Here is a 70,911-nt window from a genome sequence, read left to right on the forward strand (position 1 = left end):
GCATATAACACTCTTGAAAAATCACACCACCATGTTTGACTGTGTTTGATATACTCTGGTGTTATGTTACTAGCTCAAATCTCCAGCCTGGATCTATCAGTAAACAGGACTTTTTTTCCAGTCATCCACTGTAATAATGCATTTTTGTTTAGGCTATTCTCTTTTTGGTAGGACGAAGAAGTTGGGCCGGTCAATGCCAGAAAATTACTTTGGCCTAGATTTGATTGCAGACCCAGCAATATTGTAGAATGTTAGATAGGCCTATTTGGCCTATAATCTTCTCAAACGTTCAGATTTTTTCCAGTTTACCGTGAAATTATTTGATATTTTGAATGCGGTGTCAGACTTTTAGACCAAACTGTAGCCTTTACATTTAATTCGATATAGCCTCCTCGAAATAAAAAACTGGGCTCTTGTGAACGGTTTTCCTTCCCGGCTAGTAAGCGTGTACGGACTCTGCGACATATCTTGAACGCGGCATATGACCACATACGCGCAGGGGAGGGGAGGGGAAGGATGCAGTGCCGCTCCGAACTACAATACCCACAATCCCTCGCGCGCGCCAACAGCAACAGCTAGGATGTTGCGATATTGCTGGCAGCCAAAGATTGCTGTGGTTGCAGAGATTAGGCTGCTGGGCTGAGAGACCTCAGCTTGGTGTTTTGGTGGATGTCAGACTGTGGTTTGTTATACGCTGCTTCAGTTGACGGAGGCTTAATTGTCCTGTCTATTCTGCGTCTGTTTGTGTCAAATGGAAGGCTGCTCCCTCGCGCTAACACGTTAGCTTACAAAAAAAATCACAGTTTTATCGTTACTGGACGCAATTAAATAACTGGCAGCTATGTGCCACCGAACGGTTGCCTCGCTTGACTGAGGATGGAAATATTTTCTCGTGCGACTCTATCACATAAGCTACACGTCGGACACCTCGCACCCTGAGACAATTATCTTCAGAGGATAACCTGGATAACCTTACACGAAATGTCATAGCGCCTAAGTAGCTAGCACTCTAGCTAGCTTGGGTAAATGGCAGCTGGACGGGAGATGGAGAAGCACCGAGCGTTATCAGCCGCAGTGGCCGAGCACGAGCAGCTGGATGGATAGCTAAAATAAATACTTTCTCCGGAGATGCTTTTAGCCTCCCGGGTGGTGTAATTCACTTACATAACACCTCGTCACAGCCGCTGTGGCTGTCATCAAACGGGCTCGTGTTGACGAGCAAATGGGACATTTGCCTCCCAAAAATCATCTGGGCTGCCTCAATATCATCATCATAAGTGTCAAAGGCATCTATCAGTGCACGTTGTGAGGCTACAAAATAGACTTTTTTTTCTTTTTCATTCTTGAAGCGTCGGATTCAGTAGGGCTGCCAGTCCGACCTGCCATTATTATAGAATATCTGTCAGTGCAGTCATTCAGTGCACACTGCACAGAAAACAAGCAGTCCATCTGTGCGTCTGCGACTGAACTGAAACACTCCCCCCGGTTCATTTGGACAACATGAGGAAGTTCTTTGACTCCCGTCGGGAGTTGGTGAATTCCGGGCCTGGTTCTGGAGGAGGAGGCAGCAGCAGCTCCGGGTCCAGCCATGCAGGCGGAAATTTCATTGGCAGAGCCTTCACTATCGGGCGGCACCAAGTCACCGTAGAGGAGACCATTGCTGAAGGTGAGAAGATGAAAGGAGGGATTGATGGGGGGGTTAAACGGCCTTCTTGAGTTTGTTACATTTTCCTGCATAACGTTTTTTAAGTCCGATGGTGTGTCCTGCTTGCTCGAGCCAAATGCACGAGTCACGTGACAGAACAGGCACGTAACCCTGTGCCATCCATCCCCACAGGAATGATGAGAGCATTGCATCTGTGTAACTTGGATACATTGGATGCTACATTGATAGAAGGGCCTAGTGTGATTTCTCTTTTAGCGGAAGTCTGACTGACACAGCAGGCTCCTGTTTGCTGTTTCATGATTTAAAGGGGATGGAGACCAATACCTAGTGCCACACAGTTATTAGATTTATTTTCAAAGTGAATGAATGAAATACTAATGAATGAAGGATGAGTCGAGCTGTAGGGCTACATCACACGCTGATACCATAGTCAATTTCTAATGATAAAAACAGTTTCTTTAGATGCCATATGAGTCGACAGTAGCTGGTAGTTTTTGTACAGCCTGCATGTACATGAAAGTACAGAACAAGGATTAAACAAGACAATATAGCAGTGACGTACATACTTCCACAACAATACTTTAGGGCTACCGTAGCGGTAATAATATCTGCCTTACAGTATTATCCTGTGTGTTTTACAGTCTGTAGATGATGATTTGACGACAGTGCTGTCCAACTGATCAGAGTGTAGAACTGTCACCTGCACTTCCTATACTTCAATAATTGCACCCAGAGGTGGCTAACCTGTTTCCATTGGTATCGTCTGCACATTTACAGTGCCACGGGGGCGCCTCACAAATACAATTTTCACACGCGTCAGGATGGGGATGCACGCAGCATAAGCCGCATTGTCTGCCTGGAACTGATGACTGTCACAACAAACCTTGGCATAGTGTATTTGCGGTCTGTGTGCCATACACCAGATGGTTAGGCCTCTATGTAAACCCTGCAGCAATGGCATGACTAATGTATAATGCTGCACCAGTTGGTCTGTGTTGATGTAGGGCTATGTGGACACGAAATGTAACAGTTGTTGATGGAATTGCGCGTAAGAATTAGCATTGTCAGTTAAGTTTCAAACAATATAATGATGCCCTAAGAAAACCCGTTAGAATGCTGTGTGGTACCAGAAGTCTGATAGTAGTTCAATCTTGTAATAATCTTGTATTGTGCGTCTGCCAACTGTTCACTGTTAGGATTCATCATCATCTCTTTGAAGACTGACTGTTCTGTTTGTTCTCTTTCTCCAGGTGGTTTTGCAATTGTGTTCCTGGTGCGAACAAACCAAGGGCCGCGTTGTGCCCTGAAGAGGATGTATGTCAACAATGAGCATGATCTGCAGGTGTGCAAATGTGAGATACAAATAATGGTGAGTTGCTGGGATTAAATATGTATCTGCTTGTTCTCACACTGAGCTCGAGTGATTCATTTGTCTTTGTGTGCGGTGAGTGACGACTATGAAACAATTGCTTTTTGAAATCCTCAGATCCACAAGTTCTCTATTCTGCCCCAGAAGGACTAAGAGCCAGTGTTGCATTCAACACACAAACAGCCTGCAGCAAGGGGTTGTTTGGATGGTTGGAGTGTATTTATTCATCTGGTTCTTGGTGTGCTTTGTTTTTGTTTTCATAGTGTCGTCTTGCTTCTTCTGCTCTCCTACTGAGATTAATTGACAAACGAGTTTGAGGGCTTCTTTGTATGAACATCAATCCCTAAAAGCACCATCTAGTTCTTGATGTTGAGTTGTTATTTTTTCCCAGCATTCTTTATTGAGATTTGTGAAAAAAAACAAGTTCTAGTTTGACTTTTATAACAAATTCTCTGTGTTTTGCTTGTACTGTATAAAGATAAAGCCGAACGTGTCCCAGCTATAAGTAAATGCATGTAAGGATCACATTCTGGGTAAGCCCTATATTATCTGACCTCTGACCAATAAGCCGGAGCAATTGAATTGAATGAATCTAGTGTATAAGAGACATGCATGCCATGGTACCACAACACAGTAAATATTGTATCAGGTGTGTTAAAGAGTTCTTTCTTAGTTTTGAAGCATTTTTGTAGCCGGATTCCAACATTCCTTGAGTTCATTCAAGTTTGTTTGTTTCTGTCTGAAGGAAAACTCAGGAAGGAAGGAAGGAAACAGCGGATGGTCAATTTACAAATAAGTGGCCGATTGTATATAAACATATGACAGAATGACATACTGTACATTGTGAGGACTCTGAGGAGATTATGTCTGGTGTTGTTATGTCGTCATCCTAATATGATGATGTTGATGTTTTCTTTAGCGCTCCTCTGTTATTCTCTTTCGATCTCTATTATTCCCTCAGTCAGTCAGTCAGTTCTTCACCTCCGCTGCAGCACTTGACATTTATTCATTACCTAATAAATTCCTGGTTTCCGCTCCCCACTGAAGCTCCCTCTGCAGGTGATGGCCTCACACTGCATCACAAAACCGACCAGATTGAACCAACGGGTTACTGCATTAAAATTCATTCCCCGTTAATTTTTTTTTTTCCGTCACGCCACATTTTGTCACTTTTGTTGTGCCTTTTCTCATTCATTCAAAGCAGAAAATCACAGGCATGGGTAAAGCACGGCTAACTTTATGCATGGAGGTTCTGTAATGCTCTTGATTGTGTGTGTTTGCAGAAAGACCTCGTCGGTCACAAGAATATCGTTGGTTATCTGGACTCCAGTATTACGGCTATGGGTTCAAGGGATGTATGGGAGGTTCTCATACTAATGGACTACTGCAAGGGTGAGTGCTGAAAGGGAAGACGGTGTGCGGCTACAACAACATGGCTTTGATTGCTGAAAAATGTTGAGTTCCGGTAGCACTTTCCTTTCAGTCCAGCATGGTAAAAACAAAACAAACAATATTCATGTTACAAAATCATAACACAAACAAGTAAATATAAAAATAATGTACGAGTGAGGTTAATCTCCCCTGTTGTTTGCACTCCTGTATAACTGTGTGTCATTCTGCAGGAGGGCAGGTGGTCAATTTGATGAATCAGAGGCTGCAGACTGGCTTCACCGAGGCTGAGGTGCTGCAGATCTTCTGTGACACCTGTGACGCTGTTTCTCGCCTGCACCAGCGCAAGACAGCCATTGTCCACAGAGACCTTAAGGTGACACCGCATTTTGCCCTCTTATACAGTGTCTCTGCAGTATGTAGGATAAGAAAGGCGGCCTACTCTAGATCAGCCTCAGTGTGAAAGTCTTTAGAAGAATCCTGACTGATGTTTTTTTCGTGCGAGTTGAAGCGGTGTTAAATTATGGATAGCTCTAAAAAGGAAAGGGAGAGGAGATTGTCAAAATACTTCAACTACCTTGAAAGTCGGGTCAACTGCAACGTGGCTGTCGCTTCAATTTCAAGTCACTCACTGGATTTGAGCCACATGGAAATAGGACTGCAGTGCAGATTTCTTGATATACTGAAAACCCTGAAAGTGATAGGTGTGAGTGTGCTAGGGCTTAATGAAAGGAACGCACTTGATTTTCCTTATACATCATCCAACTGCACACGTTTTTTCTGTACATTTATTTGATCAATTATTGATCAAATTGCATTTTGTCATGTAGAACCCCATGATCTCCTTAACCCGATCCGCTCTGTGTGTGTGTGTGTGTGTGTGTGTGTGTGTGTGTGTGTGTGTGTGTGTGTGTGTGTGTGTGTGTGTGTGTGTGTGTGTGTGTGTGTGTGTGTGTGTGTGTGTGTGTGTGTGTGTGTGTGTGTGTGTGTGTGTGTGTGTGTGTGTGTGTGTGTGTGTGTGTGTGTCTCATCTCTTTTATGTACCTACAGGTAGAGAACATCCTCCTTCATGACAAGGGCCATTATGTGCTGTGTGACTTTGGCAGTGCCACTGACAAGTTCCAGAGTCCGCAGATTGAGGGAGTGGCCACCGTGGAGGAAGAGATCAAAAAGTTTGTACTTCTTTTTTTTCGTCAGCTTTGGCGATTCTTCCAGCATTCCAATCATTAGAAATCCTTTGAGGTTTGGGGTGCGCAGAAACTGTCAGCAGTTTTCTATTCATGAGCAGCTTTGTTGTTTTTTAATCGACCAAATGAAGTTTCATCTCATCCCTGTCTGTATGGACTGGGCAAAACGGGTTTACACAGAAATGTATTTTTAATAGATACCATTACTAATGTAGCACATCATACTCTGTGAAGGATGTTTTATTTCACTGCCACATTGAAGACAGGTCATTTTTCTACTAATTTATTCATTTTTTATATTCTCAAATTTTTCGATCCTGTCTCCTTTTCAGGTACACCACTTTATCATATCGCGCCCCTGAAATGGTGAACCTCTACAATAACAAGATTATTACCACAAAAGCAGATATTTGGGTGAGTTAGGAGACCAGACATCTGTGGCAATCATGATAGGGCAGCATAAGTGCTCATCAAGCTGTAACACGTGCTGTAACATAATCAAAGTATTGATAATAGTATGTTTTGTGAAACTAATACCTTTTTGTTATATACCTGTTTTTATTTGTTGTGTGAATTCTTCCTCTCCTCTCCTCTCTTCTCTCTGTCTCTGTTTGCGGTGATGGGGTGTGTGCATGTGACGGTGTTCTCCAGGCGCTGGGCTGTTTGCTGTACAAGTTGTGCTTCTTCACTCTGCCCTTTGGTGAAAGCCAGGTGGCCATCTGTGATGGCAGTTTCACCATTCCAGATAACTCCCGCTACTCTTATGATCTTCACTGCCTCATTCGTTAGTCCTTTTTGAACATTAAATCATTCTTTCAACAACATCAAACACTAGTGATATAAGCTTGATTTGCTTATTGACTGTGCACTTTTTGAGCGTTTACTCTTGTTTCTTCACTGTGTTTTTTTTTCAGGGTACATGTTGGAGCCTGACCCAGACAAAAGGCCGGACATCTACCAGGTGTCCTTCTTAGCATTCAAACTAGCCCAGCGGACCTGCCCTGTTCAGAATGTGAAGGTCAGTCACTATTTGTTTTAGCTTGCCTTCCTCTCATCAGGAATAGATTTTCATGTTTGTACAGTGGAATCTGCTCTGGGTTCTCTGCCCTAGCGACCAGGTGTCCCACTGTGAGAGACACATCTGCAATAAATCTGCAAAAATGCTTGTCAGAGCTGGCAATATTTTTCATTATTATTATTATTATTATTATCAGGATGTTCTTATTGTCAGATTTTGTCTGTGTACCATTGTCCTTGATAATTATAATAACCTTTTTTTTTTAAAATTATAATCCAGAACTCTCCAATCCCTACTAAACTTCCTGAGCCAATCAAAGCGAGTGAGGCTGCTGCAATAAAGAAGAACCAGACTAAACCCAGGCAAGCATGACCTGCTTACATTGATTTACCTTTAAAGCTGTAGTAGTACTTCATTCTGTGTTAAAGTAATTAGGTGCAGTCGGTATTTCTGAAACACTTATTACACAATTATGTTAACACTATTTGCTATGATTAACAAGAAAGCCAACATGCTCCCTTTGTTGCCAGACTGACAGATCCCATTCCCACCACTGAAACCTCCATCACTCCTCGCCAGAGGCCCAAAGCAGCCCATACGCAGGCCGCGGCTGGCATCCTACCCATCCAGCCCGCTGCACTCACGCCTCGCAAGCGGCCCAACATCCCAGGTGGGGCAGCTCAGCCTGTGGGTACGTACAGCGCTCCATCCTTATTCTCCTATCCGTCACAGGGAAAAAGAAAAAATAGCTTTTGAATAAAGACGTGTATAAATACAGGAATTCCTTTAATCCTTTGTGCACACATTGAATACTGCAATTCTCAACAGGAGCAGATCAAATACGCAGGTTAATACTCAAGCAAATTAAAGCAATCTAACCGCAGGCTCCGAGTGATTCAGTAACGATTTTCTCCACACTCTGAATAGCTGACTCAGTTTTCAAACATGTCGCAAATCACTTTGATGAGTGATTAAAAATAAAAAAAATTATAGATTATGTTTAAAATGTACATGGTCTCAAGTTTTCCAATAAAGCTTTTTATGATGCTTGATGTTAACATTGTTGTGCATCTGTATTATGTATTAACCATGAACATGTTTCCATGCTGCTGAGTAATGTTTAGTCTGTGCTCTTTCTAACGTCCCACAGGAGTAAGCTTAGACCTCTCTCAGCCAGCTGCAGCTCTGCAGTCACAGAAGGCCCAGACTTCAGCTCTGCCACTCATCCAGTCATTAAACAATTCAAGCCAGGCTGCGGCTCCACAGAAGCAGGTACATGATGACTTTTCACAAAATGCCAAGGATACTATGTGTGTGTGCGCCTGTGTGTCTGTGTGTCTGTTTAGAGTTATTTAAAGATGTTTGCAAATGTAACCTTCCGAGTGACAACCGCTTCTCTTGTGTATCTTTTGTGTACTAGCCGGGGCCTCCAGCTGTGGAGACTACAGCAGCAGTGGCATCGGTCGTGTCACCAGCGACCAATGCTGATGTCCAACCACCAGCTCAGCCAATAGTGGCACAGCAGCAGACCACTTCTTCCTCTGTGGTGGGCGTGGCCTCCCAGCAGGCGGCCCAGACTCCCTCCAGCCCGGCTGCGCCTCAACGCCCGGCCCGACGCAAACAGGCGGCCGGCCAGGCTCCACAGCCCGCCCAGGCTCAGCCTTCACCCAGCAAAGCCCCTCCTCTCCAGCCGCCTACATCCCTCCCACTGCAGAGTGCTCTGCCATCAGCTGCCCCGGCTGCTCAGCCCGCCTCCACTGAGATCAGCCAAAAAGCAGCTGAGACGGTAAGTGGGCCATTTGCGCTCACCTTTCAGCCTCCAACCTGCCTGAATATAATCACTGTTGCAGAGCCATCAGAATTAAATATATTTTTATTTTTTCATAACCATTGAGGTGACGTGGCCCGGTGTTCTCTCCATCCATCTGTCCATCAATCATGTCCATATCTCCGTATGACTTACTGAGAAACACATTTGGCTGTGATACTTTCTGTGACTTGTGAGATCCTAATTTTACACCTCATCTGCCTTTTGATCATCAGACTGCTTCTCCAAAAACAACTGAAGAAAAAGGCCACCAGCGCGTACCAAGTGACGCCACAGCGATCAGCGTGGTTGGAGTGCCACCGAGCGACATCTCACAGCAGCCAGAAGTAGCTAATGGAGACGCTGTCCTCAACCAGTAAGTGGAACATAGGAATAAACCTAAAGGATACTTCAAAATTCAAGTCTTCTCCTATGACATTTTGTGCATTTTTTTCTTCAACCCGTAGATCACTTACATTTCAACCAAGCACTGGCCAGTCTGTTCAGTGTGGTGTCACTGATGCAGGCCATGACCAAAGCAAAGCTGCGTCTGGCAGTACCACCAACACCCCCACTCAGCCTGTATGGAACCCATTCGACGATGACAGCTTCTCCAACGTCTCTGCCGAGGAATTCAAAGCTGAGGAAAAGAAGCCAACTGGTAAAGTCTGTGTTTCTATGTATGTGTGTGGTATTTTAAATGTGTGACAAGCTATTAACAACTGGAATTTTTTTATTTTTCCCCCAGACCTACTGTCAGAAATTGAGTCAACAACCTCTGAGGAGTTGATACCAGGCCTGCAGGCCTCGACCGTGGACACTGCACCACAAGAAACTGGTACGTCCCACTTCTCTTTTTAGAATTGGTGTTTTTCCTTTTTTTTCTTTGTTTATCTTTCCTCTGCCTGGAGCCTTGACACTCCACACAGCCTTTAGCAACATCATTGCCACCACTCTCTGTTCCGACAAACACAGTCCCTTCCGACATTAGACCTTTTTAAACTCTAGCCATTTAAAGTTAGTCATTCAAAGTAAATACTGTATGTAGCTGTAAACAGAATGCTTCACTTTCTATCTTCCTTAAAGTTTCTGACTCAAAAAACAGTGTACCTGGTTCAAGTGGTTAATGTCATCATTCCTGTCAACTGTCAGACATTAGCACGAGTTAGCATTCTCGTTTGTGGATATAAAAAACAAAGCCAATATGAAGATTATATTCGGCATGAATACTCAACATTAAATACACTGTATATTGGATTGTTTAAGTGGTTTCCCTCCTTGGTACTTCACTGATGCAACATAATGCATTGTATTACATTAGTCTGAAAGAATAAAAAGTAATGGCAACGCAAGAGGTCTTAATGCACTAATCAATTAATCTGATAGCTTTAAGAAGCTCTCAAAAGCAAGAGTGCATGGCATAAATACAAAGGGTTGGTTTAGAATGTAAGAAAAGCCAACACAATTAATGATGTTTATTTAAGAGATGCGGCAGTAATCCAGCTGTACTCAGCACTGTATTTGTATGTGTTCCCTATAAAGACATAGAAAAGTTAAAGAATTTATTTGATCATAATCTATATTAGGTAATATTGCAGCTTATTAAAAAGCACTCAAGGAAGTCCTTGTGTTTGAACTGGTTTTAAAGCCTGCAAAGTCACAGTCACTGTTTAATACCAGCTACAGATGCTTTGACACACTTGACTTGGTATTAATCGTTGTAATTGACCCAAACAATTAAACACTTCATAAGTCGAGTTTGAACCATTTGTATTGAAATGCACTTAATGAAAAAAAAAAAAAAGAAGAATCAGCTTCCTCCCATAATGCAGTTTAAGGGCTTATTTTTAGGCTCAATAATGGATTATAAAAGCTTTACTGTAAAACACTGTTTCCGTTTCCTAGCTGAAAGACCATCAGCCCTAGTGGATGTGGACTCAGGAGCCTCGCTGCTGGTTGTCCCCGGTTCTTCCCAAACCCTCAAACTGTCAGATGCACCAGGTAGAAATCCCTGCTGTAAACACCGATAAGCCTTTGTATGGTCTTTTTAAGTAAAAGTAATTTTCACCCTGCATTTTCACCTTTCTATGAATGAATCTGTATGCATCTGTCTGTTTGCCGTCCTGGCATTATTTGTCATTTGGCCCTTCACTCAAGTGTGTCTTCTTTATCGTCTTTAATTAAACGTTGGTCTTTAGAGAAGCTGATTGAAGGTCTCAAATCTCCAGAACCGTCTTCACTCCTGCTCCCCGACCTGTTGTCATTGGCTGATCCCTTCGGTGGCTCCGTGGAAGAGTCTGCAAAAGGTGTGTGTGTGTGTGGGTGTTGGTTCTGTTTCAATCAGGTGTGTTGTATAATAAATATGTATTACATTTAGTTATGTATTGTATGTAGTTATACTTAAATTGTTTTTTCAGTAATGGTGAAAACCCTCAAATCAAAAGCCTTGCAAAGTCTTCCTACCTGCAAGTTGAAACCGTATGAAAATCCTTAGCTGTTTTTTTTCTCTTTAATGATTGATTGATAAACCAAAATATTATTATTCATCTTAACCCAGTATCCACATTAGGCACCTTAGGCATTATAGAAAACATCATCCACTAGTCGGATCTTGGCATGAGGACATGTATCTGAGGATCACTGTAGATCATGTGTCCACTCTTGTCCACTTTGAACCTGAACCATAAGTAAACTTGAGCCTCTTTTCTCCAGCCCTAGACTCCCTCACTGCGGACGAGTCCCTGCTGGGCTGCTCTCTGATCTCTGGTGCGTCGGCCCCTCCGGCAGCGGGCAGTGCCACCTCCTCTGTGTCTTCTGCCCCCACCTCGGCTGTCTCTGCACTGGATGATTTCAGCCTGTTGTCTGGAGAGCCCGCACAGCCTCAAGCAGGTAAACTGGAAGAATCGGAAGGCATTTACTACATCCGGTACTAAACATCAGACGTTGTCATTGACATTATTTTTAAAACTACTGACATTTTGTGCAGCAATCTTAAATGTTCATCCTCTGGGAAGCAGCAGAAGCATTTCCATCACAATCTCGTCTCATCCAAATTAATCTGGGAAGACTTTTATTCTTATAATTTCATATAGTTTGATAGTAAATAAATAAACTGTCTATTCACTATAAGGTTTTTTTTCTTGCGGATGAATGGTCCTGCTTAAATATGCACTCAGTTTGATATTATTATTATTTTTTTTTTTTTCAAAAAGTGCTTATTTTGAGTGGAATAATCTGTGAAACCTTGTTGTGAGAGCTCTGCAGCTGTGGTTTAGTCGTTGGTTCTTGGCTTGTGAACGAGGGGTTGTTGACGGTGCCAACTCTGAATCACAGCCTGACTGTGAACGCCAGCTGCATGATCCTAATTACTACAGATCTCTCTTCATAATACCTTATCAAAATCAGCTTCTTCTTTTCCTTTTTTTAACCACTTTAGAGCTTTTTCGGTAACTGTTGTTTAGATGGGAAAACATGTATCACAGTAAGGAAAGGTGTGTGTGTGTGTGTGTGTGTGTGTGTGTGTGTGTGTGTGTGTGTGTGTGTGTGTGTGTGTGTGTGTGTGTGTGTGTGTGTGTGTGTGTGTGTGTGTGTGTGTGTGTGTGTGTGTGTGTGTGTGTGTGTGTGTGTGTGTGTGTGTGTGTGTGTGTGTGTGTGTGTGTGTGTGTGTGTGTGTGTGTGTGCGTGTGCGTTTTTTTTCTCTGGTACAATTGGGCATGGAACAACCCGTCTTCCTGTTGTCCTCTGCAGACTCATCTCTCCTGATCTCAGACTATGAGCAGGCGGGCGCAGAGGACGACGAGTTTGATCCTATTCCTGTCACGGGCCGAAAGAACTCCCAAGGTAAGTCTCTCTCATTCTTCCAGAGGAAGCACAGGGGGCTCAGGTTGGTGTTGGAGGACTTAAAGACACGGGGATCGTTGGCATTTTATGGTGTTCCATTTTCAGTTGCATGCCCATTTGCTAAATGATTAACCAAATATTCAAATCTACTAATGAGGGGTGCCTGCACTGTACGTTAAGAATGTTTTTAAAACCAATAGACCAAAAGTAAATGGGTAAATTCTGCCCTCCTTTTCTCTCTCTCTCTCTTCTCTTTTTCTTTACTTCTTTCCCCCTCCTTGACTGCTGTGTTTGCTTGTTGTGACTCCCGCTCCTAATCCCCCTCCCTCCCCTCTGTTTGCCTGTATTGGTCTCTGGTCCCTCCCTCTTGTCTCTCGGCCAGTTTCAGGAGGCCACTCGCGCAGTAACAGTGGCGGTTCTGAATCCAGCCTGCCCAGCTTGGCCCGCTCCCTGCAGCTTGTGGACCAGCTCATCGACTTGTAGGCGGCCCCCCCAGCCCTCCCCGCGTCTTTGCCCCCCCCCCCCCCCAGTAGAAAACTTTATCACTGGATTATAGACTGGCATAGCATAACGGCAATCAACACTGCTGTCATAGCTAGCTTCCTGCAACCCCACCGGCTGTCATCTCCATTCTAGTTCCTACAGTAGAAACAGCCTCCGCCTTTTTCAGTGCTTTCTTCATTCCCATCCTCTCTCCGCCCAATCGACCGCATTATCTGGCTTCTCTTTCATCTCTCACCCTCTCACTCACTTTTTCTCTTTGTTGTATATCTCCCTACACATCATTTTAAGTCCATTGGTTTAAAAGAGTGGCCAGTACACTAACATCATCCTTTTTCTAAAGATTAACCATAACATCTTTTTGTCAATCAGAATATACTATTGCTATCCCGTTTGTTTGAAAAATATTGCATTGTGTCTTATAGCAAAACAATAGAAGATCATTGTTGTAATGTAAAAAAAATAGGCATAGTTATAAGTGGTTGTAGTTATTATGGTGCACAAGTGAATTTGTCGTCATTTTGCCTTCTTAAATTCACCTCCCTCTGGATTTATTTGCACATTTTAAAGATGACTGTGGAAAAGTTAAGCGACCATGTGTTGAAACGAGGTCCGTTAATATTTCTTCTATCAAAGGGAAGTTTAGTCATGTAGCCCAATTTGCACAGTAGCATAAAAGATGACAATGTGATGAAATATATCTTAACAGTTTAAAGCTGCTCTAGATTATACTCAGAAATATGTAATACAAAAACAGCCATAATCACACATCCTACAAACACCATACTGAGTTATGTGATGAGGCAAAAGAGTGCCATAAAATAACCTGTGAAGCAAACGGCTGACTGGCAGAGCTCTGAAAGTGTCTGAATAAATACAAACATATTATGTCCAACCAATTGAAGAGACACTCTTCTCTTCAAACGAGGACCCGTTCTCATTCGCTATTTTATTTAATCTTCGAGGCGAGCAATACGTTGTTTTGGAATTAGATGACAAATTAGGGTCATTTAATAGTGTTTTATAGCAGTGTAACATATCAATAGAAAATGCATGAAATTATTTAAATAATTTGAAATAATGAACAGTGATAGGAAATGGTAGAAAATACAGTAGCTATTATATAGAGAGAAGACCATTTGTGAGAATTCAGGTAATTGTTTGGCACTAAAAGAAAACTAATATGGCATTTTAAAAGTGGTTTTCACTCCGTCATACTTTAATTTTTTTTTCAATATCAGCGCACACATTCATTCCGCATTGTGCAATCCTTCCTACATTCCTGTCATATGTTTACTCCTAATTTATGTATATAGATATCTGCAACCCCTGCAGGCTCCAACAGGTTCTTCTTCCCGTGTATATATTAAGTCATGTCATAAAGCTTTACTTGTGGAAAACATATTGCTTTTCTTGTGAAATCTCATTCATATATATAATATATTATTTATATATATGAATGACTGAAAAATGAAATGACATTGTTTCCTGTTAATAAATGTTAATATTAATAGAGTGTTAGAGAATGAATGTAAGAAATAAATATTAGTCTATAATAAAAAAATGATCTATGATTCTTAACACCATAATCACCGAATACTATTGAAGAATACTCTATATAAATATCTCATTCCTCCTTGTGGATATGTGTGTTGGGAAAGTCTTTTTTGCTCAGTTATATCTACTCAAATATTGTCAGTACATTAAAATGTATAGATGATAACCTTAGTCTTTGTTCAACCTGAAAATATTTAGGATGAATCCCATGTCTTATTCCACCGCTCCCTCTTCCTTTTGTGATGAAGAAAAAGTTAGCCTGTGTTATGTTTACCTCCATGGACTGATGAAGGATTATATTTTTATTCAGAACAGTGGACAGTTCTCTGGAAAAGTGTGAGTTTAACCTCTGGCATCTTCGTCCTTTTTCCTTTCAATGCTGAACTAGGAACTTTTATTCTGAAAAAAATTGTAAAGCTTTGTTTTTCTGCTTTACTGGTTTTAGTGATCTCAGACTTCATATCGAAAAGCATGGCAGTGTTGTTGAATGTTATGTTCATGTGTGTTGGTATACAGTGTTATGATAAGTATGTATGTGTGTGTGAAGTCAGAATTGTTGGATATGACCCCCCCGCCCCCAGTAGCCTACTTGTGTTGTTGTTTGCTGCAAATATGACGACGATCACGTTGTCATTAAAATCTCTCCTGAAAGCACAGCCCCTCTCCTCCCTTCACTGAATTCTCTCAGGAAGTCAGAGCTACATCACTCTTTCTCTCTCTGAGAGTTGGGAACGTATTGGCTTACTGCTCCCCATTCTCGCTGTCGACGGAAGTCTACGCTCCATATTGCAGTAAAGAGAACTTGTCTGATGTGTGAAAATGTGTGAAGGGCTCTGTCAAGTGTGAAAGGTTTCATCTGTACAGTACCGATACAACGCTGCCCGCTGTAGCAGGGGTTTCACTATGAGGCAGCATGAAGTCAACTGTCCAGGGTTTGAAAGATCTGCTCAAATCAGCAATATAAATGTTTCTGTAGGATCAAACAAAGTTAAAGGCCTACTTCACCGGTGGGAATATGAAGGTGTATTGAATTCTGAGATCCTATGTAATATAAATGTGCAAAAAAAAAAAAAATCGGTTCATCCTAGCCTGAGAAAAGGCAGAAAGAGTGTTTTTTTTAACCCTATATTAATCTTACTGTGACATCACAGTAAGATAAATGTAGGGTTAAAAAAAAAATTACTTTGTAAATATTCCTGTGATGTCACAGTAGGAGAGATCACAGTAATATTTACAAAGTAAGGTTTTTTTTTTAACCCTATATTTATCTTACTGTGATGTCACAGTAAGATTAATATAGGGTTAAAAAAACACTCTTTCTGCCTTTTCTCAGGCTAGGATGAACCAATTTCAATTTTTTTTGCACATTTATACTACGTAGGATCTCAGAATTCAATACACCTTCATATTCAAACCGGTGAAGTAGGCCTTTAAGTTTAAGTACACTTTGCTCCTTGTGATCTACTTAAAATACTCCCATCATTAAATTAATTCCGAGATCATTTTGATAACCAGGATTTTTTTTTAAAAATATACTTTAATGCGGGCAAACCGCACTATTCTTAATGGTGGGTCCAATTCATGCTAGCTGGGTATATTCCATTGCAATAAAATCACCTCATAACTGAATCTTTAAAAAAGTGCCAAAACCATGGAGCACATTAGTGATCTATTCGCATATGAACTGATGACAAAAGTTCAAGGAATACATGATAATTGGCTTAACGTCTTTTTTTTCCTGTCATATCTCAATTCTATTCATTAACCCCCAAAAGTTGTGAGCATTACAAGGGGAAAATTCATTATATTTTCCAAGTATAACCTTTTATCTTTGAAAAAATGTGGAGAAACTTGAAGGAGTGGCTGCTTTCAAAGCAACAGCCCCCTAGGCTTATTTATTGTAGGTACTGCATGTGCATCCGAAGGCTCAAGGCTTTTGTTGTTTTTTTCTTTATGATCCTTCCACTGCACAACTCAACCAATTGCAGTTACTGTTTGAACCTATGCACCTTCCGAGCTTTCTCCCTGTAGCTGCCCAATGTGCTATTGTAATTGGTGAAGCCAAGCAGATAGTGAGATCAGCCCTCGATGTGAACCGGAAGCCCCTCGTTTTCTCTGTTGTTTTTGTCAAAAATGAAAGTTGTTGGTAATCAGATACTATTGAGTGTTTTTTGAGACGCCCATCCCCCCACCCCCCCCCCCCCCCCCCCCTGTGTTTACGGCCCAAACCTGCGTCCGAGCTCTGGTGTCGTGTGCTCCTTCTATTTTTGTGAGATAACTTAAAGAATTATAAAGGGATGGCAAATAAAATACAAATGTGAATGTCAACGTGTTGAGTATTGATTGTAAAATGTCCTAATGTCCTCATGTCATTATTCCTGTTCAGAACATTGGTTTAAATAACTGCATCTATAATGTTTATTTAGTTAAAGCTTAAATGTATAGCCTACCTATATTCAACACAACAGCTTTGCTTTACACATAATTTGACCTTTTAAACTGTTATAATCCAACTTCTTTTCAAAAATTCTGGTCACAAGTGTTTGGCAGTACTAGCGTATGCTGAATGTTTTAAAGTTGTAGTATTTTAAGCCTTTTTGAGGCACCAGAGGGAGCTGCAGTGCGAGGTCTGATAAGACTTCAAGTTTGAAAATGTAAAACTGGGGTTGCGTTCCGAATCGCATATTCTTTCTTTTTTCTATTCTATACTACATCCGACGATAAAAAGAATCTAGTTAGGATGCAGTAGGCATACTATTGGGACATACTTTACTCTCTTATTTCATCATAACATTGCGCCTTGATCTTGCCTCTTGCTTTTATATCCGTCGCATCCCCGTTTGTTTTCATATGGAGGCTTCGTCGATGTGACGTCACTTCACGTGCGCACTGGATTGTGGGTCAGAATTGCCCAAATAGGATGCAGTTTTCAACACTAACAATCTTGGCCGCATGAAGTAGGACATCCGGGTACTTCTAACCATCCTAAATCTGGCCACAAGAATCGGGACATCCTAAATCTTCTTTCTACATACTATATAGTAGAAAGTATGCGATTCGGAACGCAACCTGTGTTAGTGTGGGGTTACAAAATGAGTGTTTACCAGACCTCTGTAGACCGCTCTTCATCTCTGCTTAGTGACTCAAAGGTGATGAAGTTGCGTTGCGGGTAACAAGGTTGTCAAGCTTTGACAAAAAGAAGAAGAATGTATGGGATAAAAGGGTGAATTATTTGGTTTTGCTGTTTCAAATGTTATTTTTTTTTTCCTAAACTGTCCATTGTGAGTCCAATAATGACGTACTTTGTGTGACAGATTTTAGGGCCTAAATGATCTCAACAAGTGGGGTAGATGGTTTAATGCACTAATCAAATTATTATTCTGCTCAGATAGCAGGTTAACTCTACTCAGGTAAGAACACCTCAACCATGACCCAATTTTAATTTTTTATTATCCTTTTTGTTTTTTGTTTTTTTGTGATTGTGGTTCAACCTTCGAAGAGGCTATCCAAGAGTTGCACCTTTGCCTGTTTTTCTTTACTAGTTTATGTCATTGATAAGAAAAAAAACAAAAAACAATTTAGCTCGCAAAAAAATTATCAGCCAGTTCCTTCAGAAACCAAACAAGTGTGTAAATGAGAAATTATATTATTTTAAACAATTTTCTGTTATGATTTATATATCATAGATGGCAAAAGATTATATTTTAATATGATAATATGCAGGAGATTCCGAGGTGAGCAAAGCCTTTTTAAGCGTTTATCTTCATTTCTGACCTTTTCTTCCATCTTTTCCCATTACAGACCTGCAGAGGGAGCTCAACAGTAATACACTGCCAGCTGCTGCTGGGACCACTCTGGCTTCTGTTCAGTTCTCTGAGGAGACTCCAAGCCAGAGGATCATCCTGCAGAAGAAGACTGCTGCATGTTTCCATAACACGCACACGTTGCCATCGGATGAGAAGAGCTTAAAACACCAAACGATACCGGCCACTTCCACCGGCAGCAGCCAGCACTTTTCACGTGCCAACCAAAAAGTCTCCCAGTCCCATCCCCCGAACGGCCCCGTCGCCTCTGATGTCTTCCAGCTGGCCCCTTTCAAAACGCCCTGCAAAGAAAGCAAGATGGCATCGACCAGCAGCCCTTGCCTTTCTGCTGCCTCTCTTAAACCTGCAGAGTCTGCATCTGATGTTTTCCTCAAGGCACCGTTTGGAAAGAGGCAGGAAACCGCCAAAACCGTCCCTAACACTAACACTGACATGTTAATAAAGCCTGGTACAAAGCAGATCCAAGCCGTCAGTCAGTATCACCTGGTGCCAGCATCACCTCCCACTGCTGCGCCTCAGTCTCTGGGTGTTCGTGCCCCTGGTCTGCTCAGGGAGACCCCGTTGTTGCAGCAGCCGGTGGCGGTGCACAGGGTGGTCACCAGGATCGGCCAGCAGGCGGCCATAGGCTCGGTGGCGGTGGGGCCTCTGCACGCCTGGACCATTGCTGGAAAAGCTCTGGAGGATCCGTTTACCGCCGCACCCTTCCAGCCAAGATGCACTCAGGAAAAACCATGATTATATAATCCATCTCTTCAAATATGCCAAGTCAGAGCTTTTGTCTTCTTCTAACTTAAGAAGGAGCCCAAGTTTTCAGTTGCAGTATTGCCCACATTTTTATTAGTTGTTTATAGTCGTTATTACTGCAGTATTAATACGAGTAAACTATAATCCTATCACCAATTATGTACTTGTGTAAACTCAAAGTTCTACCTCAGTCAAAAAATGGTTTTATCATTTCAAGACTTAACAAACGGTCTGAAGTTGGACTGAGAAGTTGTTAAGGTCAATGTGAAGGATTGGTCCTGGACTTAACTTAAAAGTCAATATTAAGGATATCAAAGGGTTTAGTTAAAGGCCTGATCTGTATTTTTCTAACCATGTAGACAACAGTCTCAACATTATGTGTTTCTTTGATGAGCATGGTTGAAAATATGGGTCTGTTTTACTCAGACCTTTACCAACAATACGGTTGGAGATACATTATTTAACAGCATCATAAAACAGGAATAACTTAGAGATGAAGTATAGCTATTTTCAGATTCAGTCAATTATTTTGGAAGTGATTGCAGGTGGTAATTCTGTTTTAAATCATTGTAGTTGTTTACTCTTTCAGTTACAGAATGTGCCTTTTTAATATCAGTGCTCATCATCATTGTTCCAAGGTGGTGGTTGGCTTCTTGTCAATATTAAGCGTCAGTGCTGCAAACAATAGCAAACATTTTGCTGCAAGCCAAATAAAATAGTTGGATATAAAATGCAATTCTGCTATAAAAAAACATTCTAACAGTGGAATGTAGAACAATATCCATGGGGGTTTTTACTTTTTATATTTACAGAGTGAAAGCACAGTAAACGGTTTACATTTTCAAAAAAAGGTCAACTAGAGAACCTGCCTGGAACCTGTATAAAGACTTTAACCATTTCAAGGTCAATTTACCTGATTCCCTGCTTAATAATTGTTCACAGTCTGCTTTTGTAGTTGTCCTATAAACTGTACAAGTATTATCGGACCTTTAGTCCTCTGGAAGGGATTTTAGTTTTTTTCCTGCTTACCATGTTTGTCTTTGGTCTTGGTATTTTAAAAGAAACATATCATGTGTGTGAGATTCAAATGAACTGATGTCTTACAGCACAAGGTCTGCAGGCATACTCGAGAGGTTTTAAAGACCCAGGAAAAAAAACATCTCCACAAGCCGAGTTTGTAGTAAGTTTCTATATAAATTGATTAAGAATTCCAAGTAATGCTTATCATTCATTTTGCTTTATCGTTTGGCACAGATAGAGACTTTTTGTAAAATGTGCTGCCTTTGTAATGTTTTATAGTATGTGGCTGTTTCACAAAAAAAAGGTTGTCAGTGAGAATTAAACTTCAAACTGTGTTGTATTAAAGGTTTGTAAACATAAATTGCCACCCTGGTTAGTCACTTTTGTCAGTAAGAATCTGGACCAGCAACTTTGTCAAATATGATTTCACTTTTAAATTGTCCGATAAAGGCATTAAGTGGTGGTAGAAGAGTCATACCTCTACCAACTATGCAAATGCCTGTAAAACTGTCCACCGCTTTTAAGATTTTGAACAGAGGAGGATGAGATGTTTTATGTCTGGACATGCTGAGGTTTACTTAATGAGGGCAATGAAAGGCCATTCCTCTATCTCAGATGCAGCAGGTGGTTATTGCTCCACAATGTATTGAGTCGCTGATGAGGTCAAGTGTATTGTCTTTCCAGGGACGTTTTGAGTTTATCTTAAATGGAAAAAAGAGAGATAAAACTATCAGCTAAATCGTATGCTGTTACAGTATTCATTTTCATACCAGTCTGAGCCCCCAATAAACCAGCACAAAAGCATGTGAGTTGAAGCCATAAAGCTGTTCTTCAAGAAGAGCAAAGGGGAAAGGTGAGCTTGTGTGAAAGATGAGCCACTTGTTTTTTTTATTCAAAGGTACGTGAAACAACACGTGAGCTACGATTTATAAGGGATTAATTTTTCCTAAACCTGGGAGGAGGAGAGCGAGCCAGGTCATGGCGTCTGATTTCATCATCCCAGTAAACACGTCAAGATGTGCACATGTCAATAGAAATAGATAAGTCTGAAGCCAAGGCTGTGTAATCTGCACTGCAAAAAATGACATAACTGCGGCGCTGATTAGCTGTGTGACGTCACTCAGTGATTGCCATTGTTTGTGCAGCCAAGGGAGACTGCCCCAAGTTGAAGCCGCTGCTATTTTATACATTCTCCTCCTTTAAAGTTGAACATATTATTGTGCTATAGAGTTATTTTCTGTAAGTTTGATTTGATAATTCATAGATTGACATATAGAAAATCATCGAGGGAGTCAGTGAAAGATACAAATTGCATACACACTGCCAAACGCAAAGCTGCTTACAGAAAGAAAGGACTAATATTGCAGAAAAGCCCAAAGGGCTTTACTTGCTTTGTCTCTTTGCCGTGTTACATAAACATTTTGTTAACTCTTTTTCCCTGATAAACTATGGATTTGAGCTCTGCGTAGATCCCTGTGGCATCATAGTTGGATTTTGATTTTATTGTCTGAATGCCACTGCTTCTGGCAGTTTTGTCAGACACGCCTCCATGAGCTCACAGCCACCAGGACTGCAGGTCCGGCTGCATGCGTATGCGAAAGCATTCCCAATGAAGAAAGAACTAAAACTAAGGAAAGCACATGGAAAATTTATTTTAGCATCTATTTAAGTTGATCTGAATGGAATAAGTCCCCGTGAGCTGCTCCTTGTCTTGTTGCATAACTCCAAAGTCCAATATATCAAGTAACATTTTATTTTATCTGGAGAGCAGTTGATACACAGCTTACCCATGATGGAAAATATTTAGCCTACTCCAAATATTTGCGAGTTCTGCTGTATGTAAAACGTCATCCTTTGATGAAACCATCCACATTCTAGCTGTATGCACAATGCCTCTGGTGACAGCCAGGAAAACAAAGCAGAGCAGCACAGATGTGATTCTCCCCGCAACTATATCTCCAGTTTTTCCATATGTTTCTACTGGTGTCCAAGCGTCTCCATATGGAGACATCTTGGGGGAAACTTTTAGGCCTACCAGGTGTTACAACCCTATTCTCTGTCTCCTCAAGACAGTGGATTCAATTTCTCAAGTGATTGAAAAAAGTAGGTCTATGCTGTACGGTAGTCCTACGCTTTACTATAAATTCCCCCTCAGACATTTTGACATGTAATGCTATGTAAAATAGATGCTACTATCACATTAACAATGGCTCAATTTTACCTTTTTTGTCCCATTTAGCCGTGTCAGTGAGCCAGCATTGAGCAACACCATGGCCCTTGGACTGAAGCAGCTAAATGGAAACCAACAATCAATCATTTTGCTCCTGCTGTCTTGTGTGCAAACTTCCTAATGTACAAGAAAAGGACTGTCGATGGAATTTCCACAACTTTTTGTTAACATTCCCACAATATGTAAATATGATGACACATGGGATGTCAGCATTTTTTTATTTTTTTTTTATTTTTTCTTACTCTTGTTTATTCACTCATTTCATTGTTTTCTAATATTGTTTCCACAATTTCAGGATTCCCTCCAGTAAAAACATCAAAGTCTGTGTGCTGTCTCCAACCTTTATTGGAAGTGTGTCCAGCTAGCTGCACATCTGTAGGCTACATCTACACGCACAGAGTGTGCCAATGGCGAGTATTTCTATTTTCCATCATAGTTCTGATAGAGCTGCTCACAGTGACAAATCATGCAGACGAGTGGAACAAAGAAAAGAACAAGGAAAAACAACTTTCTACAGAATTATTGCACAACATATTGGTATGAAAACATCTTATCAAAACTCAATAAAAGCAGTCTGTCTCTCTGGCTCCTGATTCAGATCTCAGGGATCATCCAGAGGTGACTTTTGTCAGTGTTACGTAACTTCAATAGATCCTGGCAGTGAGCCACACACACACTGCTAAAGACGTTACCCCTGTGTTTTAAGAGCTTTAGACTAAAGTCTTTGGTTGACTAACATTTGGATTAATTCATTAGGCCTCTATATTGATTTGTAAAGGCATCTATTATATAATTATGTTGGCTTCTCTCTCTCTCTCTCTCTCTCTCTCTCTCTCTCTCTCTCTCTCTCTCTCTATGGGACCTTTGTGAGATGTGTACAGCATTAATGTATGCATCCTCAAGAAATATTATCACATTTTGGAAAATACTTTCTTCACTTTCTTGTTAAAAGGTATAAGGTTTTAGAGCTCTCCCTGTCCACACGCTTAACCTTATTTGTTGGGGGAGAGGAGTGATACACTAGAACTGAGAGTCATTCTATATTTATTCACTTTTATATTTACCGTACAGATATGACTTAGGTATTGATCTTCTCATTTAACTCTCGCCAAGAATTTAATTTAATGTATTTCCTCCAAAATGTGGAAACATTCCTTTAACCATCCTTCCTACTTTTACCTCAAGTAATTTCATGAAAACTGACATCTTCCATGGAATTCAAACATCTAATGCAATAGGATATAAACATATATATATATTTCAGTGATTTAATATATATTCATTCACAAAATATACAGATTTTGCATGTATAAAACACATGACGCAGTTGCTGAGTCATCGGATTTTCTCATGATTATTGTTCTCCACTGGGCAAAGCAGTAAAAAACTAGATTCATATCAAAAGATTTACACCAGGCAAAGACTAAAATGTAAGTTCATACCAATCCATAGCATATTGTAACACTTGACTGATTTGATATTAGGAAATTATAGCATTAACTAGCAAAGCTGTGTTTGCTTCGCTTAATACTCACTTTCTAGGCTTTAAGAAAAGCCATATTTCATGGCACATCATGTGTGAACCACTTGCTGAGGAAAACAGAATTAATTGTTGAAAGCCTTCGCAGTGCAGGGGTTGAATTACCAGCACTATACAGTCAGTCACTGTAACTCCTATTCCGTTTGGACTTAATTAAACAGAGGCACAGTGAGGAGGTCTTTGGAAGGCTTTGGATCCTCCTCCTTAACTTGCTGGTTTCTCAGCCCTCAGTTCTCATATTCTTGGTTGGGGCGTGGAGGAGGGCGCGAGGGAGGAGGTGCTCTACATGGGGCTGGACCCTGAGGCGGAGGTGGGAGGGAGCCGGTTGGAGACGGGGGCGCAGAGACGTGGCTGATGTTGGCCAGGGGCAGGGCCCTGTTTGGAGGGGGAGTGTGTGTGGGAGGAGAGAGGGTGGACGGGGGAGGAGTGGATGGTAAAGGGGGGAGCGTGGAAGTCGGGGAAGGGGGCAAATGGGAGGGGTGGCCATCGTCTGACGAATGACGCCGGTAACTGTGGGGCAAGGTGTAGACAGGCGCGGAGGGCTGGTTGTAGATAGGATAGCGAGGAGCAGGGTAGGGCTTGGTTCGGGTAAAGTTAATGCACCTGCCCTGTAACACAGACAAAACAAATGTGGCTCAGTGCACAGAAAAAGTAATCACGAGTCATAGTGTTGAGGCTTAGCAGTGCAATCTGAAATGAAAGAAAAGTTTATGATTGAAGAGAAGTCAATGCAGTGTATTCCATTAAAAGTTTTTTACAATTTTACTGTGGCACTGCGATTGGCATGTTTGCAAGCCTGCCACGTTCCACAGATGGAAAGAGGGGAAATTGCTCTGTGTGTGAGTGTCATGGAAGGAAACAGCATTCCTGCCAGCCCAGCCATGCTGACGCTAGGAGCTGGAGGATGCAGGCAGCGTCTAAGGCTAATGACTTCTGCAGTCGAAAGCGTCCCTCCAGACAAAACTGCAGTTGTTTTTACTTTTGTCAACTCCATGTGCCACTTGTGAGTTTCCTAGAAATCACTATTCCTGTGATTTAAGGAAGCTTTGACTTTAAAAAAAAAGTTCACTAAGTGGAATAACAATTCAATGTCACGCATTCAAGATTTCAACTTGGTTTCTATTTTTGGTCTTTGATCCATCGTTTCAAACTTTCCTTTTCCCTAATTTCCAGAGGTCATGAAACAGTCAGTTCACAATCTTGCACAATTAAGTGTTTTGTTTTTGAGCGTCATGCGCGCTTCTCTAACAGCTGTGAAAAGCTGATGGTGTTTTTTATTACTCCACCGCGTCACACGTGGACTTTCTATTATTCGGTTATCTCTGGCTCGTCTCACCTTGTCTCCAGGGAGAGGTCGCATCACGGAAACTCTGTCGTAGCCTTTTCTCAGGAATACACACAAAGCGTCCAGTTTCCCCTGTAGAGAGAGGAGCACACAAGGGGGGGGGCGGGGGGGGGGGGGTGAAAGGCTCATACCAAGAACTTGGATAACAATGTTAAAATAATATTAGCACATTGTATGTGTATTAGTCAGCATTAAGAACCCTTTAAAAACAGAGGTAATTAGAATGTGTTTATTTATGACTGCTTGACTTTGTCGTCTCCATGTTTTTGCTCCAGATGTGTCCTTTTCACTCTTGCATAGTAGGATTTATTTGGTCGAGAAACGGGTAAACAAAGAAGGTACTTTGTTAGGAATAACACCCTCTTAGCAGATTTTATATTCAGGAGTCGGTTCACGTCTGGTTCTTATTACTGTCTACCCAGCTGACTAATATGTAAGGAAACTGATTTTATTAACTGTTTCCTGTCACTTATCACTCCCAGAAACACTCAAAAGGAAATATTTGTTTGGGTATGGCACACAGACACCATTGTAAGGAAGAGGTCTTGAATGTCAAAACAATTCTACCGTATATTACGTTATCATTTTGTGATTTATATCTTGAAATACATTCCTTGACAGCGATACATCTCTGTAACACATTAGCAAACTGAGGCAGACCATCAGATGAAGCTGAAAGCTCTGGAAAAGGCTAGTAAGTGGGCCATAGAAGTAACATGCACAGTATTGAAGAGTCCTGAGTGAACATAAAGAACAAGCTTAAAGTGAATGAATGAATAACTGGAGTACCTTGATGGGAGAGTACCACTTCTGTGGTCGGATTGATTTGTTGGCGTGGTAGTAAGGTCGAGGTTGATCAAACTCCTCCTCAGGCATCACAACTCGAGCATTTTTAGCCTTTTCCAGTTTGGCTCCTTCTTCAGTTGAGCCTTTATCTCCCCATCGGACCTGAAAAGAAACATAAGCTATCACACCACTGTGTGTGAAATATAGGAGGCATTCATTAAGAGTAAAAAAAAGAGTAAGACTTGAATTAGGATTGATGGGATCAAACAACCATCCTATTTGGTTACACTTTCTTCAGATAATGAGAGCAGCAGTGTATACAATCATTGTCAGCCACGCTGGCAGCTTGGCTCTAGGAATGGGTAATAGGTCCAGACTGAAATATCTCAACAAATATTGAATGGATTGTCGGGAAATTTGGTACAGATATCTATGCCCCAACTTTGGTGAATCCTTAAGTTAAGCTTACTTTTAGCATTTAGCTCAAAACACAAAACAGAGCCTAAGTTTAGCTCCTAGCATTACTGTAATTTATTAGTCCTCTAACAATCCTAAATTGTTATTTTGATATAGCAAGTCAATCAAGTTTGCATACTGTGATGCATGTTTCCTGACTCCAGGAAAGGGTTTCATTTTTTATATCAATGCCTTTGCATCAGACTGCAACTGTATGTCAGTCTTGGCAACAACTTGCTGCATTTTTTTTTCTCCCACATATAAAATATTACTCTTTCCTTGCATATCCAGATGTTTGTAGCATACATGGAGTTTCATAAAACCCAGTCCTCTGAAATACACAAGAAAACAGAAATTGGCCCCCTCGCCTCAAAGTTAAATTACACCAACTTATTTTCCTAAGTTTCAGATTTAGTTTTTTTCCAAAACGTCTGAGAGAAAATAGCAATTACTTTTGAACCTGTTGTATGGTATAAAACCTCAGAAATGAATTCAGCAAGAAACCCACTGCCACAGGTAGTCGTCTAAGAACTAAAAGTCCTAATTACATTGATGCTCAAATGTCAAGAACAATCTGTCACATCAGGAGTGAAACCAGCCCTGTCAAAGCAACCTTGGAAGTTCATTACTCAGAGTTATTCCCTTGCAGCTGCCACATGTAAACGAGCCACGGAGGTTTTTTTTTAATCTTGGCAGGGAAAGCACTTAAATGAAGGTGTGCATATTTTCCATTGCTCTGTTTGGAACCGGTGCCACTTCAAGTTCCCAGCAGCAAAGACTCCTCAGACTGCACTACCAGTCCGTTAAGCACTTCACTCTGAGAGGGTGTCTTTGGCCTCCTTGACCTTCTTCCTCTTAGACAACAAACAGATGTGGCCCCTCTTAACCTGCGGATGTCTCAGTCTCAATTCTGTCGTTCACCACTAAGCGGCTCTCGGTTATCAGATGTCTTGACTGCCTCTTCCTATTCAAACTAGAATTATCTTGGCTTTTCTGACAACACAACACTGAACTTTTCTTACCACTGCCCACGTTTTTCATTCTTCTCTCATATTAATTCAGAAGATTCTTTTTCTTTTACTTTCTCCTGGTCTTTGCACAAGATTTCACTGAAAGGCAAATTCTCCGATTGCCCCCCAAAAAAACGAAGGCCTGTTATGTAACAACCACAAACAAATCATGCAAGCTTGCAAGATTCCGATGCTTTCAGTCCACATCCTCTGGGGCCTTAAAAACAGTCCAACTCTTTGCTCCTACCAAGCATTTGGTGGATGTGCTGTTCTGGCAGTTTACTGGCCAGATGGCCTCATCTTAGCTCTCACTTGATCTCCAAACTAGGCACACTAACAATGTGACTCAGTCTCTTCCCGCATGGACTTGCACATTCATCTCTTTTTAACCCATTGATGACTATGGCAATCTAGGATGCATGTCCTTAATGCCTGAGGGTTTTCTGAAAAAATAGTACGAATTGTCAAGTCTACCAAAACCTTAATATCTAAGCCTGTGTAGCACATAGAAACATGAAATAAAATACATTTAAAAGTTAAGGTTCACAGGTTTTATTTAAACATGCTCCCTTAGCGCTTACAAACCAACAAATATTTCTAAAAATCGTCAAAATTAGATGAATTAGAAAAATATTAAATATTGTTAATAAATAGATGCAATGTGTTGTGTGATTTTCGTCAGTAGTCTATAGTAGACCTTGATTCTGCGCACCAAACGCCACTAACTGTTCTGTCGCCGACATAGCTGGCGTATTTTTTTTATTATTTTGTTTTATTTTTTTATTTTTTTGATTGACATGATTTTCGGCAAACCACACAACTTTTGGGTGGTCACGTGGTCTTAAAAAAATCAACAAAACCCACCTCATGTGTATTTGAACCAATGACAGTGCATTATATGCTGGGAATGCCATGAAAATTAGATAAAGTAATAATGCTGCGCGACGCAGCATCAGGCAGGAGAGCCAATGTGGCATCGCGCAGCAGCCGTCATCAATGGGTTAAAGGAATGAGCGCTTCCTGATTCCCTTTGTATTATTTTTTTGTTGCTGCACTTGTGATTGATCTCACTGCCGTATGAGCCAAATGCTATTTCCAAGGTCGCCACATGTTTTGCCCATGAACCTGAAGCCAGTTGACGGATGCAGATATACAGTATATTTTACTTTAGAAGCATGACGTAATGATCAATGCAAAAAAAAAAAGACAAACTCTGGGTCATCGAGTTTGCTTTCAAATGTATTGTATTTCAAATTGTTGTTTTACCATGACAGTCTTGTCTGTTTATGTCGTTTGTATTGTAAGAGCTGTTGGTCAGGTCTATCTTGAAGGAGGGATGAAGTAAAATAGAATATGACATATTCTTTTATTGTATCTACTCTGGTATGATCTTCTAGCTCCTTTAGTTTGATTAATATATATTGTGTACTATGATCCTGTATATATGAAAAAAATATTTGTTTTCACAATATGTTTGTATGCCATTTCATAAAAGCAATAACTCCATTTGTGTTTGTTCATTTTCCAGACATCCTATCTAATCTGTGATTTTCATTTACACGTAACAACTCTTGTGTGTACTGTCTACAGAATTTTGCGAATTTACCACTACATTGTAGTAGTTCTGCATGATTATTATGGTAATACATGATCATTTACTTGCAAACTAGGTTGCCATTCTTTCTACCTCCATTCTCTTGATGCCTCCTACTCCACGTCCTCCGTAGTACGAGGCATCCACTGTGGGCCACCTCTTCTTAGGAAAACCATCCTCATCATCCTAAAGAAGAAGGAAACAGAAGCTTGAAAGGCTAAAGCAACTAGATGAGACTATACCTGAAGAGCAGATGTGGTCTGCCTGATGAACAAGGATGTTTGTAAAGAAATGCATATTGGTGGCAGGGATTTTATTTCATGTTGTCCTTACGAGGTCAAAAATATAAAATAAAACCACTTACAGAGCTGTCATCTATAACTGGAGGTGGCGGCTCGTGAATTATCTGTGAAACATGAACGTGAAATATATAATGTGAGACTCAAAGAGTGACTGATTTGTCTTAACATATGAACACATTTTCTTTTGTATGTTCTTCGCTCTGAGGGGATCCAAAATGGCTGCCATACCACTGTGCAGCAGAGGGGCCAGAACCACCACAGCAGAGCGATGATGAGCAGGAGAAGCAGGATGAGAAGAGCTATGGCCACAAAGGTCCCATCGGACTAAAAAGGGAAAAGAGACACAGGAACAAAACCATGGGTGAGCTGCAATCACTGTTCAGGTCATAGTGTGGAACAGAATATCTGAAGGTAACTAGTCCACACCTCCTCAAACCTCTCCTAGTAAAAAAAAAAACTGGTCTAAGATATACTAAATGTAAGTTTGCTATAGCATATTATAATGTACTAGCAGACATGCTAATAATTAGGAGTAGAGGACTAGACACACTCATAATTAGGGCACTTAAAGCCACTACGAGTAACTTTGTCAGTTGGCGGCCCCTTTGAACAAAAGCGGTAGTATTTTTACGACGCAAGCTGTCGTAAAGCTGTTTTCTAGCACGTGCCGGCCGTGCGAGTGTCAAATGATTAGGACGCAATATAGTGCATGTCTGTGTGTTGAAAGTGTGAGGTTCACCGGACTCTTTTCGGCTCCGTGAGAGGGCTAGTGACTGAACGAGTCAATGAACGAGAGACGGTAGTCTCATTTTAAGTGTGTTAATTGTACTTGAACATACTAAAATGGGACTATTTTAAGTTTACTTACATACACTGTATTTTCATACATGCTGTGCATGTACTAAATTACCACTTTAAATATTTGGAATTGGGTACACTGTTTAATGTATTTTACAGTTTACAAAACACTTACAATACACTTTTTAAGTACACTTAAATACCACATTAAGTATAGCAGAATAAGTATATTTATTTGTTAGTACATTGAAGTTGCACTTAACATTTATTTTGAAGTGAAGTTTTTAAAAAGTATATGTTATACTTGAAGTTAAGCACCAAATATATATAGACATTATCATAACTTTTGGATAGGTTATTTTTATAATAAACCAACATATACTACTTTTGGCCAGAGGGAACACAACATTCGTGAACCTCATAATGCTTTGTGAAAGACAGCCGTATGTTTTGATTTTGGGCATGTTTAAATTATTACTACAGAAATGTCTTACTTAATTATATTCTATATGTGTATTATATGAAGTCATCATAAAGACTGCCTCTTTCATTTATTTTCAAAGACATTTAGCAGAGTGGAGATCAGTTGCAGGGCACACGTATATTTAAAACATCTTGTCAGCATTAAGACCACTAATGAAATGCAGCAAACTGATGCAGATTTGTTTGACAGGAGTTTTGGAGGTTTATTAAAAAATAAACGGAAAGAAACGGCTGAAGCTGAAGTGTTTCTGTTATGCTTCTATTCTACTCTGCCAGCAGTATAACAATCTTTTGCTGTGATAGTAGTCGGATAAATTCTGCATCTGCAAGTCACACAATGACAAGTCTAAGCCTAGTTAGGTTTATGGAATACTTTAAGCTATTAACAAATGTGTGAGTTTAGCTTTTCAGTACCATCTTATCTTGCACTGTACTTACGCAGGTGACTGCAGTAATTGTGACAGAGCTTGATATGAAGCTCAGTCCATTATTCATGCTGACGTGCAGACTTGCAGACCTGTAGAAATGGTAGAATAGTAAATAAGAGTAAAGATGATTTTCTTCATTTCTTCATAGATGTACTGTTTCCATTTGAAGCAGAACAAATGTATGGATCCTCAGTTATGAACAAAAGCATTCACTATAATGACAAGTGCACTGCTTGGATCATGCATTTGTGAAGCTAACTTGAAGCTAGTATGTTTAGTGAAAGGTTTGCATTGATCTTTTAAATCTGAGATGAGCAGGACATTGTCAACGGTTACATCAATAACTTACGTTCCCCCTTTTTCCAGAACAGGAGCTGGGCACAAAAGGTACATATCTTTCACCACCAAAGGTCTTTTCACTGTGGAAGCAGAATTAGACATGAGGCTTGTGCAATGCAATTTGAGAGTACACTATATAGTACGATGAATTACACGTGATTGTCATTGGTGAAAGAGAAAGCAGTGTATGCAAATGGAAATATTTCTTGATTTTTTTTTCTCCCAGTCCTGAAACTTGAGGAGATTCAAGCCCTTCAAAAATATTATTTTTGTTATTAAATTCCTGGACTTCCTCCCCTTATGGAAAATGAGGCAAATGAGCAGGGTTGCGGTTTATTTATCCTGGCTGTGTGAGTGTCTGATGTGTGCAAAGACGGTACTCGTCCCTGATGAGATCCACATTCCCCTGCAGACATCTGAGAAGCGTTGAGCGTTCTACCAGCTGATTCAAAGCAGCGGTAGATGGTGCTGAGGTTTTTATTTTGAGGAGGAGGAGGACAGGGATTTAAATCACTGTGAGCCACAAAGAGCCCCATCTTTACGGGCAAAAACAAACTTGGCACGATGATGTAAATTGCTTCTGAGTGGAATCCTAAAGTACTCCGCTTTCCAGTCTATTAATAGTTGTATGAAATGTATGTGACATTTGGATTCACACACCTACAATTGTCCTCTTGACAATCTGCACACAATTTGATCACGGTGTTCTGCTCAACTACTTAAACACTGATTCAGTCTGCCAAGCTGTATCTAAAAAGTCTTACCTTAAGAATGACGTAATATACTACTATAAGAAGACTTTTTCAGATTCTCCCTCCCTCTGTGCTTTTGTCTTTTATTCACCAACAAACCAGACACGTGTTCTCCTCCATTAAACCATAGACAGCAGCTGTTTCCCCCTTTGTGTAGACTTTATGCTAAGCTAAGGTAAACCGGCTGCCAGCTGTAGCATCATTTTAACTCTACAGACATAGGGTATCGATCTTTGAATATTGATCTTTTCATCTAACTCTTGGCAAGAGGGCGAAGAAGTGTATTTCCCAAAATGACAAACTTTTCTTTTAAGAAGATTTACACCCTTCAGTTCTATGATTTGCTAACGCAAGTTTGCACAACCTGTTCAACTTTTGTTTTTGATTTTTGGTTTATTTAGATTGATTATTATTTGGTTTTATTGTGTACAGTGGTTTAAGGTTAGGATAAAGACGTGGTCCCCTTCTTAAAGTTGCATAAATGTGTTTGGGTGTCTTGAGGGCAGAATCCACAACAAGCTCTCATGTTTGTCAAATTGTGGCTTTGTAGAGTTGATATTGTGTAACAAACAAACAAAAGCATTTATCTTAAATCTTATATGGTAACCTCATGAATATATGAGGTCCAATATTCTCTATTGTTTAAGCTCTGATTTGGTCTCTACCAACTCCTGAGATAAGAAAAGAATAGCTCATTGCTCCACAGTCTTCACCAGCTAGTTTTTTGACCCATTAGCTTTTGACCCATTGTTTACATAAAAATTATATTATAATAAAAAATCTTAAAGCATCTTTAAAAAAGATATAGAGTAAGCATGTACTTACTCAAAGTGACTGTGTCATTGATGCGAAAGCTGCAGAGAATTTTCTGTATGTCTCGGGCATGATAGAAGCCGTTTCCCTTGACTACCACCTGGAAAGATTCTAAAGTGGGATGAAAATGACCATTTATTTCAGTAAGTAATGCAGTGTATTTTGGAAAAAAAACATACTCATAAAAGATAAATATGGCATTGTATAAATAACACAGGTGTTTGCATAGCTATACACTACAGTGTTTTTCAGTGAATTGTCTTCTGAGCTTGTGCATTCTTACCTCCTTCACAGATGCTGGAGGGCTCCACAGCCAGGATCTCAATGCATGATCGTTTCAGGATCTGAAAGGAAAAAGGTACAGTAAAATGGTTTAATGCGATGGCTGGATTTAAATAGGAATATGTATCTTTGTGTGAAATGTATCTTCCATACCGAGTCAATGACCCCTTGCAGCGCCTGAAATCCATCATTCACAGGAAACACATGCTCCTCACTGTCAGCTATCGTAGACAGCTGTCGAGACATATCATTTAATGACTTTTTTATGTCTTATTATTTGGATGATTGATTATTTCATCCACAGGATGACTGGTGTAATGGTTGTCGGATTGATTAACCTGGGTTTCATTGAAGTCTTTTACTCCTACACAGTACACAGTGGCGCCCAGCTGCCGCGCTCTGCCCGCCTGATGCATTAAACAAACACACAAAAAGAAGCACTTTAAGAAAACAGTAAAAACAATGTAAAAATATTGAATGCTTACTAATTAGCAATGTGGAGTCTGCTCTTTATGGACTAAAACATCAAAGCTTTTTCCTTTTGTGGCCTCCATCAGTGATGGTAACTGCTAATGTTATGCTACTGACAGCTGCTGGTAAACATCTGCCGGCACATCTCTCTCTGAGAGTGATGTGGCCAAAAGCACAAAGAGCCTTGACGTTAATTAACCCAAACAAGGTGATAAATCTTCCTGCTGTTGCAATTCAGTGTGGGTTTACCCTTTACGGCTCCTTATTATTATTATTATAAAGCCTATCATTTAAAGTAAAATACTGAGGAAAATTGGTGTCATGAAGCATATTGGTACAATTCAATTATGCGTTAATAGTTAATAATAATGTTTTTTGGATGAGTGTTTGAGAAGTAAATCTCTGTTGACTCATTAATAGTGCATCAATATAATGTTTTATTTATGTGATACAATTTATTTCATTGTAAAGCCTATGTGGCTCCCACGTCACCTCTCTTTGCGCCATGTCAAACTGATTTTCTCTCAGTTCACCGTCTGTCAGGGCGATGATCACACTGGCTGTCCGGTAACCTGAAAGTCAAGAGCCAGGTTGGAAAATAAGATATTTCAAAATAATGATACATAATCATTCTCATCGTCATCGTGAGTCATTTGTACTAAAAATAACATAATTGTTGTGTGATGGAGAGGGCATTTGATGATTCTTCCACATGTTTGAACTGAGTGCTGATGAATGCGTAAAGAAGGCTTCACTATAATAGAAGGAATGATAATTAGGTGTTAAAAAAGGAAAAAATGCTCCACTCACCATCGCCAGTCCCATAGTATATTTGCTCGCTGGCCTGAGAGAGAGAGAGAGAGAGAGAGAGAGAGAGAGAGAGAGAGAGAGAGAGAGAGGTTTGAGGTGTCAGTGGCTATAAACTTAATGGCACTCATTTTGAAGAAAGTTGGATGCCATAAGCAGGCTCAGTCTCACATGGGCTTAACAGATGGCTTACTCTTTCTAAACCTTTGTCCATGAAGGTGTCTCCACCCGGCTGCACCATGCGCAGCTCCTCCAGTCCCGCCCGAATCTGCTCTCTGCTCATTCAAAAATGACAGAGAAAGAAAATATTCATTTAAAAGGAATGAGATGGCACAGGGGACAGTTACATTCAACTTAAAGGACAACAGCCATGTATGAAATCTTAGAGACTGACTGCACCTGTCTTCTGTTAGTGGCATGACAATCCGTCCGGCTGTTGAAAATACAATGAAAGACATCCGCAGCTGAGGACTGAAACAATGGGGAGATAATTGTCATGTTTCACATTCTTTTTATTTTCTCTTTGAATGTAAATTTTCTGTTTGGGACCCACCTGATGAACTTGTGAGCGAGGTGGTCAACAAAATAATATATCTCATTCCAGTAATGTTGCACACTGCCCGACCTGAGAAGAAAATTTGCCATTAAATCGTTGTTGCATTGCATTAACATTTGCAATCATCATAGTGAGACCCATAGCTTTTGTGTTTTCTTTTATGTGCTGATGCTTAATATTTCCTTCACGGCCTATTTCAAAAAAGCAACAACTAATGAAGTGCCACGTCTTCGCTTCATGTTGGGTCCTGATCAACAAAACAATGCAGTAGAAGCTTTTTATCTGCTTTTTAAAACGGGGAAGATCTGTATTTAAAGTGCATTGTGAGGCCAATATGCAAAAACCGTGCAGCCACTTTGCATTCTGCACTGCCTCTCTTCTTCTCCTCCTCCTCCTCCCTCCCTTATGTTTTCATTTATCCTGTGATGTCAGTCCCAGCGTACGGATGGCCAAAACTCTGGATCTTTGGAACATCTGGCTCTAATGGAGAAAGGGTCCTGCAGACTGAAGCAGCTATTTGAATGCATAAGCACTTAAAAAAAACGTTTAGTTTGCTCATACTAAGTGTTTACAATGACCAGGCACTGAAATGTGACTTGATGTGATCTGTTTAGGAGCGTAATGTATGCCTAAGACAGTTTAATGGACGGTGTAAATAAACATTTATGTCTGCGCTCACAGGGCTTCAGCTCTCTAGAGATCTGCTCCTAAAATTTCACTCATTAGTTAACTATTTGATGAGTTTGATGGACAAAAAATGAATCTATCATCTAATAAATGAACCATTTATAAAGATATTTTCAAACAAACGTGCCAACCATTTTCTGGATCCATCTCCTTCACTGTTAGGATTTGCTTTGATGACCATTTTTCACATTTTCTGAGATTTTGTAGACAGATTCACCTATTATAATGAAAATAATAATGTGTGGCTGCTCTGGTTTGTTGTGAGGCAGAATGACAATGATTTGCAACACGATTGACTGGTTTACTCCTCAGTTTCAACCAATGGAAAATAATAGAGCAATTTAATGCTGTGGTATGCATACCACAAACTGTTCCACGAGAAATCAACAGATCTGATGACGGAAAGAGGGTTTCAGTATCTCCCACTTTTATAAATTGAATCTTTAACAAACCTCTTTAACAAAGTTAACACTAATCAGACTCTGTGGCATTCTAAATAAACACTCATTATGTCCATGTGTACTTTGTTTTGGCAGTTATGATCCAAAGTCACTTGGGAGTAAGTCACATGATTCTTTTTGTCTCAGCCGAGCTCGAAAACTGTTCATTTTATTTTTCAATTTACAGAGCAAGACAAACACCAGGGGGATTAATACTTTGAATCGTTGTATAAAACCTGCAAGTAATAGTACAGTGGCACATATTTGTCATGCAAGCATCAGCCCGTTAATGCCTCTGGACATAATTTTGAAGGATATTTGCACCTGTCTTCAGAGAAATCTCACATGAGCCATGCATCTTCTGTGATTAGGAAAAAGTGTTTAGCACTCACTTGTCTAAAACGAAGTAAAGGTCAAATCCTCCGTAGCAGGAAGTCCCTGCCTCCCTCCTGTCATAGTCCTGTCCCGCGCTGCCGGCCACCAGGACCGCCACCAGCATGCCCAGTTCCACAGCCAGCAGGACCTGCCTGCACCAGGACTGGGACATCACCGCCGCGTTAAAGACAACCAAAGACAAGGTAAAGGTAAACGCTCCAGTCCACTTGCCCTCTCACAGCACACTGATGTAGTCAGTCATGCTGTGCAGAGCGATTTCTCCAAGGCATTAAACGCTCCCCTCTGGATCACTGTCCCATCTCCTCACAGCAGCAGATGTGTGCTGGCAGAGGAGGAGTGAAGCCGGGGGACTGTGAATCTAAATCTCCCTCTCCCTCCACACCAAGTCCTTTTAGCACACGGTGCCATGAGATCACATCAACCAACTGTAAAAAAAAAAAGAAAGTCCTAGTGACGGATTCAGTTTTTCTTTCATTGGTTTCTCTGAATTACTCAACATCCTTTGTCAGACATTTGTTCTTGTTAGTACTTGAAGGTTTACTGAATTCTACAGCTTACCCATTAGTGCCACTTAGTGGCAGACACATGCAGCATGCAATTTGCTGTATTTCAACATAAATGGTCATTTGTACAGAATGACCTAGTATGCCTTGAACATAAAGGTAGAGAAAGCTAACTTGTTATTTCCTTTTGTAGTTGTGCACAGATGATAGACACAATATGAGGTGTGATTAGTAAAAAAAAGAAATAATAATAATAACCTTTGGAGCCATTTATGCTAAGCTATGCTTATGGCTGCTGCTTGCTCTTTAGCTTCATACAAGTAGTATTAATTATTGGCAAGAAAGAGAAAGTGTATATATCCCAAAATGTCTTTCCTGTAAACCTTTTAACTCAGAGTTGGACTTTGAAACACAAATACCTTTCAGCTTCACAAGTTCATGGACATGTCATGTCCACAGCTGTTCTGCTCTCCCTCTATCATGCTTCTGTGTTTTATTTCATTCCTCACCTGTCCATCAGTTGGCCTCGCTCTGCTCCCATCCCAGCTGCTTCTCATCTCCAATTAGTGGCTGTGTGTAAGACAAGCTTTTATTTTTATTTTGTATATATTTGTTGCCTAGCTGCTGCACTGTTCAAGCCATTCCTGATTTCCTGTTTACAGAACAGACTGGTAGACTGAGTGAATGTCTGTGTGTCAACATCACTAACTCATATCAGCAAGTCCCTCCAAACTGCATGCCTCTTTATCAGTTTGAATAGTTTGAAATTTTTCCGAAATATGGTTTTTCACTTCCCTGCCAAAATGGAGATGAGAATATATCTACAACTCTAAAGCCACAGCCAGTCTGTTAGGTTAGCTTAGTCCAAAGACAGGAAAACAGGTGGATAGCGCTAAGTTTATTGTGATTAAAAACACCAAGATATAATGTGTTACTTGATGAGAGTGAGATGCGTTTTAAGGCAGATTTTGTTACCTTTGGAAATAGCCAGCTGCTTTCCAGTCTTTATAACAAGCCAGCCATGCACCTGCTGCTGGTGATAGCTTCACAGTCTTTAAAGTGACTATGAGGAACTTTTACTTTTTGGTGATTATAGTGGCCTCTTTGGACAAAAGCAGTAGTGTTTTTACGATACCAGCAGCTGCTGCTGTAAAGATGTTTTCCAGTCAGCCTGCCGTAAATTGTTTTGTCTAAGTTGGATGGGATTGACCCTAGCAAAGGCATTATTTTTAACTTCTCTGTATAAAAATTGGGCCTTTCACTCCCCCACCCCCCAAAAATGTAAATCCTTTATATGTGACTGTGTGTGTGTGTGTGTGTGTGTGTGTGTGTGTGTGTGTGTGTGTGTGTGTGTGTGTGTGTGTGTGTGTGTGTGTGTGTGTGTGTGTGTTTACCTTATTGTATTTTAATGTTTGGTGGGCATCCTTTAAAAGCCCTTCAGGGTTTCTTTTGTCCCACCCCAGCATTTATGTAGTATGTGTGTCTAGGTGCATGTTTTTGCCAGTTTAATCTTGTTTTTCTGCTCAAATAAAACTAAACCAAACACTACACTCAATCTGCTGTAGAGTGGAGACTGAAAAACGTAAATCCTTTATATGAGAATTTGCGTGCGCGTGAATGCAAGGGGAAGCAAGCAAGCGTGTGTGTGTGTGTGTGTGTGTGTGTGTGTGTGTGTGTGTGTGTGTGTGTGTGTGTGTGTGTGTGTGTGTGTGTGTGTGTGTGTGTGTGTGTGTGTGTGCCTGCCTGCCTGCGTGTGTGTGTGTGTGTTTGTGTGTGAAAGACAGACTTTTGTCATTTTCAGGGACACACGCCAGACTTAAGACCGACAATGTGATTGGGGAAATTGATGGAAGTAGGCTATATGTGAATACTAAAAAGCGACAGGTAAATAGGCTATATCAGGTCACTATTCAACGGCTGTTGGAATAAGAGTCAGCATATCTGATCATTTGTATTATTTTGATGGATTTATTTTTATTATTAGAAGATTTCCGTGTGAAACGTGGTGCTGATAATTTAGCTCAAAGATGATCTTCTATGATCCACCATAACTAAACCAAACTAGAACAGGGAGAAAAACTTACATAATGTAAGTGTGCATCATGACCCGCCTGACTGCAGGTGAAAAACCTCTCCGGCTTCGGGTGCGTGGATGTGTGTTTCGCTGGTTTCGCTGTGTTTCGCTTTGCTCTCCGTCCGGTGTGTCAGCGAATCACTGCAGCAGAATGGAGACGTGAGAAAACAGCGCTGTGTTTAGAAAATCACGCCGCCACTGTCTAGGAAATTGTTTATCTCTCTTTCTCTTTCTTTCTACATTTACCCATTAGTTACTATAGTACTGTATATACTTGATTAGGTGATGGCAGTCGCTCCAACAGTTGTGTTCCTGCTGTGCGTCTGTTTGCGCGTTTCTCAGACGGCTGATTGGGAGGTTGTGGACACTCGTTTTACCCAGTTCGCTGATGTAATCGACTACAAGGATCCCTGTAAAGCTGGTACAGTGCATGTATTGATATTTTACATCTCCTGTCGGTGTATGATGTATTTTGGCCAATGTCAAAAGCCTGTAGCTCCTAAATAAACCGCTGTTAGGTTAAAACATTTAAAAGTTCATTGTGGCTCTTGATATTAATCATGTGAAAACAGTTTGTAATGTAGGTTTCAATGTAGGCTTATGTGATATACATTTGATGTGCAAAAAATAAACATGTTTTGATTTTATTGTTAATTTATTAACAATTGAGTAGCCTAAGTGTTTGTTAGAATGCTTAACTTCCAACTACTATAGCAAAAGCAATAGCCTATAGGCTACCTACCTACAGTACCTATACAGTTAAAGTCTTGCATTCATAGTTTTACTTACAAAAGTAACAAGCAAATATGTTTGTAAAGCACCAATGGTAAGCAGCACTTCATATTGTATGGTCATGTATGAGCATGTTTAATGTAATGTAAAATCTGGTTCTACAAAGTTAATCTTGTCATTTAAATGTAGTGGAGTAAAAAGCACAACATTTCAACACCACTACAAATGTAGTGGTGTTGAAGTATAAAGTAGCAAACAATGTGTTTACTGAACTGAAGCAAAGTACAAGAGTGAGTGACTGTACTTTGGTTACTTAATGTCACTGAAAACAGCCTATAAGTAGATGTAATTTGGAATTCTGATGAGTTGCGTTATTTTGCCTTTGAATATTCATCCCTCAGACACACCAATTATCATTGGTCAAACGTCGATTAGATCAATGCAGAGCGGTTCCAGTTGTAATAAACTCATGACATGATGTAGACCGCACCTGCATGTCATTTTAAAATCTCTAAGCCCCTTTTATTATTATGAGTAATTCCCTAACATGGCTTTGACTGTTTTTCTTTTGTTTAAGTTGAGTTAGAGATCATTATAACTATTATATTAGTTTAATGTACAGCAGTTCATCATAAAACTCTTATACATGTAAATATAATAATCATGTATTGTCGCTGTCAAATAACCTATATGTAGTGCAGTAAAACATGATATGTGTCTCTGAAATGTAATGTAATGGAAATATAGTAGCACTAACAAGTACAGTAGCTGAGAAAATATTTTAAGTGACACACCACTTTTGGTTTGAGGTTAAATGGATAATACTTGTGTTTAAACTTCACCTGTTTGTCTAATAGTGTCTAAAATGTGTCTGATAGCAGGTATGCAGATATACAGGATACTGATGATATTTCAATCATGCATCATGAATAAAACCAAAATCCAGTGGTGTGAAGCTGCCCTGACTTGTAACAGGCCTTCTGAAAGTGTTGAAGAATATATCTTTTTTCCACCATGTAACATGCCAAACAATTACTTTGGTTACCAGGGGGCCTCCAGCTGGTCTGGGTCCCTGTTCCCTTTCTTCTTTCTCCGAGGCAGTTGCCTGGAGACTAGAGGTCATTGAGGCCGTGCCAGCGCCGTCCTCGACTGGACGCCGGTGAAATCCCTCTGGCTTCAGGGCATGGGGTGCACGCTGCAGGGGTGACAGTCATTTACAGTCACCCTTTGCATGAGTGAATTCACTTCAAAGGCAGTCACTGGGCCCGCTATGTCTTTTCATTTGGACTTTCAAAGGTTGTTACATCACAACGGGCTAAATGAGCTATTTAGTGGGAGAGACTCTGTGAGCAGTTCTGCTTGACTAATACAATATAAGATCCTGATTTATATGAGAGAGGTATGATCATAATAACGGAAATGCTAATCCCAAATGTTTGTTACTTTTCTTTCCTCTTATGGTTGCTGATTATTGCACGTTTCCACACAATCTGTTTAAGCTAAGGTTTAATGAAAGGAACCGTCTTTTTCAGCCATATTGAGTTGTCACACAAGCTATTATGTCTCCAGTTTCCAGTGCTACTGCTGATTTTGTAAGAACACATCAGTGCAGACCCTGCAGTTTTCTGTGGTACGAGAAGTATTCCGATCCAAAGTAGTAGCCCAACACCATAATAATGCTCCATTAAAAGTAAAAATCCTACTTTCAAAATGAAATTCAGTAAAATGTACTTAAAGTTATAAAAGTACCCATGAATGCAGACCCCTATATTAACATAGCCACAACTTTCAGTGGATTACATCTAACGAATACAAACATATTTTATTTTTTCATTACCAACTACCAAAATAAGTTACTATATACTGTAGTTTTATGATTTACACGTGTTTTGTCTGATGCGATGAATAACGGAACATATATTTGATTATATAATTTGTATGATTGCTTACGTTTGTCATATTTAGGCATATCATTTACTTACTTATGTGTCATCAACATTGTAATGTTACTTCTTGAGGTGAAGTTAATTGTGGTGGTGTGACTTTATTGAACAAGTCATATTTTATAAATAGATCTAAAAAAATATATTTCAGAAAAATGTAGGCAAGTAAAAAAACACTATGTTTCCCTTTTGAAATGCAGTGGAGAAGAATTTTAAAGCAGCAGAGTATTTTTGCAAGACCTCAAGTAAAGTTCTTGTAGCAGTTAATAGTTCCAATGATGAGCTTGACTGATTACTGTTTTAAAAATCTCCATCTGTGTCAATAATTTTCTAGGTAACTGGGATTGTCTGTGTTCATTCGGTTTGTGTGTCAAGGGCGAAATCATATGGTGATTCTGTTGTGATCCTTCGCTCCACAGCTACCATTGTTTTGTATGCTGCTCTAAAAAATGTGAACCCTGAGGCTGATGTCATAATGTCATCAAACTTTGGGACCCGTAGAAAAGATAAGGATAATGTTTTTGAACCCCACGCTGCTGAGCACACACAAAACTAACACTGAGTAAACTTGGGACGCTCAGTGCAAAATAACCATCCAAGTAGCTGGTCAAAATGTATTTAGTATCTGAAGACGATACGTTTCCTTTGACAAATATGGTTAGTCCATGTAGTAAATGTGTTAAAATATGTATTTACTCCTGAGTTAATCAGTTTCTATAGATTTAAAAGCAGGTTAAACAAGGCTGCAGGTATCCCCTATTGACCATACGAAGCTCCTTTAACAATGGTTAGGGATAAAATGCTGATTTGTGCTGTAGGACGTCAGCATCATTGCAAGGCTGGCACAGTGAGATTAAAATCCTGTAAAAGCACTCGGTTCACTTCTTCATTCTTTATATTGACAAAGTGGCTGGAACAACTTCCAATATGTTTCCAGTGTGTGTTCTGTGCGCTGTAGAGTGTTGATTTAGGAGAAGATTAAACCGATCAAATGGATAAGGGGCGTGGCGACCCTTCAGTTTAACCCTCCTGTCTCCCATGTTTTGGCGGGGTGTAACTGTAAATGGAATTTTGTTGCTCAGTGACAAATAAGGTTGATTCTGATTCTGTATACAAAGAGTCCTGTTCAAACCTCTTTTCAGGACACATTAAAGTTATAAGAGGATCTGACTACACAGGGCAATGTATTTAACCCACTGCTCAGACAGCACAGTACTACTGCTGTATGTACTAACTGTATGTGTAATGCAACTGTGTTGATAGCAGAATATCACAGCATATGCTCTAATATCGACAGTTATTATCGCCGGGTTTATTGTTTGATATACACTGTACAATAACATCATGTCAACTTTAGACCTATGCATTACGGTTCATCTGTGTGTTCATCTCTTTGCCCCAGCTGCCTTTCTGGGAGATATCGCCCTTGATGAAGATGACCTCCGCATGTTTAAAGCAGCCTACAGCAGGGACAATGCACAGCAGAGTGTCCACACCAACCACACAGGTATCAAATGCAGGAATATATTTATCAATTAATACATAATTCAGGTAGAGTGTTAAGTGAATTCAAACATAAGGATGATGATCATTAATAATGCATCTGTTGCAGTTAACACTACCAGCGTCAGGAGTCGGAGAGCTGCAGAAAGACAGACTATCCATCGACGGAGGAGGGCAGCCACCTCTAGACCTGAGAGAGTGTGGCCGGATGGCATCATCCCATACGTGATCAGTGGGAATTTCAGTGGTGAGCTCTGAATGAAACACAATAACTTTCTGTTCTTACAGCAATGTTCTGGTTGCCATGTGCGGTTATGAACTTGCTGAAGCTGTCAAACTTAATAATAACCAACTTAACCAATTCCTCGCAGGCAGTCAGCGAGCTATTTTCCGTCAGGCGATGCGTCACTGGGAGAAACACACTTGTGTAACATTCACTGAGAGGACGACCGAAGAAAGCTACATTGTCTTCACCTACAGACCTTGTGGGTGAGTTTAGTTCTCAATAATTATTTCTAAACCATTAGTTTTCATTCATTTTTTAGGTGTGCATGCAGACAATTCCTCAGCTTATTAACACAGTGGATAACACGACGCCATATTGTCTTCAGTCATGTCACAGCTGATCATACTGTTGTATTTTAGCAATTTAAAGGCATACTAGGTCATTCTGGAGAATGTTTGTTGGCAAAATCAGTGAATATCTCCTCACAATCTGCTGCCTGTCCATACTACGTGTATGCTGCCATTTTTTATTTGTGAGTCTGTAAACTGGTATGTAAACAAAGGGAACGGGCCCTCTTTGTTTACATACATGTGTGTGTACTGACAGGTAGCAGATTGTGAGGAGATATTCTCTGATTTTGACGAATAGGGATCTGTCAACAAATGTTCCCAGAATGACCTAGTATGCCTTTAAATTAGTTTGGTTTCTATTGTGAAAGGCATCCATTGATTACATACATTTTCATATGATGGGAAAGTCAATTGGCACATTCTGTAAGCTTGCTTGAGTTTTTTGACCCATCACAGTGAAGAATAAGTTTGCATTCATTTATGTCAAAGTTACATTCTCTTACAAAAGTCAGTTCATTGACCATCAACTATAAGTCAAATGCAACAGAACCGCAGGAAAGTTACATCCAAGAACGTATACGTGTAAAACCTGCAACAGAATGAACAGTAGCTAGAAGATAATTTTAGTTCACGGTTAAAACTTACGAACACACTTGAGAGTTCCTTTTAAACTGCAAAGAATCAGTGTTAGTTCTGTAGGTGCTCCAGGATCTGAACAGTGTTTCCCCTGCAGGTGTTGCTCCTACGTGGGAAGGAGAGGCGGCGGCCCTCAGGCCATCTCTATAGGAAAGAACTGCGATAAGTTTGGCATTGTGGTTCATGAACTCGGCCACGTGATCGGCTTCTGGCATGAACACACACGTCCCGACCGCGACGAGCACGTGAGCATCATCAGAGACAACATCCAACCAGGTACTGTTGACTACAGATGTGATGTGTGCCTGCCTGCCTGCCTGCCTGCGTGCGTGCGTGCGTGCGTGCGTGCGTGCGTGCGTGCGTGCGTGCGTGCGTGCGTGCGTGCGTGCGTGCGTGTGTGTGTGTGTGTGTGCCCCAGTTTCTTCTCCTTGCTTTCAGTCCATTGATTATCCGTATGTGACTAGGGCAGGAGTATAACTTCCTGAAGATGGAGCCAGACGAGGTGGACTCACTGGGGGAGGTTTATGACTTTGGCAGCATCATGCATTATGCCAGGAACACATTTTCCAGGTTTGCCTGTCGCCGGTTTCTTACACCTCACACACTTTCTTTCCTGAATTTAGTTTTGTGTTACGGGCATTGCAAAGGATTTCATTACTTTTATTTCCCTGGTGAAAAGTTTCCTGAACGTGCACTCGTTTTCAACCCTTCTCTGGTTTACATCAACAGGCCAGTAAATAGCTCCACCGGGGCAGTTATTGGTTGAATGCCCTTTTTAAGGAGCCTAAATGTAGAGAATTGTTCATTCAGTCTGTCCACCCTGCCTGTATGTTTGAATTGGCAACATACAGAGTGCCAGTCTGTTTTTCTAACCAGGTTATAATCAGCCCTACCTTACCAACTCTTATATATCATATCATATTGCACTGATAATAGATCCAACTTGTTGTTTGTACCCTATTTAAAACAAGGTCATATGGAGAAGCTGACATCAAGTTCAGCCAAAATCTCCTTAACTGCCTCTAATATCATGCTACATTATCAGCTGATCTGCTTCGGGTCCCTTTATTCATTGCTGCTAAACAGTCTCCATAGGGAACCTGAGGGGATTTGATCCTTTATTGTCACAGAAATGGCTTCTCACTCGTCTCCTTTTCATTTCTGTCTCGTGCATGCTGTTGCCCCACTGCTTTATCTCTGTTCTTTTGGTTTTTGTACCTCCATGGCCGCTTTGCTGGTCTGGGTCGTGGAGGCATGCCAAGCTAAATAAAGGCCTGGTAGTTCAGGCTTTGTTGAACAATTTGGGCTGGAGTGGCCTTTTTCTCTGGCATTCAGGAGCGGGCTCCACTGAGCCGGCTGGCACCGACCAATGGCCCCATTCAGAGCGCTCTGTTTGCACATGCCTGTCATTCATGGGTGCATCACCATGGGAACTGTACAGGGGTGAGCTCCAAGCCCGCTGAGAGATTATCAGAATCAAAGTATCAAGGTGTTGGAACAGGAGTCAGATCAACAAAAAAAGTCAAATCAATCCGTCTCTCTATTTTCCTCTTCAAGCTTTGTGTTCTGTAATTCATTTTTGAACAATGAGATGTTTTCTGATCTTTTATGAGAATGACCTGCTCATGTTTGTAATTTGTCCGCAACAGAGGCATCTTCTTAGACACAATTTTGCCCCGTTATGATGTCAATGGAGTAAGGCCACCTATTGGACAGAGGACCAGGCTTAGCAAAGGGGACATTGCCCAAGCCCGCAAGCTCTACAAGTGTGCAAGTAAGATGCATTATAAGTGTCAAAAAATATAATGCAGCAAAAACGAAAATCACACCTTGATTTGAAACGTTTGTCTAAAGTCTAAAATCATCATTTTAAACCAGTTTAAAATCGCAGGTTAAACAAAAATCAAAAAGAAAGTGCCAATACAGTTTAAAATCTGCTCTGCTCTTCATTCTGGGACTTTTTGCCTTATAAACACGTGTGTTGTGGTGTGTGGTTGTTAAAGAGTGTGGGGACAGCCTGCAGGAGAGCACTGGAAACTTCTCTTCCCCTGGTTTTCCGAACGGCTACTCGGCCTACGCTCACTGCGTCTGGAGGATTTCTGTCACTCCTGGAGAGAAGGTGAGTGATTACAAATAGGCATCTATTCAGAAGGGGCTATAGATGATTGACTAAATGTATTAAGTTACTGATTTTATGAATGCCTGTATTTTACTCATATCACAATTTTCAATTATAGTGGTTCAAATAAGAAATGCAAATAGTCTACTTAAGTCTCTTTCATTATTCTGAAATGATTTATGGCAAACATTTCAGTAGCGATATTAAAGCTGGGGTATATGATTTCTGATTGGTCAAAGTTAACATGAGCTGTACACTTTGACCAATCAGAGCAAGGCTCCAATTCTCTGTTCTTATTGGCTGTTGGGACTGTCCATTCACTTTGGCACGACTTTGTTGGTGTAGAGCGTGTCAGGGAGGGACCATAGGGGAGGGACCAAAGAGAACAAGTGGAGCGGTTAAGGTATTTGAATTCGAATCTCTATCCCAACTGCCATTTTCTCCCCAAATCCTCCACCCCAGCTTTAATGCCCAGATGTGGATAAACAAAATCTTTACATTTATAATTTTCAAAGTCAATGTGAAAGTTTATCGTGATATACTGTCGATTTCAGTCATGTAACAGGTCAATGAATCAGATGAGCTGTTTTTTCAATTGTTTAAAGAAAAAGTGACCAATACATGGTTAGCTCATTGAGGAAAAAAGAAAACAATGTGTTGTTGTCATTTGTGTTTTAATATTTTGAACACTTGTGAATCTCTAGATGTTAATCCTTGACACCAAGTCTTTCCCCTGTCCCTCTGTATCTTCTGTCTCTTAAGATTGTGCTGAACTTTACCTCAGTGGACCTCTTCAGGAGCCACTTGTGTTGGTATGACCATGTGGAGGTCCGGGATGGGTTCTGGAGAAAAGCTCCTCTAAAAGGTCTTGCTTCAGCGAGTATCATCCAGTCATTGACTTCATACAGTAGCTTGCCTGTGTTCTGCACTCAGTACTAAGCCCTGTGAAGGAGTTGCCTCTGACGGGCACTTTTTCATTTGCTTTGGCAGGACGTTTTTGTGGAGACACACTTCCAGATCCAATCATCTCAACGGACAGTCAGCTGTGGATTGAATTCAGAAGCAGCAGCAGTTGGCTGGGCAAAGGCTTTACAGCAGTCTATGAAGGTACAACATTGTCCATGTGTTGATCTTAAAGGGCTAGTTCAGTATTTAAAAGTGGGGTTGTATGAGGCACTTATGCATAGGTAGTCTGTTACCAATAGAGATGGCGGTCAGCACAGTCCTCTTAAGGAGTTTGGGGGAGACGTCGATGTGGCAGAAATCAGTTCCATCCTCAAGTGAACCATCAGCCATTGCAGCAGCTTTTCCACATTTCATATTTATTTTCACCATTGACAACTGACAGTAGAAACTCACCTCTCACCTCCCGTGCAGCTGTCTGTGGGGGAGAGGTGAAGCGGGACAGTGGCCAGATCCAGTCCCCCAATTATCCAGATGACTACCAGTCCAACAAAGTGTGTGTGTGGAAAATCACTGTTGCCGAGGGTTTCAATGTTGGCCTCACCTTTCAGTCATTTGAGGTGAAATCACTTTTTATTGTTGTTGGTGGAAAACAAGAAAATTTAACTTTATTTAGTTAGTCGAGTCAAGACAAGGACTCTTCAAGCACCACAGACCTCACTTTAATCTACTGTCATGTCTCTCTGTCAGATTGAGAGACATGACAGCTGCGGCTACGACTACGTGGAGGTGAGGGACGGCAGTTCAGAGAGCAGCCCACTGCTAAGCAGCTTGTGTGGCTATGAGAAACCAGCCGATATCAAGAGCAGCTCCAACCAGCTCTGGCTGAAGTTTGTGTCTGATGGATCAGTGAACAAAGCTGGGTTTTCAGCCAGCTTTTTTAAAGGTGAGGAGGTCGTTTTCACTTCCAAACTGGCAGCAGGCATTAAAACAACAACATTTGGTCAGGAACTTATTCTGTAAATTTTTCGGTTTTGTCAGAGATGGACGAGTGCTCCCAACCTGACAAAGGTCACTGTGAGCAGCGCTGCCTGAACACGCTGGGCAGTTACAGATGTGCCTGTGACCCCGGATATGAGCTGGCAGCCGACAGACGCAGCTGTGAGAGTGAGTGTGACGCACCTTGGACACCAAACACACTAACATCATTCTGACACCTAACTTTAGAGTCCCACGTCTTCCAAGAATGAATCAAAACGTGTGAGTAAGTTCAGCCAGGTGACTAGAAATCTTGATTAAATATATGGGCTTGCAACTGGTTAGCTTAGCTTACCTTTTAAGAATGGAAACAAGGGTAAACAGCTAGCCTGAGCTCTGTCCAAAGGTGATCAGCATCTGTTTCCAGCCTTTTCAGCTATGCTAACCACATACTGGTTGTAGTTTCCTGTTTAGCTGAGAGACTAGATGCCAAATATCAATGCTGTACATAATCCGGTCCAGCTGAGTTGGCCTTGCAGTTTGTTTTCTACCACAAGAGGGCAGTGCTGCCTTGCTCTAACTTATTTGTGAGCCTTGCCACTCCATTACAACACTGATTTGATTAATTTAAACTGAACAAATTGACATAACACTTCCCTTTAGTAGAATGTGGTGCATTGCTTTAATTTAAAGAAATAAATATTTTTTGTATACAGCAACCTTTTGATTGACATGCATTATTCCAGCACCACATTTCCTATTATATCGATTATACTTGATATTTCTTGGCATTACTTTGCGATTAACAGCCTGTAAATTAAGATGTCATTTTTATTGCAGTGAAAAGATTAAACAAAAATCATGCTTTATGTAATTTGTGCAAGTGTTTTTTCCCTTGCACTTCAAGCACTAAAATCAGTGCTCTCTCTCACCAGCAGCTGCCTGTGGTGGGTTCATCACCAAGCTGAATGGCTCGCTCACCACCCCCGGCTGGCCCAAAGAATACCCTCCTAACAAGAACTGTGTGTGGCAGCTGGTGGCACCCATCCAGTATCGCATCACTCTGGTGTTCGATGTGTTTGAGACCGAAGGAAATGATGTAAGTTAATATATTAAAGCAGACATTTCAACAGATAACCTTCTCGAATCAAGACATTTCACAGGCCAATTATACTGCTCTAGTTAGTAGGTCAAATTCTTTATTGTTTACCATCAGGTGTGCAAATATGACTATGTGGAGGTGCGCAGTGGCTTGAGTTCCGACTCAAAGCTCCACGGGAAGTTCTGTGGAGCGGAGAAACCCGAGGTCATCACTTCCCAACACAACAACATGAGGATCGAGTTCAAGTCTGACAACACCGTCTCGAAGAAAGGCTTCAAGGCTCACTTCTTCTCTGGTGAGTCACAAAGAGCAAATCATCGAGGAAAGTAAATATTGAGGGAGTTTACATAATATCCGGGCAAAGGAATTTTGAATTTAAATTCTCTAAGCGTCCCAACAGATATTGACGAGTGCTCCAAAGACAACGGTGGCTGCCAGCATGAATGCGTTAACACCTTCGGAAGCTACAGCTGTCAGTGCCGCAGCGGCTTCATGCTGCACGACAATAGGCACGACTGCAAGGAAGGTACGGTATGTTTGTTTGTGCTGTCCACTCATCTGGGTTTTATTTAAAGGGTCGATTCACCCAAAATTACATAAAATAAATAAATGTCTGGATGAAATGTGTTCTTTGTATATGAGTGTTTGGTTGTCTGTCTCCAGAGGCCAGCGTAAAGCCATGAGTCCTATTTTATTCAGCAAATCGTACTTGTGTATATATGGGACTTTCTTGTGAACATCACAAACCTCAGTGTATGTATCATTGTCATAGGAACTGTCTGCTTACAGTCACAAAGTGTTCAGATATGTTAAAGCTCCAGTATGTTTGTTTTTCAGAGCTTTAGTTTTGCTTTCATATTGCTTCACTTTTGATAGATGCCTGTACACAGGAAAATACCCCAGAGGGCACTTGTGTTGAAGAAGAGGAAAGTATGTGACTCCCAGTGATGCAGCTTTCATTGTTTTGCTCTAAACTGTTGTTTTGTTTCAGCGGGCTGCGACCATCTTGTGAACAGTGTATCTGGCACAATAAGCAGTCCCAACTGGCCTGATAGATACCCCAGCAAAAAGGCCTGCACCTGGTCCATGTCCACAACACCAGGCCATCGTATCAAACTTGTATGTCAATATATGTTTTCATTCTTTCTAAACATTACATCCTATTATGATCCAAATGTAAGTGTTGAAAAGCAATCAGCAACCCATCAAGCTTTTTTTTTTTTTTTAAATGACCCCACAGGTTTTCAACGAGATTGACATGGAGGCTCATTTGGAGTGTGCTTACGACCATCTGGAGATCTTCGACGGGCGAGAGACACGTGCCCCAAGTCTTGGGCGCTTCTGTGGCGCCAAAAAGCCTTCTCCAGTCGTCTCCAGTGGCAACAAAATGTTCCTGCGCTTTTTCTCAGACAACTCGGTGCAGAAGAGAGGCTTCGAGGCTTCATACAGAGCAGGTGGGAAAAGACACCATAAAGTCACTTTTCTACCACCCAAAGCCTGGATAATGAGTAAAACTGACATTTTTGCAGGACCGAACTGAATACCAAAACATTTCACATTTCAGGAATGGGTTTGTTTTGTTTGTTTTGTTGTTGTGCTGTGTTTAGAAAAGCTGCGTTCCTCCCCTTAGTTTTTACGAGTTCCTCTTGTTGAACCCTCTAATTTTGTGGTTGTGGGTTCCCCAGAATGCGGAGGAAGCCTTCAAGCCGAGGTCAAGACAAAAGATCTCTTCTCTCATGCCCAGTTTGGAGATAACAACTACCCCAGTGGCTCTGATTGCCTATGGGTGGTCTCCGCTGAGAAGGGCTACGGAGTGGAGATCATCTTCCAAGTCTTTGAGATCGAGGAGGAGGCAGACTGCGGGTATGATTATGTGGAGCTGTACGATGGCGCTGACACCAAATCACCAAGGCTGGGACGTTATTGTGGATCTGGGGTGAGGCTAAAAACATCAGTGTTGTGTTGTAAAAAAAAAACTTCTGAATGAATTTGTTATTAAAAAAATAATAATCTGTTTCTTTTTGTTTTGCACAGGCCCCGGAGGAGGTCTACTCAGCCGGGGACGCCATCCTTTTAAAGTTTCACTCGGATGACAGCATCAATAAAAAAGGCTTTCACGTACGCTACACAAGCACAAAGTTCCAGGACACGTTACACGCAAGCAAGTGACTCTCTTTAAACTAGCCTGAACCTAAATGGAGACTTCACCCCTAACATTTGGTGGGACACACCCCATTTCCAGACGAGGAGTGAATGCATGGATCCCACACCACAAACACCAACACGCATACTTTAGGTTCACATCTGTTAGAAAGACGGAGGCCATGCAGGGAAAATTGCATCTTTACTCTTTCTCCTTATGGAGGTACAGTATATAGGCTGAAAGGCATGGACTAGTTTGTCGTGTTTATTCCCAATAGATTCAATCACGCCGCCTGTAATGAGCTGATTACGTCATAGCCTGTGTTGAGATATAAAATGTATATATTGTGATATTCTTTTCCATTTTTTATCTTGATATCAACTGTGTCACTTTTTACTGTCTAGGATTGAAATTAAGATCACTTCAAATGAATGTGATGCACTTTGTTGCATTATGTCATCGGGAAAATGCTCATTACGTTAATGGTTATGGAGGATAAAATACATTTTCATAATGTTGAAAGTTCAGTTTGTTCAGGCCTGGTCTGTTTTTTTTTAACTGTTTTGATTTACTTTAGCCACATTTTTCACTTCCCTTACAACACTTTAACATTCCCTCACAGTATATTTTGAGGTCCCTTATGACACTTTTTTCAAATGTCTTCTGCTTTTTCTATGGAATTTATTTGCCTTCTATCCTCGTACATGGCATCTTTGATCAATCCAATATTTGAGATGTTTTATCTTCGAGTACACACTTAAAGGTACCAATTTATTAAACTGACCCAAAAAAAATGCCAACTGAAAATTTTGAATTTGCCTTCCCACCGTGGTTTAATTTCTTGTAACCCTGCAGTGTTGTGAAGGTGTAGCCTGGATGGTGTCAGTACACTGTGACATCACACTTTGGCCATGGTTACAGCTTCAACGGACCATACATCCTTTCAGTAAAGGAGTGACTTTAAACTTCAAATTGAAGCAATGCCTTTCAGTCTTGTATTAAATAAGGAAATTCACTTCCAGGATACGCACAGCATGGCTGGGATCAAAGAAACCTGATGTGATCATGTGACCTCTTAATGGTCACTTCCTATGTTGACAAATAGTGTGTCAACATCTACTATATAATCAATGGGTGCTTTTTTTTGTTTTTTTATGTTTGAATAAGCACACTTTGGACAAAAAAAGTTTAACAAAATGCTTTTATTAAAATGTTACCTATATAATTGGTATGTTATTGGTGCCACTTAACCTGCATCAGCCCTTAGATCAACAAGGGTAAACAGTTGGTACAGTCAAGGCATCTAGCACAAAAACAGAAACAATATTTGTATTTTTAACACAAGTTGCGTTAAAGTTTGATTTATGACTGTTCTGCTGCTAGCTCCAATCAAAAAGCTTAACATCTCCCAGTGTCCCTGAATGCACCAAATACATAATTAGTATGATATGACAATATATAATCTATATAATCACCTAAATAATGTAAATTTCTTCAACATGTCAAAATATCCACAGTACAGAGTGATAAAGGTATTGTATCGAATGTATTAGTGTATCATGTACAAGAACAATGATTACATTATCGTAAGAGGCGTAATATCCCATTCCATTAATCTCACAGATTGGTAACCAGACAGTTTCACATTCTTCACTGAAGCACAGCTTTTTTCTTAAATGAAATGCGTGGCAGTAGATCCAGTCTACAAACTGAACCATTTGTACAAAATGTTATTTAAAAGCTTCCCTGTGGAGGGTCAGACCACTGGTAGCAATTTGTTTTTTCAATGAGAAAGTCCCTATGCATAGACAGTCCTAAGAATGGTAACACACAACTCCACTGATCAACAGGTGTTGGCACTGTGATAACCAACTCCACAGAGTATAAATCCAAGTATAACTCCAGAAAGTATAAATCTCTTTTTGTTTATGTTTATTTGGTATCTTTTCACCCTTTTCAGTTATATATTGTGTCACAGTATCTTAAATCTTTGGCAAGAAAACCTTGAGAGGCTCATTTTCATGGACTTTATCCAGGAAGCCCAAGTTGAAGTAAGGGTACAGCGTCTCGGTGAAGTTCTCCCTGAAGGTGTAGAGGTGTGTCATGCACGCTGCGTTGTAAAAGGACACCAGGCCTCTCTTGTAGTCCAGGTACACTCCGATCCTGGCCAGTGGCTCCTCCAGGGACAGCACGGTTGGGGGGGAAGTGCCCGCCATGTACTGTATCCCATAAGAGAGGGAGAGAGTCCAGAAGCCATTGGCTGGCAGGGCTTTGATGACTCCCTTCCGGGGCACCGACTCACGGGCCACCCCCACAGTCCAAACCGTGCTGCTGTAGACTTCAATCTCCCAGTAGTGGCGCCCATGGGTGAAGCCCTGGCTCCCGAGCAGTGACAGAGCAGCGTTGAACCTGTAGGGGTTGTCCTGCACGGTGTGGTTAAAGGTCTGGTAGCGGACACAGGTGAGGGAGGAGGTCAGGCTGAGCCAAGGGTTGGCCGTGCTGGAGTTCAATGTGATGGCTGCTGGAACTAAAGGCAGGAAAAGTATAAAATAAGGTTTTGGAGATAGTGTGTCGATCCTCAGATCAGTAGTGCTTTTTGTATAGCTCAGCGCTTGTAGTTTTCATCTGCAAAGGGAGTTGAGGCCAATGACCACTTACTTTGAAAAATGCACTTTTTCATCTTAGCAACGGCATTGTGAGAAATATTTAAGTTTTTTTCTGGACTCTACACCATGAACAATTTCTAGTCGAAACGAAAAGTAAAATTTTTAAGCTGAAAATGAGTATAATATGTGACCATTTAAAGTACCTGGATAAAGGCTTCCTTTCATAGATTTCCACACTCTATACTGCAGGGGCCCTGCAAACCGACCCTCGCACAGACTAGGCGGTGTGAACGCAGGTTTCTCAAACTTCAGCGAAGGCCTGCCAACAAAAGCAAAGTCAGAACAGTGAGAAGAGAGAGAGAGAGTGAGAATAAAAACAAAATCTATCACATGATCAAGTAGGTCAAGCTTTTCCTCCCACTCACCTCTGGAGCAGGACTTTGATGCTCTGAAACGAGACACGGGAATAAACACAGGACAAGAAAGACACACACAGACTGGTAATTAGTTTTGTTGAATCTGAAATAAGATAGAGCTTTTTTCCACATTACATCAATGTCTGGGCTCACGCTATACCGCCCTGTGGGATCTCCCCGTGGCCTGGGGAAAGTCCCACAGCCTTGGCCTGAGTATGGCCCCATGCCTGAACTAAACTCTTTATCCTCCACATCAACGGGTGAGATCACCGGCTTTACATCCTGTCTCTCCACTCGCGCTCTCAAGTCTTTTGTTATCGCAAAAGTAGCAGCTCCTTCAAAATACATGCAAACAATGATCGACCTGTTTAAGGCCTCTAAGAATGGTGAACAGGAAAGCCAAAGTAGTCACACCCTGTATACTGGGGTTTAATGTTTAATGTTGATGTTGGAACCCATTTAACATTTTGGCACAGACATTTTAAAACTAACTTTCATCCCACATTTTACCACTTTACTAAACCCTTGTTTCAAAGTGACGATAAATAGTTATGGAAACAAATAAGTTTAAAATGAAAAAGTCAGCATTTTTTTTCTTTCCTTAATTCACCCCACAATGCTGACTCATTATGCTGTTAATAACTTCCAGATGGGCTGGTATTCCTGGTGTATGGAGTACAAAGGAGCCCAAGCAACTCACCCGGAGGAGAGTGAAGGCATCCTGCTCCGTCAGCTTGTCCTCTACCTCGTGGAGGGCCCTCTGCAGACGAGAGATCTCCACACACAGCAGGGCCTTGTGCTCGTCCAGTCGGATCAGCTCCCTGCGCTCCTCTGTCTTCAGCTTCACCTGCACCAGCTTCTCCTCCTGATACAGGAACTGGTGCAGGTCGCTGAACTGGGCCTCGATGCGCTGCTTCAGGTCAGCTGTGTGCTCCTGGAGTGGGGGCGGGAGAACCATGAACATTTTGTGTCATTGGGAGGGACCCATCGCTTATACCTCTACCACTTCTCAAGAATGGCAGTGTTTGAATGACACATGAAGATGAGAGCATTAAAACACAACGCCATGTTCGTTGAAGGTGCTACGAGGAACTTTTAATAAACATATCCGTGAAATAGTCAAATGTTTTCTCTGATGATCATAAATGACGTGCAATAGCAAACGAGACCATCAGTGCAAAGAATGCTGTTTTTATTTAGTTTTTCTTAATGCCTTTGTCATGGGTCCACTTGCCCAGTAACAACAGCTGGCGTAGTAAAAACACTACCCCGTTTGTCCAAAGGGGGTGCAAGAATGAACACAAACTGAAAGTTCCTCAGAGCACCTTTAACTCTCTTGTAATGTAAAAACAAAAGAAAATGATTTTGGTTTTTTTAAAGGGCAGATTCACCCCTGCAGTTCCATTTGTGTTAGAAACAAGAAAGATAATTACATTAGTTTTGCAGATATACTCATTTTCTTTATGGTGAAAGCTGACTTTTTAAACTGGCTCAAACTGGACATTTACTGTATAGCGGTGCAGGAGATGCAGCAGTGATTGCAGTGTGAACATTCTAATTGTTTTGGAGATGTTTCCGCTCACCTTGAGCTTTTTGACCTCGTCCTCGGCTTCCCGGTCGTACTGCAGTGCGGTGTTGAGCTCAGCTTTGAGGGAATCCATGGAGCTGTTTAGGGATGCCTGACAGGACGCAGACACAACATCACTGCAGTGCATACTGACCTGATTTCTGCACTGAAAATACAATCATCTGATTTCATCAGTTGTTTTGGAGCAAAAACAATAGATAGATAGAGATGGAAAAACTCCTTAGAACGCCAGTTTATCCCGACTATCTCCTGCAGTGATGCCATTGCAATTTTGGTTTTTCGTTTCAATAAATTGCAGTAGACTAAGTTGCCATAATTGCAGGCAGAATACCATAACCATATGTTCCATCCTTACCATGCACAAAGTAAAATAAACAGATACATTGACACTTGACGCAGTTCTGAACCTCTTTGGACATTTACTTTTACTAAGCCTTACTTACCCTGTACTTCTTTTCGGCGTCCTGGACACACACCATGGTATGATTCCTGTGCTCCTGGGAGAGACCACACACCAGACACACCAGCTCCTGGTCCTCTTCACAGTAAAGTTTCAGCTCCTCTCTGTGTCTGCTGCAGTGTGGGGCCGGAGCTGGAGCCCTCTCTACCACGGCCACGTCAGGCAGGCGGGCTGCTGCGCTGCCACTCTCATCCAGACCCTGACAGTAGCTCTCCACTATGTTGGCCACGATGCGGTTGGGCCTGTAACTTTGCCCTGGGTACACCTTCCTGCACTGGGGGCAGGAGCCCGTGCCCCCCGGCCCCAGGCCCCGCGGGTTGGTCCAGTAACCCTCGATGCAGCCCTGGCAGAAGGTGTGGTCACAGGGCAGGGACACCGGCTGCTTGAAAAGATCCAAGCATATGGAGCAGGTGAGATCTCTGCTGATTCTGTGTGCTGAGCCTTTGGTGACTTTTGCAGACATGGGAGGCTGTCGCAGCTTTTCCATGCCTGCAGAAAAGTCTCCCTCCTTTGTTTTCCAACTTTTCTTCTCCGTCATTAGCCCCTGGTTTAGTTTCTCCAAGTTCTGCAGATAAGCCGACTGGATTTTCTTCACTTCTTTCTGAGTCTTGCTCATTCCTTTGCCTTGATTGTTTTCACTTTGTCCCGACTGTACAGCTGGACCTCTGCGTCCTTCCTCTGCTGCCGTGTGTGGCCGTCTCTCTTTGGGCCTCCAGTCTTCCTGTTGATTGTGGGGAAATGAAAGGGGGTGGTGCACAAGCAGCTGCAGCCTCTACACATCCTCAGCAGATAGTGAGGGGATCTCAATGGCCCCCCCCTCCCCTTTTCCCTCCAGACCGACGTCACACATCTTAGTCAGGAAACCAAGGCGGACCAAGGATATTCTATCCTTGGCGTGTTTGTTTAGTGAAGTCTGGGGCAGTAAAGCCAAGAAAGTCCCGCTTCACTACATTCTTAATCTGCTGTAGAGTCACGACTGAAAAATGTAAATCCTTTCTATGTGACTGTGTGTGTGTGTGTGCGTGTGTGTGTGTGTGTGTGTGTGTGTGTGTGTGTGTGTGTGTGTGTGTGTGTGTGTGTGTGTGTATGTGTGTGTGTGTGCTCTCTGTCTCAAGAGTTTGACAGAGAGAGCAACAAGTAGTCTGTAAGCAGTCCCATATTTCCTGCTTCTTTTTCTGGCAACACTCTGCCCAGTAAGTAATCATTGCAGCTGGAGGGTAAACAAGACCATTAAGAGATTAAGAAAGTGGCCCGCAGGAAGACGGCTCCACCATGGGCAAATGCACATACTGAAAGCATCCTGTTGGTTAACCACCCCCTCCCCCCCTCCCCCCCCCCCCACACACACACACACACAAACACACAGTTATTAGGTCAACAGTTATTTACAACTTGTTCCCTGAGGGGCTGGAACATCTGTCCAGTAAACTGAAGTTTCTTTCAACACGCTAGAGTTGAATGTTTTTGTGTGACGTGCTACAAAGTAGAAAAAAACAGCGCTGACACATAGCAGCATATGCACATTTCAAATGTTACAGGGTGTTACATCAGGCAAATCACACAGTGTTCGCCATAAACTCAACACAGACACTCTGTGAACGTAAACACAGGCCGGAAGAATAAAACTATTGTTTATGTGTTGCCTGAGCTCAATGAATATGATCTCCCATTGCTCTTTTTCTTTGTTTATTATAGATAGAAGGTCTTCCATTTCAAGTCTGAGACCTCAAAGCTGTTCTCTGCCTCCACCACGGTATGTTATGGACATTAGTGACATCTAGTGTCCAAACTCAAAATACACAATGATGAATTACTATGTACTACCATTAAGACATTGAAACATTTTAGAATCAATTGTGTACAAATGTAATGACATGTATGCTCATAATATTACCCCTAAGGAGTAAATCTTAAAATATCTGGTATTTATGTAGCACAGTACTACTACTGTACCCTACTGTATGTAGGGTACAAATTTGTACATTATTGGTACCACATATATAGAGCAGGTAGACATTTAAATGTATTATCTACTCCCAAAAATGTAGAACCCTTAGGCTCAAAGAGGAACGCAGAGAGAAAACGCATAGGTGGTAAATAATGGAATGCAAATGACAAACCAGTGGTGTTCTCTCCTTGTGCATTGTGCAACCAAAAATCCAGCATGAAGACCTATACTGTGTATGGCACAGATCACGTGACCGGGCTGAGTGATGAGGAGCTGGTAAAAGCTAGGTGTGAGGAGGCTGTATTAATGGCTCCAGTTTTAGCTCACCTCTGTTTTCTTGCAGTGGTTTGGACTTGATAACTGGGGGGATGCAAGCTGAACCTCTGGAGCCCCTTCAATGTGTGATCACGTACTCTGACCCAGGTTGCTGTCCATGGTGCTGAAGAGATGCTGGAGCTCTAGATGTTCTGAAGGAGAAGGGCTCTCTACTCCACAATCACTGAACATTGCACACATTTATATTTAGAAAAAATTTCACTTATTACTTTTCCAAGAATGTTTCCAAATACCACAACCAAAGACAAATGCTCCTGCCTAACCTATAATTGGGGTGATTGACACAGCAATCAAAACAAGCACGCTATTTCTATCCCTTATTTTTGTTACTCAAAGTAGATTTGTTTTATCTTGCCTTTAATTTTAATCCATGTGTGTCTTTGTAGGTAAAAGTTGCTTTTCCATATATATAGATGTCTTTGTGTAGATATCCTATCTTTCAGATTAATAATATAGTTTTAATCTGCAAATAAATAATGACATACATTTATGTCGCACTAACATGACATCTTTATGATTGTTTTGTATAACCTACGTCTTTTATAAGTAAAGAATAAAAGCTCTAATACACAAAAATACATTTTTGGAAGAAAACTTAGGTTGCGTTCCAAATCGCATACTCTTTCTTTTTTCTATTGTACATACTACATCCGACGATAAAAGGAATCTAGTTAGGATGCAGTAGGCATACTATTGGGACATACTTTGCTCTCTTATTTCATCATAACATTGCGCCTTGATCTTGCCTCTTGCTTCTATATCCGTCGCATCTCCGTTTGTTTTCATATGGAGGCTTCGTCGATGTGACGTCATTTCACGTGCGCACTGGATTGTGGGTCAGAATCGCCCAAATAGGATGCAGTTTTCAACACTAACAATCTTGGCCGCATGAAGTAGGACATCCGGGTACTTCTAACCATCCTAAATCTGGCCACAAGAATCGGGACATCCTAAATCTTTTTTCTACATACTATATAGTAGAAAGCATGCGATTCGGAACGCAACCCATATCAATGAAGTAAATGAGATACACGGTTTTCACTGGACAGCGGCAAAATATAGAGGGCCATGACCGTGGTTCTATCACTTCTTCATTGTTTTACACGCACACAAACTCAAACATGTACGTATTTACAGCATCTTATGTGAAACTGTGAAGAGTTACATGAGGTTAACACACTAAAATAAACACATATCAAGTACTTGTTAGTATAATGCCATTGAGCAGGCCAGATGTGGTGGAAAATAGTCATTTGAAACTTTTATCTATTGTATTCTACTTTCACTTTGGTTAAAGGAGCGGAAGTGATGGCATTGAGTGTAATTAGCTTGTAACCTTCAGGGGTCCCTAATAAAAAATAAATGGCTGCAGCATTTTCAGAGCTGCATATAGATCATTTACCCAGGGGATGGATTAGGATTGTTGAGTTAATTAAAACGTTGCGATCTTTGGCATTAGGATTCCTTATGAGTCTCTTCAGGCCAGGAAAAAAATTGTGTGGGGTGCAGCAAAGGGTAAATGAAGAGGTTATATTCTACTAAAAATTGAGAACTCATAGATACATAATGCGTTGAAGTTTTTGCAGGTTCACTATACTCCATAAATCCCATCAGCAAAACCAGCAAGTTCTGCTATTTCACTCCAATTACAGTGAAATAGTTGTTGATAAACAGACAATCTGTAACGGCTGGATCAGGAGGACAAAGGCGCGGAGACAGTATCAGTTTTAAGAAGATTTATTTTGGAAGTAACCAGCAGGGGGTTAGGACCGTGATCCGGGGGGGAAGCTGGCTGTCATGGGGCTCCAGGGAGAGAGCAACGGGGCAAGTCCAGGGAGCTGAGTGTGAGCAGGCTAGAGCAGGCAGGCAGAGGGGTCCGGGAGGAAGTGCTGGCGGCAGGGGTGGACTGGCCATCTGGCATACCGGGCATCGTCCCGGTGGGCCGGCAGGCATTTTGGGCCGGGCCGGGTCCATTTATAAAAAAAAAAAAAAAAAAAATTAAAAAATCTCTTTTTTTTTTTTTTTTTTTTTTTTTTTTTATGGACCCTCGGCTGTGTGACTCGGCCCGGCCCGGCCAAGTCACACAGCCGAGGGCCGAGGGCCCTTCCCTCTCGGGAGTGCCATGGACATATAATTGTGCGTGCAGGCTGTCAACTTCACCTGAAAGTTAAATAAAACTTTGTCCCAGGCCATTACTCATTATGATTGGTTCTAGGCTGGGCCTGGCCCAATCACACACACAGCAGAGGGCCGCCCATTCAGAGGCTGCATTAAATTGTATTATCATGCATTCAACTTCTACTCGGTAATTATGAGCATCTGACGATGGTCAGTTACGTTCAGGGCCGTCGGACTGCGGACAGGCTTGGGGGGCCCAAGGCAGAGGGGGGCTGCACCCAAAAAAATATATAGGGGAAGGTGGGGTGATTTGTGCATTTTGGAAGTTGCAAAACCCCTTGTTTCTAGAAAACCGTGGAAGAAATTGGAAATGTGACCACATATTTAAGAAGAGCCATCCATTTGACTCATCCTGTAAAGAAGGGAGACACAAGGAATAAGATATAAGCACATTTAAGCTCAAAAAACTGTGTTTTGCCTTTCAAAGTAAAATTTCCATGATCAAGGTTTTTTGATTATTGTGTCTGAACAATTATAGACACGTTTGAAAACATTTGACACATGTTTTAGTGCTTTGGTATGCTATACTTTGAGTCTATATAGTTAGCACAATGTCAACCCTAAATTGCTGCATCATGCCTATTATCCAAAATTCTGGGGATGGGGTGATTTGTGCGCAAGGGCCTGGGTGAGTTATAAGTAAGTAAGTAAGTAAGTAAAATGTATTTATAAAAGCACATTTATGACAGTTTGCACTGTCCAAAGTGCTGTACATAGTGCATTCAGTAGGTAAACAATGAAGGTAAAATAACAATAACCAAAATAAAAGACGTAAAGCCCATACATCCACATAAACACAGATAGTAGTGCAGAGGTAAGTAAGTAGTGCAGAGGTTAATGGGGAGGAAACACCAGGGTGTACATATGGGTTTTGAGCCTTGATTTAAAGGCAGAAATGTAGGGGGAATCACATTTGTCAGGTGGCAGTTGGTTCCACAAGCACGGAGCAACTAGTGCAAAGTACATTTCTGAGAGTTGTGCCAGTGGCATGGCTGTATACGCTGGTCACCAAAAGAAAGTGATTGTCTACAGTAGCTCAGAAGAGGGTGACATCTCAATTCCACTTAACGACACCACTGATGAGAGTTCAGATGGCCAGAAAGATGATGATGGTGACTTTGTCATTGTGACACAATGACAAGACAACTTTTTTTCCGAAAGCTATATTTCTTAAACAGTTTATTCCAGATCCAAAGTTTTTATTGCCAGGGATGCACAACATCCTGAAATATATGTACATATTTGAGTTGGAGACATAACTGTCAAGGCCTGACTTTAAAATCACTTTGAGTAAAAAGTTGCACAAATCACCCCACCTTCCCCTATATACAGTATCTCACAAAAGTGAGTACACTCCTCACATTTCTTCACATGTTTCTTTATATCTTTCCATGGGACAACACTGAAGAAATGACACTTTGATACAATGTAAAGTAGTCAGTGTACAGCTTGTATAACAGTGTAAATTTACTGTCCCCTCAAAATAACTCGATACACAGCCATTAATGTCTAAACTGCTGGCAACAAAAGTGAATACACCCCTTAGAAAAAATTTACAAATCGGGCCCAAAGTGTAAATATTTTGTGTGGCCACCATTATTTTCCAGCACTGCCTTAACCCTCTTGGGCATGTAGTTCACTAGAGCTTCACAGGTTGCAACTGGAACCCTCTTCCACCCATTTATGACAGCATCACAGAGCTGGTGGATATTAAAGACCTTGCGCTCCTCCACCTTCTGTTTGAGGATGCCCCAAAGATGCTCAATAGGGTTTAGGTCTGGAGACATGCTTGGCCAGGCCATAACCTTTACCCTAAGCTTTTTTAGCAAGCCACTGGTCGTCTTGGAGGTGTGTTTGGGGTCGTTATCATGTTGCAATACCACCCTGCGGCCCAGTTTACGAAGGTTGAGTGCACGTGGTCAGCGTCGTACACAGAGGTTGGCTTTGGAAAATAGACATATGAGTGCTGCCAGCATTGCTGAAGGGCTTGAAGGGGTGGAGGGTCAACCTGTCAGTGCTCAGACCATACGCCGCACTCTGCATCATACTGGTCTGCATGGCTGTCATCCCAGAAGGAAGCCTATTCTAAAGATGATGCACAAGAAACCCCACAAAAAGTTTGCTGAAGACAAACAGACTACGGACATGGATTACTGCAACCATGTCCTGTGGTCTGATGAGACCAAAATACATTTATTTGGTTCAGATGGTGTTAAGAGTGTGGAGCGGCAACCAGGTGAGGAGTACAAAGACAAGTGTGTCTTGCCTAGAGTCAAGCATGGTGGTTGGAGTGTCATGGTCTGGGGCTGCATGAGTGCTGCCAGCACTGGGGATCTACAGTTCATTGAATTCTAACATGTACTGTGACATACTGAAGCAGAGCATGATCCCCTCCCTTCATAAACTGGGCCGCAGGGCAGTACTGCAACATGATAACGAACCCAAACACACCTCCGAACGACCACTGGCTTGCTAAAGAAGCTGAGGGTAAAGGTTATGGACTGGCCAAGCATGTCTCCAGTCTTAAACCCTATTGAGCATCTTTGGGGCATCCTCAAACGGGAGATGGAGGAGCGCAAGGACTCTAATATCCACCAGCTCCTTGATGTTGTCATGAATGGGTAGAAGAGGGTTCCAGTTGCAACCTGTGAAGCTCTAGTGAACTACATGCCCAAGAGGGTTAAGGCAGTGATAGAAAATAATGATGGCAAAACAAAATATTGACACTTTGGGCCCAATTTGGACATTTTTTCTTAGGGGTGTACTCACTTTTGTTGCCAACAGTTTAGACATTAATGGCTGTGTGTCGAGTTATTTTGAGGGGACAGTAAATTTACACTGTTATACAAGCTGTACACTGACTACTTGACATTGTATCAAAGTGTCATTTATTCAGTGTTGTCGCATGGAAAGATATAATGAAATATTTGAAGAAATGTTAGGGGTATACTCACTTTTGTGAGATACTGTATATTTTTTTTTAATCTTTTTTTTACTGGCTCAATATAGGCCCCTGATCTTTGAAGGCCCAGAAAAACGTTATTTAGGGAAAAAAAAAGATTTCATGGGCCTTTCATTCGTCAGTACATTTATGTTATTTTTTAAATAACATTGTTCGGGGCTACGAAGATCAGGGGCCTATATTGGGCCATTAAAAAATACAAACAAAGGAAAAAAATTCCCGAAGCTGACTGGATTTTTTAAACATGTACATTTCTTCTTTCTGCTTTTTGGTCATCTGTGTCTGTAAATTATTCCAGAAAATAATAGCCTACTAAATAGCTTACATAGGAAACAGTTGATTTATCCTTAGTTTTCTCTTCAAAGTGCACCAGATTGATGAATTTTACTTTAACATTTGAAAAAAAATCTTCCGGGGGAGCATTCCCCCGGACCCCTCTAGAACAGTGGTTCTCAACCGGTGGGGGGCGGACACTCTACCGGGGGGGCGCGAGGGGGATGAAAAAAAAAAACTTAACTTTTTTTGATAGGTAGTTGCCAAGTTCATCACACAAACACTCCAATCCACTGATATGAGATCAGTTTGCAATTTTCAAGTACTGAATTAATGGTAGGACTGTGGCCACTAGAACTGGTCTCTGGTCAGCAAAGGTCTTGAAAACAGCATAAGTGTGCTTGTGACATGCGTGCCACCCATGCATGTGTATGGGCACGTGTCCCAGCAGATTTTTGAAATCTGAATAAAAAAATTTAAGTTTGTAGTTAGCAAGTGTAACATGTTCTTAGGGCAGAATTTCATAAATAAAGGTTTATTTTTTTAGCAAGATATTTGGTCAAAATCTAGTTGTCATCCGTCCCTCTGTCCAGTTGTTAGGCATCTGGCTGCTAGCAAGTTATGTTGTTTTGCTAATTTTACTATTCATCTGAACTGAAATGAATATTGACTTTTTCCTTTATTATCTTCGCCAGAATGCACCAGAATGCTTAGATTACATGTTAAAAACACAAAAAAATCTTCTGGGGGGGGATGTCCCCAGACCCCCCTTCAGGGGTTTAGTTTTCTGACAAACATTACAATGGATACTAACATGATTTGGGCATTTGGGATTATAAATCATCTTTGAATTGGTTACAGCATATCACATGCTATTAATTCAGGGATGCGATGGCCACCCCACTCTAGCTCTGTGGCCCACCTTGGCCACCCCCAGTCAAAATTTCCTGGAATCGCCACTGAGACACACAACTCCGCGTTCAGGCTGCACAGCACATTAATCGCAGGTAGCATTTTGAGCTAAATCTGGCCACTTTCCAAATCCAAGACTCAATAGTTGAAACATTCTCTGAACTGGGTTGTCAGACAGCAGTGTTTCCCATTGATCATAGACTTTGTTTTGTGAAGCTTTTTCATAACAGGTATACCTATTGTAGAATGTATTCTGTGTATGTTCTATTTAGGCTACTATTTTCTTCTCTTCTAAGGAGATTTAAAAAAAAAACATTTCCTCAGTGTCACATAAAAGTGCACCAGAATTTAACGTTAAATTATAAGAAATTTCCGGACCCCAACCCTAAACCCAATGTTCAACTCAAAGGTGCGCCACTGGCCTAACCCTTGTGATAATAACAATAATAGAGTATCTATCTATCTATCTATCTATCTATCTATCTATCTATCTGTGTAGGGTGGTGTGTGTGTGTGTGTGGGGGAGGAGGGGGGGGGGGGGGGTTGTCAGGGTCGGTGGGGGGGCCCAACTGCAATGACCCAGCTTTGGGGGGGCCCAGCTTGCAGAAGGTTGAGAACCCCTGCTCTAGAAGGTCCAGGGTCCACGACACAGTCTCTCAAATTCCTGTGAGAAACACTGTGTGTGTGCATGGTTATTAAGAGTCATTAGACCAGGGGTTGTGTTCAAGTACGCGTAATGATTTGGTCATTCATCAATAGAAACATTGTGTTGTTATCTGGCTCAGAGAGTGACCAGTCACTCATACGTTTTGGACTATAGACAAACATAGCTTTTACATGTTTGTATTGTAAGACCGCCTCTCAGAGGGCCCATCAGGACTTCCTGTATAGGGGCCCAGAATTTGGAGCAACGCCCCTGCCTCCGCATATCGTATAAATAATCATGGTGGGCTGCCTTGGCCAAAAATGCCAGGGCTGAATTTTTGTCCCAGTCCACCCCTGGCTGGCGGGCGAGGGCTGGAGCTGGTGGCTGGAGTCAGGCCGGGAGAGCTGTGGCAGAAAAAACAGGAGTTAGCCAGGGAAAATGCAAAAAGCGGAGCTGCAAACAGGTTAGCTTAGAGAGAGGACTGACTGTGTGTAAACAGAATCTACAATCTGGCAGTGTCTGGAAGGTAGGGCCGGGTATATGAAGAGCAGTTGATTGATGATTGATGGCAGCTGTGAATGCTGGTGATTGACTCCAGCACACCTGACTCCAACCCTGCAATTAGACCAGCACATAGACAAGGGTAAAAGGGAAAAACAACACAAGGGCTTGAGGCCCAAGCAGGATCATAACACAATCATGTTCCTCAGAAGATGAATCACTGATTTTGGAGAGCTTCACAGAGGCAACATACAGTTTATAGTTCAGGGTGAAATGTGTCAACAACTGATGAATGGATTGCTTTACCTCAAATTTACAGATCGTCCAATATTTTGGTAAATGACAAATATTTGCAAAACTATGGACATTCCCATTAGCCTCAGCTTCTCTGTGCCTCTAGCAAGGCTCTTACTTAAATTTGCGAGATTCTAGTCTCTTGTCTGATAACATAGTATTGTATTGTGTAGTTTTGATTATTGGGAAAGCTGTGTAGAATTTAATTTTGGTTCTAATATATTTTTGCTTTGTGCTTAGACTTTTGGGGATAAAAAATGTTGTAACAGCAGAATGTAAACATCAAGAAACATACTGTCCTTTTTTGCTATGAGGCTGTTCATACTCAACTGCCCCATTACATGAACATGTCGCTATCGTCTGTGAGCCATAACAGTGTTTTTATGTAAAACGGATGACAAGCAGTGGATATTTGTAGCACAGCTAAAGGCGAAGTGTGAATATGAGCTCAAATGTGTGCAACCATGCGTCTTCTGAGTGTTTGTGTTAAATTTTGATATACAAAATGCAACATTCATGAGGAGGGAGATAACATAAAATCAACTCCCTATTACAGACCCCCCCCCTCTCCCTCCCCACACACACACACACACACACACACACACACACACACTGGCACATCTGCACTGAACACACACCCTTGATTAAACCCTGAACTGACGGGTAAGGCACCAGGGAAACTGGAAGCGCTCTGGAACTTGTGAGTCTAAAAATAACCTCGCTGTCTGAGAGAGTGAGACAGACCTGTGAGATAAAAGGCACAAGGACAGGCAGTACCAAATACTAAAACATTTCTCTCACAAATTGACTTTGATGATTCCCATTTCTGAAGTACCATCATCGGGTCAACATTGAAATGTGTCCAGCAATTATTTGGATTATGACCAAATACCTCTGAAATAATGACATTCCTGTCAGCCTCAGTTGTTTGTATTTATTGCTTATTAGATAAACGAAGATAATGAACATGTTTATATACCAACCCTTGAGGCTATTCACATTGTAATCATTGGGTCAGCCTGTCATTTGAAATCAAGCTTTCTCTACAACTTTCACTTCTTAAAGCTGGGGTATGACTTCTGATTGGTCAAAGTTAACATGAGCTGACACTTTGACCAATCAGAGCAAGGCTCCGATTATCTGTTCTTATTGGCTGTTGAGACTGTCCATTCACTTTGGCACGACTTTGTTGGTGTAGAGCGTGTCAGGGAGGGACCATAGGGGAGGGAACAAAGAGAACAAGTGGAGCGTTTGAGGTATTTGGATTCGAACCTCTATCCCAACTGCCATTTTCTCCCCAAATCCTCCACCCCAGCTTTAATGTGAGATACAATCTGAACTCACAACCTCATACTCCCTGATACATCTGGGGGAAATTTAACATTTTCCCTCTGGTAAACCTCTGTGTGACTTTGGGAACAAAGTAATTTGACTGCGGTCCAATGTTGTTTGCTTATCTAAAATAAAAGAAGGCTTTAGTGTGCCCAAACGGTGAAAAAGATTACTTCTTTTCATGCATCACGACAACTGTCTTTCTCTCCTTTGCTTCCTCGCTGTTGGTCTTTATCTCTTCCTCATGACTTTCATAGAATCCGAGAAGAGGCACTTTAACTGATGCATAGGCAATGTCAGAGCATATTTTGGGAGCAGGAGGCGGCTTCCTGCACTCATATTCATTTACCATTCTTGTTAATGTGAAACCAAGGACCGAAAAAGGTCCACATAGTACAAAGCGTGCACAAACATATGCTGTGTGTAGCATACCCCCCCCCCCCCCCCCTCCTCTCTTTATAACAAACACGTTGTTGTCATTTTGATCCTACAGATTGTTTTCAACCATTTCAGCAATAAAAGAAGGTGGGTAACACATTACAATGTGACCCCAAATGCAGCCTATTGCAAGATTGTCCTGTCCTTCAATTACTGTTATATGTCTGAGCAAGATCACACATTACACCCAAGCACACAGAGCTACGAAATAATAAAGAAATGTTGACAGTATGAAACAGCAATATCTTATTTTAATTTCCTCAGAGAGTATAGCAGCTGTCTGAGTTTGGTGCCCAATACACCATCACTGCAGGTTATGATGACACGTCTGGCACTTCTAATAATACTGTATTTCACGATGTAAGCACCTCGCCTCTAGTTTCATCTGCTCTATACAATTGTTCTTCACTTGTTGAGACTGTAGCTCGTGGCTCTATGCAGAAGTGATTCTCTTCTATGTCTGCACTGTGTCCCACCACGACTCTCCTGCTGCATATTTGGCTGATTGAGTTTTATTCTTTTTCTTTATAAATACACTTGAGGTTCGAGCTTTAAAAAAAAAAAAAAAAATCTGTGTTGGTTATATAGTGTCTGTCCTCAGCGCCGGACCCAGAGCAACTCTGCTACTCCTCCTTCAAAAGACTGCTCTCTGTCTGTCTGTCTGTCTGTCTGTCTGTCTCTCTCTCTCTCTCTCTCTCTCTCTCTCTCTCTCTCTCTCTCTCTCTCCGCGTGGTGCTGCAGATTCAGATTCGGACTCGAGGAGCGCGAGACGGATTGCGACGATTCTTCTGCTTAACAGCTTCTCTAATCAAGACGCAATGCAGGTACAGTACACATGTATTACTACAATACTTTGATTAACCTTTAGCTGTAATGGAATGACACGCAGAACAATTAGTGGAAATATTCATGCAGGTGCCTATAGAGCAGCATGACCTATAGGCTGCTTTCTTGTTTACCATTACCAACAGCAGAAAGTCTTAAAACTTGCGTGCAAATTTTTTTGCAATGCGAATTTTATCATTCGCATTGCATTGGGATTTAATTTCCAGGGGGGAGGAAGCCTGCCCTACTGGGATATTTTATGGATAAGTACTAATACTCGAATGTGAAAACACTCAGTTATATAAAGTAGCCTAAGTCTTGCATGTCTCCCAAATGTCTCCTATAAGTAGAAGTATTAATTATCATCAAGCTTCAGTTAAGGAATGAAGAGTAATTATGCAGAATGGACCCTTTTGGTTTAAGTTTTACTATTATATTGTTATGTTATTGATATTATTGCATTTAAGTGTATGCAGCATATTTGTGTTATATGTAGGGCTAACTGTAACTACTTTGATCTTTAAAAATGCATTATACTTTAATTATTGATAAAATGTTTTGTAACTTGAATCTGGAGCTGCAAAGTAACTAAAGCTATCAAATAATGAAGTGAAGTGTAAAATGCAGTTGCATCAAATAGAATTATCTAGTATAGTTAACTGGCGATTTTATACTTTAAAGATACTTAATGGAGCACAAGCAAAAGTTGGTGTGTGTGTGTGTGTGTGTGTGTGTGTGTGTGTGTGTGTGTGTGTGTGTGTGTGTGTGTGTGTGTGTGTGTGTTTGTGCGTTTGTGTGTGTGTGTGTGTGTGTGTGTGTGTGTGTGTGTGTGTGTGTGTGTGTGTGTGTGTGTGTGTGTGTGTGTGTGTGTGTGTGTGTTTGTGTGTGTGTGTGTGTGTGTGCGCGCGCATGTGCTCACAAAGGTAACATATGTGATGATCAGTGGAGGATGGCTGCCCGCGGTGTTCATCATGACTTAGATGATCACAGGGAGCATCTCACTACTCGGGCACACATGGCGGTGGCCCTTTGAATAATGCAGCACTCTGGATGTTAAGACCCCAAATCACCTTCTCTTCAGATCGTTCAGTTCAGTTTCTCAACATGGGGACCCACAAGCAGTAGCAAATGGGTCATCATGGGGGATTTAGTATGACTGCCATTTTATACCTTAGACACTTCAGAGTGTTGTTTGCAGTTGCGTCGGTTTATTTGCATGTTCTATGTGGCTTTTGGATTGTTTTAGTACCAGTGTGGTTGATGACTTGTAGTCATCTTTCACCTCTCCATGGCTGCCAACTCCAATCTTTTATTGATGCAGTTTTAAGGAGTGTGAATTATTGAGCAACATTCTCGACGCGCTGTGTGCTTTGCCATCCTTTCATAATCAAATAGGGGATTGGGGGGGGGGGGGAGGCTGCAGATAAATGAATGAAGATTATATTACATTCGTAACAACCTCTTTAAGAAAGCCGTTTTATTCACACAACGCTTTATTGCTAGGATTAGGAAAATGGGCCCCAATGAACCAAGCAACAGAGGAAAGG

General features: G+C 41.3%; 4 protein-coding genes across 6 annotated transcripts; 2 read left to right on the top strand and 2 right to left on the bottom strand.

Moving 5' to 3' along the window:
• The first annotated feature begins 649 nt into the window (after positions 1-649).
• LOC307265330 (AP2-associated protein kinase 1-like) lies at positions 650-22,359 on the top strand. 3 transcript variants are annotated; one of them, XR_013845342.1, is made up of 21 exons: positions 650-1,666; positions 2,917-3,035; positions 4,319-4,427; positions 4,658-4,800; positions 5,475-5,596; positions 5,944-6,025; positions 6,263-6,395; positions 6,526-6,629; positions 6,909-6,991; positions 7,160-7,320; positions 7,780-7,901; positions 8,050-8,415; positions 8,673-8,812; positions 8,904-9,097; positions 9,185-9,274; positions 10,342-10,437; positions 10,635-10,742; positions 11,149-11,325; positions 12,184-12,276; positions 18,136-20,082; positions 22,162-22,359. XR_013845342.1 is itself a non-coding variant. In XM_080047026.1 (20 exons), exons 1-20 carry the CDS (start codon positions 1,501-1,503, stop codon positions 18,891-18,893), a joined length of 3,366 nt encoding a protein of 1,121 aa, XP_079903152.1. In that variant the 5' UTR covers positions 650-1,500; the 3' UTR covers positions 18,894-20,112. The 3 variants fall into 3 exon arrangements, 2 of the variants coding, with proteins under 2 accessions (XP_079903152.1, XP_079903153.1); XM_080047026.1 differs by lacking the exon at positions 22,162-22,359 and having other exon boundaries at positions 18,136-20,112; XM_080047027.1 differs by lacking the exons at positions 650-1,666; positions 2,917-3,035; positions 4,319-4,427; positions 22,162-22,359 and adding an exon at positions 4,464-4,527 and having other exon boundaries at positions 18,136-20,112.
• Positions 22,360-22,479: 120 nt separating this feature from the next.
• Positions 22,480-36,794, bottom strand: antxr1b (ANTXR cell adhesion molecule 1b). The gene is made up of 18 exons (XM_080047030.1): positions 36,434-36,794; positions 34,912-34,983; positions 34,758-34,829; positions 34,552-34,633; positions 34,362-34,395; positions 34,044-34,123; positions 33,419-33,487; positions 33,234-33,314; positions 33,082-33,142; positions 32,811-32,909; positions 31,244-31,313; positions 30,905-30,983; positions 29,414-29,509; positions 29,248-29,289; positions 28,977-29,069; positions 25,827-25,985; positions 25,029-25,109; positions 22,480-24,300 (listed from the first exon to the last, which is right to left on the bottom strand). The coding sequence occupies exons 1-18, from the start codon at positions 36,586-36,588 to the stop codon at positions 23,920-23,922; spliced, it is 1,806 nt and encodes a 601-aa protein (XP_079903156.1). The 5' UTR covers positions 36,589-36,794; the 3' UTR covers positions 22,480-23,919.
• A 2,505-nt stretch (positions 36,795-39,299) lies between these two features.
• Positions 39,300-51,961, top strand: LOC307265332 (bone morphogenetic protein 1-like; the record flags this gene model as incomplete). Its single annotated transcript, XM_080047029.1, has 20 exons — positions 39,300-39,435; positions 43,092-43,196; positions 43,302-43,439; positions 43,564-43,681; positions 44,502-44,680; positions 44,869-44,974; positions 46,054-46,178; positions 46,408-46,523; positions 47,286-47,388; positions 47,514-47,630; positions 47,901-48,046; positions 48,177-48,372; positions 48,468-48,593; positions 49,340-49,503; positions 49,621-49,801; positions 49,907-50,032; positions 50,498-50,625; positions 50,747-50,960; positions 51,192-51,442; positions 51,541-51,961. 20 exons carry the CDS (start codon positions 39,300-39,302, stop codon positions 51,673-51,675), a joined length of 2,910 nt encoding a protein of 969 aa, XP_079903155.1. The 3' UTR covers positions 51,676-51,961.
• An 884-nt stretch (positions 51,962-52,845) lies between these two features.
• Positions 52,846-57,464, bottom strand: trim69 (tripartite motif containing 69). The gene is made up of 6 exons (XM_080046823.1): positions 56,703-57,464; positions 56,255-56,350; positions 55,372-55,605; positions 54,681-54,703; positions 54,459-54,574; positions 52,846-54,176 (listed from the first exon to the last, which is right to left on the bottom strand). The coding sequence occupies exons 1-6, from the start codon at positions 57,333-57,335 to the stop codon at positions 53,632-53,634; spliced, it is 1,647 nt and encodes a 548-aa protein (XP_079902949.1). The 5' UTR covers positions 57,336-57,464; the 3' UTR covers positions 52,846-53,631.
• Between the last annotated feature and the right edge of the window lie 13,447 nt (positions 57,465-70,911).

Source organism: Ammodytes marinus (assembly GCF_949987685.1).
Source record: "Ammodytes marinus genome assembly, chromosome: 18".
Taxonomy (NCBI): Eukaryota; Metazoa; Chordata; class Actinopteri; order Uranoscopiformes; family Ammodytidae; genus Ammodytes; species Ammodytes marinus.

Excerpts from the sequence above, each read along its gene's own strand:
- LOC307265330 (XM_080047026.1), top strand. The coding sequence starts at position 1,501 with ATGAGGAAGTTCTTTGACTCCCGTCGGGAGTTGGTGAATTCCGGGCCT. Across the intron at positions 1,667-2,916 it reads AGAGGAGACCATTGCTGAAG|GTGGTTTTGCAATTGTGTTC; the intron begins GTGAGAAGATGA and ends CTCTTTCTCCAG. Across the intron at positions 12,277-18,135 it reads GGGCCGAAAGAACTCCCAAG|ACCTGCAGAGGGAGCTCAAC; the intron begins GTAAGTCTCTCT and ends TTCCCATTACAG.
- trim69 (XM_080046823.1), bottom strand. The coding sequence starts at position 57,335 with ATGAGCAAGACTCAGAAAGAAGTGAAGAAAATCCAGTCGGCTTATCTG. Across the intron at positions 56,351-56,702 it reads ACGCCGAAAAGAAGTACAGG|GCATCCCTAAACAGCTCCAT; the intron begins GTAAGTAAGGCT and ends GCGTCCTGTCAG. Across the intron at positions 55,606-56,254 it reads ACGAGGTCAAAAAGCTCAAG|GAGCACACAGCTGACCTGAA; the intron begins GTGAGCGGAAAC and ends CCCCCACTCCAG.
- antxr1b (XM_080047030.1), bottom strand. The coding sequence starts at position 36,588 with ATGTCCCAGTCCTGGTGCAGGCAGGTCCTGCTGGCTGTGGAACTGGGC. Across the intron at positions 30,984-31,243 it reads GTTCTGGAAAAAGGGGGAAC|GTCTGCAAGTCTGCACGTCA; the intron begins GTAAGTTATTGA and ends CCATTTCTACAG. Across the intron at positions 25,110-25,826 it reads AGTGGTACTCTCCCATCAAG|GGGAAACTGGACGCTTTGTG; the intron begins GTACTCCAGTTA and ends CTCTCTCTACAG.